The following is a 72,089-nucleotide window of genomic DNA, read 5'->3' as shown; positions in this document are numbered from 1 at the left end:
ACAATTAAACTTGTAAGCATAACCATATTTACTAAACTTTAGTAAATCATGACAAATAGTCTTATCGATCTTTGTGGTGGACCTGACCAACGCACAACCAGTGTACCCGATCCCCTAGTCCTTCACTTGAATCACAGATTCGTGTGAACAAGGAATTAGTCTTAATTTCCTAATAATGAAGTTCTCATTCATCACACAACACGAGTTGCATGATTCCAAGTTTCTATCCAACTGAAACTTGGGTGATGAGAATCTTTCGTTATTTGGCAATTTGTCGACACTACCACAAACGAAAGAATCAAATTCATATTGCTAACATAGAAACATAAAAACATCAAATTTCATAAATGCCATTGTAAGCATGTATAATAAAATAAAACAAAATTTTATTTATTTATAAAATGCGAAAAAACTTTTTCTTTCAATGCAATTACAAATGAAAACTATGTTACCACATATTTCTACGCAATCTATCATTACTCTTAAGCATGAGCTCAAAAATCCGATCATCGAACCATGCGATTGAAATCCATCTTCGCGACCAGATTTAGCATACTCTTCCTTTAAGCTTCCTTCCCTTTGCATGATCCTACAAAACATCAAAATACAACCTTGTCACATCATGTATTAAGAATCAACAATTAGGAACTTAACAGAGTTAGACAGCAGACTTACCCGAAGCAGAGTCAAACTTTTTGATTCAACCTTCTCTCAGATGTTTCAGGTAGTCAGGGCGGCTTCGCTTCCAATGTCCCTTCAAATGACAGTAGAAACAAATGGCTTCTTTTGCATTGGCACATGAGACAATCTCAGACTTAGCCTTTCCCTTTACCATTTGGTAAACCGGGTTGACTATGGCCAATCTCTTTCCATTAAGAAGAGAAATCTTTTCTATACTTCCAGTGTTTCCATTGTTAATGCCTATGGAAATTTCAGAAGTAGATCTTCCAATCAGGTTTGCTTTACCATTGCACCAAATCATTACTGATTCAGCCACAATAAGCAAATAGGTAAGATTAATAAGGGTCATGTTGTGGTTGGTCACATAGTAGTCCTTAATGAACTCACTATATGACTCAGGAAGTGACTGAAGAACCCATTCAACAGCCAACTTCCTTGAGACAATGACACCCAATACTCTCAGCTTGTCAATATGTGACTTCGTCTCCAAGACATTAGTACACACATGCCTTCCATCTTGATGTTTCATTGCAAGTAGGGCTTGAGTAACCTTGAACTTTTCAAGTCTTCAAACTTGTGGGTTAGGGAGAATAATTGGAGGAGGTGGAGGAAGTGAAGTGCGATTCCTACTTCCACGATCCAATCGTGGAACATCATATTCAGGAGGAGATCTTGTTCAAAAAGATTTGGGAAGACCGTAGTTGTCTGATCTAGACATCTACAATGGTAGAAATTTAAGTCGGTTAATTTAAGTCCTTAATATAACACCCAATGAAATATTAAGGCTAGGACCCAACATAATATTTTACAATTCGGAAGAGGGATGCTGTAATCCTATTGCAAAATATTTGAAGGTAGGTAACTGACAATTTACCAATTTCCACCACAAAAAACGAAAAAAGAATTTTAGGTTTTAAGTGAATTGAAACTCATAGATCCTTTGAGATTCATTGAACTTTTCAATGACATGTTTAAATCTTGATTGTGCCCTTCAAGTTTGCGATTGAGATGCCGAGGATCACAAACAAGGTGTGAATGACCATGCAAATTAGCTTGCTACACCCAATGTTACAACCACCTAATCAATGTGTCTGTTAACCACACACGCTCCATTGATCTATGATTAACATCAAGCTACCATTTGCCACGTACTGTCAGTCCCAGATTAGTGTGTCGGTTAACTACACACACTCCACTAACAACTTAAGAAGGTGCAAATTGCAATTTCATGGGTTAGCACCAAATTCATGTTTTCCAAAGTAACTAAGATTAGGAATTTATAATTGTTTAGTTACTTTGTATTTCATTATACTTTTAATGAGAATCTAAATGTCTTGTCAAACTCGTTCGACTAATGACCCTCCACCAGTCAAGGAAGCGGTGGGTGAGAGTGGACACCCATTAAACTGTCATTTTATAGGCAATAACCTTATACCCTCCTTATAGACCGGCTTCATGAATGAGGCCTACTAACGGTAAGACTGACTTTGTTCTTACACACACACACACACACACACACACACACATATATATATATATATATATATATATATATATATATATATATATATATAAACCTATAATATTATAATAGTATAAGGGTCGAATTTTAAACTTTAAAATTCTAGGGTTTGGAATTAAATGTTTCAAAAGTTAGACTTCTACATTTACAAATTCCAAAACTTGAGGGAAAGTTTTGAACTATTCAAAAACTTTTGGAGTCCATAACTTATGAGTTTAATATATGTTTTAATGAAAAACTATTGACATTCCATAACTTGACAACAAGTTATGGAGTTTATAAAAAAACATTTATGTAAGACCTTTGAAGTTCCATAACTTGAGGACAAGTTATGGAAGACTTAAAAGCATTTTATGATGACATTTAAAAATGAGAATCTTCACTTTCCATAACTTGAGGACAAGTTATGGAACTCATCCAAGCCATTTAGATCAACTATTGGAGCTTACAAAATCAAACAATTTGTCTATGATCTAAATTAAACTCATAAGAAAAAGACAATTCATATCAAACAAATTTCATGTAATTAGCCTAACCATATAAACTAATACAAAACATGAAACTTTGACAATTATCTTTTAAGTTGGATAAGCATGATCATTACTACATCAAGAACAGGTTTATAAGTTCAAAAACAGTTTAGGATAGTGATCCTAGTCTAATTCCAGCCTTAGAACTCGAAAATTTGCATTCTGGAGCACCAACTCGTTGAGTGCGTGAACTGACTCGGCGAGTTGGTCAGTTTTGTGAGGGGACTCGGCGAGTCTACTGTCCAGAAAGCAGAAAATCAATTTTTTTAAGCTTTTGAAAGCAAGTAGCATCAAGTATATTGGAAAACAACCCTAAGCTTTGATACTACTGAAGGGTTTTGAGCAGTCTAACACTCCTATGGTGTACATGCCGGTGGCGGAGCCAGATGGGGAGTTGGGGGTACTACAACACCCCCAAAAAATTTGTTTATGTATATAAAAAATTATTTGTAGACATATTCTATGTTATTGTACCCCAAACTAAAAAGATTATATCATGTTTTTTAATTCCTCGAATATGATAACTACATAGAATATTTATTGATAATGTTTGTACCCCCATATAAAAATTTATATCCCCGCCACTGGTACATGAAACCCTAGATGCTTTGGATCTTTGTTTTCTCTAATATACATGCAAACTTTGTTTTTCCAAAGCATCATCCTAACTAGCATACAATGGAGTATCTTTACTACAAAATTCTAGTTAGATAACATACCTTTTGTTGTAGTTGGAAACCTTGGACCTTTAAGAACTTAGTGACCCAAGTGTTTCACCTCAAATGGAATCACACAACACCACCAACAATGGAGGAACTTGAGAGGAGGTTGTTTTGCTTCACTAAATCGACTAGCACTCTTCTAAGCTTTCTTAGGTGCCGATTTCATGATCTAGAGGGGTTCTTATATAGTGTGGCTTAATTATGGCTACACCATGCAAACCATAATGTGCATGACCTTCCATATTCCTCATGCTCCATGGGCTTAAAACTCCATGGATCACCCATGGGTTACCGCATGGATTAGCCCAACATAAAGAACTACAGATCATAAGTCCACATTATAAGAATGAATGATTTACATAATCAATCACCATATATTCAATGAGTCTCTTTTGATCATAAAATTAATTCCAAAGTAATTCTTGATCAATAACAATCAAATAATATGATTTCATATGAATATATTAGAACTTATAATATATTAATAAACCATAAATAACCTCTTCTCAGTTATCCATCCTTCAGATTGTTCCGGTGCCATGCATCCCAAATGGACCATGCTACTATCGGTTCAAGTACATACCAACTATAGTTATGGACTTAGACACTAATCCAACAGTTTTTAGGGCACCTTGTCAACCAAAATGGTATTCTAGTCGATCCGGCCAAGGTGGAGGCCTTGATGAGGTGGGAGGTTTCGAGGTCTCCATCTGAGATTCAGAGTTTCCTTGGGTTGGCAGGATATTACCGGAGATTTATTCAGGATTTCTCAAAAATAACAGTTCCCCTGATACGAATGACGAAGAATACTGCCACTTTTCGCTAGGGGTTTGAGCAACAGGCAACGTTTAAGACCATGAGATAGAGATTGTACGAGGCACCGATTCTGACCCTGCCAGAGGGTGTTGAGGATTTCATGGTTTATTGTGGCGTGTATATCATGGGATTGAGCACAGTTTTGATGCAGAGGGGTCGTGTCATTGCTTACACTTTGAGACAATTGAATCCTCACGAGGCGAACTATTTGACACATGATTTAGAGCTGGGGGATGTGGTTTTTTCCCTCAAGATTTAGCGGCCTTACCTCTGTGGGGTCCGTTGTACTATTTACACAGATCATAAGAGCTTGAGGTACTTGATGGATCAGCCAAATCTGAATATGAGGCATTGTCAATGGTTGGATGTGGCGAAGGATTATGATTGATAGATCTTTTACCATCCGGGGAAGGCCTATGCGGTGGTCGATGCTCTTAGCCGTAAGGCTGTCGCAACTCTGATAGAGGATATTTGTTTGAGGATGACCGTGATTACTCCAATTTTGGAGCGGATTCGAGAGGCTCAGGTTGAGGTTATGAAGGAGGAGCACTGGAGGAGTGAGCACATCATGGTTCAGGTGGCTTCCTTTGATTATGATAGTCGAGGTTTATTGAATCTCCATAAGAGAGTATGGGTTCCCTATTGAGGCAGTGTGCTTCACTTTCTGATGGAGGTGGCGCACAAATTGAGATTCTCCATTTATCCCGAGCCGAAGAAGATGTACAAAGATATTCGTCCTGATTATTGGTGGCCCTGCATAAAACAGGATGTAGCTTGGTACGTGGAGAGGTACTTGGCTTACAAGAAAGTCAAGCCTGAGCATCAACGACCTCCAACAACAGAAATCGAGGATGAAGTCTGTTTCACTTGGGGGAGAGTTGTAGCACCTGAGTCGCCAGGTATGAAGTAATGATTTAATCTATTTGTTCAATTTACCTTAATGGTGATTGAGGTTTGTGAGTATGTTGGGCGTACATTTCGTACACACGGCGTACTCATTGCATGTGTGCCATCGGGGTGATCTCGATGTACGATGGGCGTACCTATACATACGTAGGGCGTATTCAAGCCAGAGACAAACCCTAAATTTTAGGATTTCACCCTATCTAAGCATCCTAATCATTCACCCTCCTTACCTTATCAGTCCCATTACCTCTTTTACTGTCAACTTCGAAACCCTAGCTGTTTTTGAGTGCATATTGTGCTTACCTTCAGTATTTGGGTGATCTTTGGTGGTTTTGAAGAAGAAGGAAGCTTGGAAGTGTTGGCTTAGGTGTGTTATACCATAACTATAATTGATATGTACTTGAATTTATGGTAGCACAATCCTTTTGGGTTACCTTTATACTAGCAACTTGACATGATTATTAATTGAGAAAACGGAAGAATTTATTAATTGGAATAATAAATTGATATAAATAAATTATTAATGTATTATGGAAATAATATATTAATTTGAAATCATATTATTTAATTAATAGTTAATCAAAAATTAAATTGGAATTAATTTTGGGGTTAATTGTATTAATTAAAAGTGTAGAGGCTATTTGGTATTTTATTGATAGTTGAGGAAGAAGCTCAAGAACCCTCCTAAGAGGCATGGACGAAAATATTCTAGAGAGGCTCTAGAATTTTCAGCCACGGACTTCCTTATGGAAGGTTTAAGGCTTGTTTGGTCCTTAAGCAAAGTAATTAGGGTTTCATTATCTTAACCCTAGTTTTGGCTCTAAGCTACTTCAACTATAAAAGGAGCCTTTACCCTTTAGATTTCGGATTATGCTTCAATACCCTAAGAAGAGCCAAACATCATAAGCTTCCTCCTCTCTCATAATCATCCTCTTTCCTAGTGTGTTTGTGAGCTATTAGAGGTGTTACACTTGTGACACTTGTTCTCTAAGTTCAAGATCTTCAAGGAATCCATTGTACTTACAATATAATAATAAAGGTATATTAGGCCTTGGAGGCCTTGTAGTTAGGCTTGGATGCCTTTTTGGCTTTTGATGGACTTGGGTCTTGGGGGAAGGGTGGCCCATTGAGGCAAGGGTGAAGGAGCCCTTTTTGCCTTAAGTCAAAAATTAGGGTTTTGGACTTTCGGGTTAGAATGTGGCCTGATTTCTAATTAGCGTTTTATGCTTATATGATGGGGAGAGGATTTCACGAGTCAAGCGATAGTGCGATTTGATAACTATAGTCTGAGGTGAGTCGTCATTCGCTTTATCCGTGGGTCAAAGGCACCAGTGTCGGCCCACTAGTTTATGATGTCCTGTGATGATTTTCTTTGTGATAATTGTCAGTTATGCCTATATTTTGTAACATCCATAAAATTCATGGAAATTTAAATGTTTAAAAGCATCCCACAAATCATCATTGTCTACAATTTACTTTTCAAAACATGATTTATATCAGAATTTTCCTAACTCCTAGGGTAAAAGACTATTTTGCACCCCCTCCCTCCGTTAATTGACCTAATTAAGTAAGGCCCAAACTCAATGACACTTAAAGTCCAATAATGACCTAAATCTAAAAGACACTCAAGGCTCAATAGGGGCCTAATTCCATAAAGGCCCAAAGCCTAACAATAACCCATCTTAGCAATACTTGTGGCCCAACGTAATCCCAAAACCCTAAAGTCCAAAATGTGGCCTAAAATCAAGAAAAGTCTTCTACAGCGTACTCCCTGCATACCAACTTGTATCGTGCCGGCGTACAGCTCTTCGATGCATAAGGTACAAATTGCCTGAGCTTGAAATCTGGGACTTCATGCATTACACTGAACGTACACATACGTACACCGGGTATTCCCACCAGGTGACCAAAACTTTCATTAAGCACCTAATACTTTAGACCATAACATCCAAACTCATAACTGACCTCTAAATAAGGTCTTAATACATAGAATCACTAACTTAGAGCCTTTGCATGGCTCAAATGAACTCAAAACCCATTTTTATCCAACTAAGTCCATAACATGAACATTAACTCTTACATGGTTTATCCAAACTCAACACGATGACATTTTTATGCGCTAACGACTTCATAAATGCTAATACCCAACACTTTAAGCTCTTTGAGTAGCTCATACTCACAAGGATGACTCAAGAGACCATAAAATTACACTTTGCACCCTTGCTAAGAAGTTAGTGGAGCGTGTGTGGTTTACCGGCACACTAATTGGTTCTAAGCAAAGGTGGCAAAGGGTGATTCATTGTTTATCATAGTTCGGTGGAGCGTGTGTGGTTTACCAGCACATCGAATAGGTGATTGTAACAATGAAGGCACCATGTAGATTTGCATGGTTATTCACACCCACTTTGTGATCCTCGGCATCCCAGTCACAAACGAGAGGGGCATATCGAGATTTAAACATGCCATTGAAAAGTTCAATGAATCTCATCGAAACCTAAGAATTCTCAATATATTTAGAACTTAAGGTTAGGTTTTCATGGCGGAGAATTAGTGAATCGTCATTCACTTACCTTCAAATTGTTTGCATATTGGATTACGACATCCCTTTTCTAATGTGTAAACAATGATGTTGGATCCTAGCCCTAATTTTTCATATTGGGTGATAATTAGGGATTCAAATTCTAATCAATATTTGTCCTTTCTATTTGTAGATGTCGAACGCGAACAACGCTACTGCTAGCTCATTCACGTTAATGAGCCTTTGCCAAAAAGTGACGTTCGATGGAACAAACTTTAGCGAATGGATAAGATACATTCGCACGATTGCTCGCTACGAGGACAAGGAGTATGTCCTTGACGAGAAGCTCGAGAAGAACAATCCAGAAATCGCTACTCTGGCTGAAACGACTGCTTTTGAGACTCATGAACATGAGGCAACGAAGGTTCATTGCATCATGATAGCCATAATGAACGCCGAATTCCAAAAGTCCTATGAGGACATGTATCCGTACGAGATGCATCAAGACTTATTGGAGAGATACCATCAAAAGGCGAGGCAGGAACGTTATGAGATTTTCACTAACACGATCTCTGCTAAAATGGGACATGGAGATTCTCTAACCGTACACTTGCAAAAGATGCAAAGGTATGTCGATCGTCTTCGCAAGTTGAATGTCGACTTTGGGGAAGACTTGGCTATCGACATGGTCCTTCACTCTTTGCCTCCGTGTTACAACCAATTTAGGATGACCTACCACATGAACAAGGAGGAGGTCACCCTAAGCAAACTCCAAGGTCTCCTAAGGGTTGCTGAGAGCAACCTCAAGGACAAGTCTGTTGCACCAACTCCCAATCCACCCGCTGCTCCTGTTTTGGCCATAGGGCAAGGAAGGGGAAAGAAGAGGAAGGCTCCGTCAAAGAGCTACCGCAAGGGAAAGTACCGAGATGGTTCCTCTTCTAGTGGGACCAAGGTTGATCCTTCTAAACCCAATCCTAACCCAAAGGAGGCAGAGTGCCACCATTACCACAAGATAGGGAATTGGAAGAGAAGCTGCCCAGAATATCTGCAAGCCATCAAGGAGGGACAGATCAAGCCGTCTGTCGCAGGTATTTATACAAATAAATCTAATGATTCGTCTCATGCGATTTCTTGGGTTCTTGATACTGGGTGTGGTTACCACATTTGTTCCGAATTGTAGAGACTAAGAAGAAATAGGGATGTGGAGCGTGGAAGAATAAATCTAATCATGGGGAACAGAAGATCGTCGCCTGTCACTAAGATTGGAGTGTATTCTTTAGTGCTTAGTAATGGATTATTTTTAGATTTGAATAATTGTTGCTACTCGCCAAATATGGCAAGAAACATCATTTCGTTTCATGGTTTGTTTAGACAAGGATTTAGATTTTCTTTTAATAATGAGAATGGTTCAATTTATGCTTATCTAAATGGTATCGTATATTTTGAAGCAATGCCATGTAATTGAATTTATGAAACTGTTATGATTGTAGATAACTTAGGAAATGATGTTTTATGCATGGATTCTTCCAATAGTATGGATAAAGCATGTTTGTGGCATTGTCGTCTTGGACATGTCAACAAGAAGCGCATAGCCCAACTCCAAAAGGATGGAGTGTTGGAGTCATTCGACCTTAGGGAAGATAACACGTGTGAGTCTTGTTTGCTTGGAAAGATGACAAAGTCATCCTTCACTGGTACATGTGAAAGCGGTGAGGGTTTGTTGGATCTCATACATACCGATGTATGTGGACCCTTTAGATCCGCCACAAAGGATGCGAACCGCTTCTATGTGACTTTCACCGATGATTATAGTAGATATGGGTATATTTACTTAATCAAGCACAAGTCAGAAACGTTTGAAAAGTTCAAAGAATTCAAACATGAAGTGGAGAATCAATTGGGCAGGAAAATCAAGATGCTTCGATCCGATCGAGGAAGAGAGTACCTAAGTCTTGAATTCCACGACTATCTCAAAGAATGCAGAATCGTTTCGCAATTGACGCCCCCTAGGACATCACAGTTAAATGGTGTGGCAGAAAGGCGTAATCGAACCTTAATGGACATGGTTCGTTCTATGATGAGTCGTGCTTCACTACCTATCTCATTCTGGGGGTATGCCTTAGAGACTGCCGCTCATATCCTTAACCTAGTCCCTACTAAGAAGGTTTCCAAAACACCTCACGAGATGTGGACAGGGAAAGCTCCCTCGTTGGCACCTATCAAGGTTTGGGGTTGCGAGGCTTTCGTAAGACGAGATACTCACGACAAGCTCGAACCTCGTAGTGAGCGATGTATTTTCATCGGCTACCCGCATAAATCCTTTAGATATCTATTCTATAGACCGAGTGACAATGTTGTTTTCGTTACGAGGAGAGGGGTTTTTCCAAGAGCGAGAACTCATAAGCCAAGGAGACAGTGGGAGGCAGATCGAGCTTGAAGAGATTCACGAGTCGAGTGATGAAGGAACCTCTACCGCTGGCGCTCAACCCGAGGAGGAAACTCCGGTTGAACCAATTGACAAGTCCTTACCTCTAAGATGTTCCGAAAGAGTTAGAGTTCAACCCCGGTTATATGGTTTTCATATTACTACCGAACGGGACACGTATATTAGTGATGGTACACTAATAAATCTAGATGAACCTAATAGCTATAAGGAAGCCATGGCAGGCCTGGAGTCTGTAAAATGTAAAGAGGCAATGGACAGCGAGATTCAATCCATGTACGACAACCAAGTTTGGAATTTGGTTGATAATGTGCCCGGACGTAAGACCGTTGGGTGCAAATGGATCTTCAAGAAGAAGACCGACGTGGATGGAAATGTACACACATATAAGGCGCGATTGGTTGCGAAGGGCTTTACTCAAACTCCCAGAGTTGACTATGATGAGACCTTCTCACCAGTTGCGAAAATAAAGTCTATTAGGGTGATGCTAGCCATTGCTGCATTTCATGATTATGAGATATGGCAGATGGATGTCAAGACGACTTTCCTTAATGGAAAGTTGGCTGAGGATGTTTACATGGCTCAGCCAGAGGGTTTTGTCGATACGAAGCATCCCAATAGAGTGTGCAAGCTTGAGAAGTCCATTTATGGACTTAAGCAAGCATCTCGCAGATGGAATCTTTGCTTTGATGAGAAAATCAAAGAGTTTGGATTTGTACGAAGCGAAGATGAATCATGTGTATATGTCAAAGCCAGTGGAAGTATAGTTAGCTTCCTCGTTTTGTATGTCGATGACATACTACTCATAGGAAACGACGTCCCGACACTGCAGGAGGTTAAGTGTTGGCTCGGGAAGTGCTTCGCTATGAAGGACCTCAGAGAGGCTTCCTATATTTTGGGAATAAGGATAGTGAGAGAACGAAGTAAGAGACTAATAGGACTTAGTCAGAACACTTACTTAGATAAAGTACTAAAGCGTTTTAGTATGGAAAATTCGAAGAAGGGAGAATTACCGATACAAAGTAATGCCAAGTTGAGTAAGACTCAAAGTCCGAGTACCGAAGCCGAGATAGCAGAAATGAGTCGAGTACCATACGCTTCCGCAGTTGGCTCAATCATGTATGCTATGACTTGTACTCGCCCTGATGTAGCCTTTGCTTTGAGCATGGTTAGTAGATATCAAGGGAACCCTGGCAGAGCCCATTGGATTGCGGTCAAGAATATACTTAAGTACCTTCGGAGGACGAAGGAATGGTTTTTAGTCCTCGGGGGGAGTGATGACTTAAAGGTGCGAGGGTATAGTGACGCCAGCTTCCAGACCGACAGGGACAACTACCGTTCGCAATCGGGCTGGGTCTTTACCCTTAATGGAGGAGCAGTAACTTGGAAAAGTTCCAAGCAGGAAACCGTAGCTGATTCAATGTGCGAATCAGAGTACATTGCAGCGAGCGAAGCGTCAAAGGAGGCAATATGGTTGAAGAACTTCATTGGTGATCTTGGAGTTGTGCCTGCCATAAAGGAGCCTATGGAAATTTTATGTGATAATGAAGGAGCGGTTGCCTTGACCAAGGAACCGAGGGATCATGGTAGATCTCGTCATAATGACAGAAAATATCACTTTATTAGACATCGAGTAGAAGAAGGACACCTCGTGGTTAGGAGGATATCATCAGAAGATAACCCAGCAGATCTGCTTACGAAGGGACTGAGTAGGGTTAAGCATTTGCAGCATGCTAGGAGTATTGGACTGAGAAATGATATTAGATTAGATTAGATAGTTTGGAAACTTATAATAGATAAATGTAATTGACATTTGATGATTAAATAAAGGAGTATTATTATAAGTAAAGTTGTCTTATGTTAATTGTTTAACTATTGTTTCACTTTGCATGTTTTGACTTTCAGAATAATTGAGTTTATTAAGAATAATCAAATTATTCAAACAGTCCACAATCGCTCATATGTTCGAAGTAGGTATGAATGAAGATTGTCATGAATTGGTGTGTAGATTGTCTAAATGGTGTTAGACATAGAAAAAGTTTGTTGCAACGTTCATGAGTGCTTATGAACTAGTTTTGAGCATTGGCACAAACCCGCGCTTTCTGGAATCACCTTATGGAATGTGACAAAAAGGTGATTGCAATACGATAATATCATATAGTCTTAAAACCTAGATATATGGTTTGTTATTTGTTAATTGGTTGTACATTGATAATGCGAAACCGCATCAGTAAATTGATGTCATAAAACGCATTGTTGTGTATAATTGATTAATGAATAAGTAAATGCATTTAAGTCGAAGTTTATCTGTTACTTTTATCCTAAGAGGGTCAAAGCGATATCTAGGCCGCTCGATGATTTGATTTGACTTATGTGTCGGGCCCGGTCATAACTAAATTGATGTGTTCGATTAAGTTCTATGTCGAATAAATCTGATATCGAGAAACCAACTGCTGGACAAATGATTCCATAGAATTGTCCGCGTAATATCTAAACAGAGGACTATACGATCCCTTATCTAAAGGACAGGACTGATGAGATCAGAGTTTGACAACGTCTTTGAGCGCTACGATTGCTAATCGGATTATGCTTGTATATATAGTTACTAGACTTATCCAAGTGGGAGACTGTTGGAATAGTGTCTAAGGCTGCAACTATATTTGGCAAGTATTTGACCCGATTGTGCATGGTCCTTTTGGGTTGTCTTCACCATAGCAACTCGACAGGATGATTTATAATGAGAGAAGAAATATTATTAATATATTATGAGTATAATATAAGAAATAATAATATTGTTATTTGATTAATATAAGTCATAAATTAATTAGGAATTAATTTGGTGACTTAAAGAGATTAATTGGATAAAGGGGCATAAACTGTCAATTGTATGATAGTTGTATTTTGGGCTGTGATTCCTTATGAATAAGGGATGGACGATTTTAGGGTTTGGAAGAGCCTAGAAATCGTCCAAAGGCTTATCAATAAGGATATTGGATTGCTTAGGGCCTAAGTTATCCAATTAGAGTTTTAAGGGTGAAACCCTAGGAAGCTCACTAGTATAAAAGGACCCATAGGGTTGAGGAAATCGACACTCTTGCATCTCAAGAAACCCTGGCCGATTTCTCACCCTTCTCTCTCTCTATTATCATCCTCTTGCTAGTTGGTGTTTGTAAGCCATTAGAGGAGTGACAATTGTGACTCTAAGCTCCAAGGATAAGAAGATTCAAGCAAGCAACTCAAGGTAATCTTCTAGATCTGTTTTTCATATATGATTTGAACGTTTTTCATTAGATCTATCAATCAAAGTCTTGGATACATTGCATGTTCAATTAGAGAAACCTAGATCCAAGCATTAGGGTTTGTATGTGCACATAAGAATGTTCTTATGGTTCAAACCCATCAGATCTGACACATAAAGTTACCAAGATAGAAACTGTATATCTTCAAATGCTAGCAAAATGGATGAAGAATCTGGATTTATGAGCTCCACTCCAACCAATACTTGAACACCAAACTCCTTATTCTTCAAAGTGAGCAAAAACACCAAGGATTAACCACCAAAGCTCAAGAACAAGCTAGGGTTTTGTATTTTAGGGTTAAGGGTGATGGAGGCTGAAGATAAGAGGGTTTGAGAATGAGTTAAGGCCTTTAAATAGGGTCTAAGACCCTAAATTAGGGTTTGGGACCGAGTCGCGAATGCCCAACGTACATCTGATATGCCCAACGTTCACGGAGGAGCATTCAAGATCACTCCATCCATGTACGCCCAATGTACATTCCTTGTACGCCCAGCGTACACGACATGCTCCTTACCGATCAATCTTCTGATGGCCATAACTTTTGCATCACAACTCCGATTTTGATGATCCTTATATCCACATAAAGCTAACGAGAAGCTCTACAATCCTATCAACTCCCCTTTGCCTTAAAACTTTCTGAACTTAAATCCAAAACTCATAAAAGGCCCACACTATCACTTTATTGTTATACCCTTGGGCTCCAAAACACAAATCGAACACTCAGTACCCACAACCTACATTATCCACCACCAAACAGGTCTAATACTCTCATTCCTAAGGCTTGAAGCCTTATTATACTTGATACTCGAGTCATGATCTCGAATTATAAAACTTCTCGAAACAAGATGTTATAGTGATGATTGGTGGAGAAGGGGAAGAGTCGATGTAAATGAGGGGCAATCAAGACAAATGACTCAAACAACTAATATTTTTCCCGAATCTAATAAGAGATGGATAAGAGATTGGCTGACCGAGTAAATGGTTTGTTTGGATTTATCAAATATATTAACCAGACCGAATCAACTAATAATGTTTGACCAGACCCGATCAACAATAAATCAAACAACCCCATAACTATATATTTTAATTGGAAAAATTTTAAAACTAGATTAAAGTTTCATAATTTAGTGGCTAAGATAAAATTGTTTTTTATGAAATTATGTAATATATTCTTAAAATTATAAAAAATAAAATAAAAATTTAAAACTAAAACAAATGACATGAAAATCATTTTGATATGTTGTTGCGGTGACCATTTTATTGTGGCGTGGATAGTGACAAATAACAGGAACATACCCAAGAAAAAAAAAATACCCAAGATTGTCCAAGCAAAAAAAAATTACGCATCAAACATGCAATTTAAAGATATAATTGGAATAGATTAATAACAAATTAGAATAGAAAAAATAATTATTTTAAAAGAGTTGTTTAACAAGAGACATCTCATTTTGATATTTTAATGTCTAACTAAAGATTAATGACATATAGATCCATCTGGAAACCCAAATCGGAGGCCCGCAGTATAAATAAAGTAACCGAGTCAAAATTAGGGATATCTGTTTTACGACTCAGAGAATGAGGCTGTGAGAGGAACAAAGGGTTTCTGAGGGTGGTTGCCGCCTCTCCACGCCGATGATTTCCATCGTCTTCTTTGAAATTTCAACAACCCTCTACTTCAGCTTTTGCTGACAAGTCTAGCTGTCATGAAAGGTTTCGCCTTTCTTGTGTAGCAATGATATATATATATATATATATATATATATATATATATATATATATATATATATATATATATATATATATATATATAAAGAGAAACTGAGTAATCTAATCATATAATGTATGCAAGTATGTATCTGTATCTGTATGCATATACAGAGAGATAGAGACTAGAGAGAGACCCAATGTATGAGGCTGTGATGATTAAACATGATCTGAGTCAAAATCGGGTCAAGATTTGAGATTATCCGCAGCTTGGCAGGGCAGAATCGGAGGACGGCAATTGTTAAAATGCAACCTCTGTAATTGCAGCCATGGCGGTTTAATCCTCTTGTTCCGATTGTAAAACAGATCTGAGCCTCATTTATATTCTAAAGTTAAAGTTTTATTGTTGATTCATGGGTACAGTTTTATTAATTTTGGTTTTTTGCTGCATTTTTACGAATCTATGTTCTTCGGAAATACTTTTATATTTTGAAATTGTTTTGTTATTTTTGATTTTCTTAATCATTTTATTTGTATTATAAGTCACAGATCATTTTTTTTCTCTTTATGATCACTGAATCATCGTTGATTTTGGAGAGCGGTTAAACAGGTAATTTGCATTGATAAAGATTGTGTTTGTAGTTTTATTATTTCTATTCACGATTTGTAAAATCCAAATAGGGGCGTTTGGGTTGTACATATGGAATATTTTGGATTGACATGTCTTTTGGATTTGTTTTGGTAATTTTCTTGATGTAGTTTGGAATTTGAATTTCAATAATTATATTAAAAAAAATGTTTGTATTAATTTTTTGACAATTATAAAAATGATCCCTGTGTTTGTCCAAAGTCATGAAACCAGTCCCTGTTAATTTTTTTTGGATGAATATGGTCCATGTGATTTTCAAAATTGCATGAATGACTCTTTTTTGCCGACATGAATCGTTTAGGGGTGAGCAAACCCAAACTAATAAACCAAGAAACCGACTAAAACCGATGAAATCGAAACCAAAGCAAAACCAACAGTTAGGGTTTGACTTTTTTAAAAACCAAAAAGTCGGGTTCGGTTTGAACCCAAGAAACCGAAAATCAAAATCTATGGATTTAATCCCAAACCCATGAGTGTATGGGTTGAACCCAAGAAACCGAAAAGCCGACCAAATCGACCTTAGAACCTAAGAAACCGAACCTATTGGGTTTTGAAAACCAGAAACCGAACATTCATGGGTTGGGTTTGAGTCTGGGTCCAAAACCGACCTAAATCGACCCATGCACAGTCTTAATCATTATTGTTTATCCGTTAATGTAAGGGTATTTTGGTCTTTTTAAATAATAGAGACAAAGTTTGTGATTATGGGTAAACTATAGGAGATTATTTATGTAATTTTTTTTTATATATTTTATGTTTATGAATTTGTGGCTTTTTCATCATTTTACTTTTTAAATTATCATTTTGAATTTTTCACTTTGAATTTTGAAAAATGTTATTTTCATAAATTTAGTGGTTAACCTCGTATTATAATTTGATTTTTATTAATAACTGTTGTTCGTTAACCTAAAAAAGTTTTTTTTATATATTTATCGGTATAATTTAAGGTGATCAACGTTTCAACTGTAATTTAAAATATTTTTCGTTTTTTTTGTGAAGAAGTTACATATTTGTGAGTTTGTCTACGTTTCAAAATAATTTTTATATATTTGTCGGTATTTTGGTCTTTTCAAGTACCGATCACATATAATAACTTTTATTTTTTAATTTTAAAAAACATATTATATTTAAGTTTGTCTACGTTTCGAAATAATTTTTACTTATTTATTTATTATTATTCATTTACGTTTTTGGTGTTTAGTTTTATATACACTCCGACATCATTTCGTGCCACATAATAATTTTCCTTCGTTGTAAAAAAATGTATTATCATCTAGCTTGTCTACGTTTCACGAAATGTATTTTTTAATGTTTTCGTGCTTAATTTTATGTACATTTCATATGTATGACTAAGGTCACATATTATACATTTTTTATTATTTAAGTTTTCATTTGTTAACTATAAAAAAAATCTTATTTATTTATTTTTATGCAAGTATTGATGTAAATTTTTTTTTCTTTTTTAATGTTTCGTTTTTTTTTGTACGTTTTGGTGTTTATTTTATGTATGTTCCTACGTATGAGTTTGTTCACATATAATAAATAAAAACGTAATTATAAACATTGAATTTTGTAAGTTGATTTTTGACGATTTATTGATAAAAGTTACGTTTCTATGTAAAAAAACACGTACATAAAAATAAACACGAAACATAAAATAAAAAAAAAAATTACGTCGAAATGTAGACGAACTCGAATCTATACTGATACGTAAAAAAAACATGAAAAAAATTAGGTTGAAATGTAGACAAACTTGAATGATACGTATGAATGTATATAAAATTTCGCACAAAATATATAAAAAATACGCCAAAACGTTGACAAACTCGAATATATATATATATATATATATATATATATATATATATATATATATATATATATATATATATATATATATATATATATATATATATTTGGTTTGTCCTACGAGGGTGGTAAACATTTTAGAGCGTTTTTAGGAACATCGGATTAGGATTTCGACACTCGTTTCGGAATAGATTTTTTAATGTGTAAAATTTGTTGTGTTAATTTTTTTTATAAGTTGTGTTTTTATAAAATCTAAAAAGGTAAAGATATCAATACTCTCTTCAGATTCTAAAAGTATCCTTAATCAATAACTTCTTTAAATGATTAAAATGATTAAATAATAATTTAATAATTTTTATTTATAATGATTACATTTTTACTTATAATTATTAGCTAATAATAAAGTGATAATTAATAAATTTTGTTTAATATACAAATAAGTGATTATCTATTTAATCTATTTAATAAAATATTTTTTATAATTTAAATTTATAAAACCAAAAATGCATATTATATATATTATTTATATCAATCTATTTAATAAAATATCTTTTTTATATTTTAAATTTATAAAACAAAAAAGTTGTATTATATATTAGTATATGCATCTAATAAAATACATGAAATTAGAAGTAATTTAAAGTAGGTTAGATATGCGGTTTAAAAAAAAATCTAATAACATTATTTTATATAAAAAATAATATTTAATTAAAAAAACTAAAATAGACACAACAATAATAAAAAAAATATTTTGATGCAATGAATAGTAAAAAAAATAGTTCAAATACATTCACACTTACTTTTTGATATGTATCTAAGGTGTTACGCAATTACGAGACCTAAGTTGATTGTATAATTCGAAACGCGACCAATACATAGTTTGTCATGTGTATGCTTACGGGTTTTTGTGGTTATTCCAATACATTATGATAGGAGGCATTTGGTAATTTTCTTTCAAAGACACCAACATATAATGGTTGCCATTTACATGTGCCAATGTAATGGATTGGTGGGATGGAAACTCTTCAGGACCTCTCCAAAGAGGAAAGCAAGTCGTAGATTGTTCGTGGCTTAAACAATAAACAATCACGCCAAACTTGTTAGCAATTAGGTAACCAGTAAAAGGCATATGCAACCAATATCGCAAAGGTGCAGGTGATTCAAACCAATGCAATGGCTTGTATATCTTATTTAATTCAGTAGTAAAAACATCATGGTATCCGTTATATCGACTCTCTAACTCTTCAAGCAATTTAAGTCAAATGTATAGCCATCGGTCTACATTGTACCGTAGACAAACAACTATCGCTTGAAACCTACAATTTTCATCACCGTTTACATCTTGTACATCGTTGATGTAATCATGAAATATATCTAGAATACTTTCTATTTGAAATGGATCATGGCTCGGTGGTTCATCATATAAGTCAATCTCGTACGAATAGTGGTGTCTTTGCAGGTTCTTTGTTTAACTTCAACCCAACAAACTCTGATGTAGTTGAGAAGTTGCACGAACGATGTAACACCCGAGTCATCGGGGTGATACCAATGTACACTAGGCGTACTCAAGCCATATACATACCCTAAGTTTTAGGTTTTGCACCATATTTAAGCACCTTAATCCTTCACCCTCCTTACCTTATCATCCCCATTACCTCTTTTAGTGTCAAATTAGAAACCCTAGCCGTTTTTAGTGCATATTGAGCTTACCTTGAGTATTTGGGTGATCTTTGGTGGTTTTGAAGAGGAAGGAAGCTTGGAAGGAGCAAAGGATAATAAGGAGCTTGAAGATCTAGAGTTTGTGCACCATTTCTAGTCCACTAAAGATATAAAGTCTGAACCTTGATCATTATAAGATTAGATCTAGGTTTAGGGTAAAATATGGTATCTTTTGGTCCCATAGCTTGGTTTCTTGGAGTATGAGCAAATCCAGGCCTTTTGAGATGTCTTTTTGGACCCTTGGAAGTGTTTTGAATCATAAAAATCGTATCTTGGTGGTTTAGACCCAACCATGCAAGTGTTAGTGACCATCGAAGTGAGTTAGTGGACTTAATTCATGGTTTGAGCCCCATTCATGCATGCAAAAGCACAAAATTTGTAACTTTATGGCTTAAGATGTTATTTTGAGCTTGGATCTAAGTTTTTGACATAAAGACTGATTGGATTAATACTTGGGAATGAAAATGGGTTGATTGGACAATATGTCGGGCGTACTCTAGAGTAAGCTACGTGTACTGGGTTAGTGTCCCGATTCCGGATGGACATCAACATACGTTGGGTGTACGAGTCGTGTACGCCGCACATACGCAGTCTGTGGGCTTAGATGATTTTTGGGCTCGATTAGTGTTTGGCTTTGGACTTGTTTAATTTGGGCTTCGTGCCTACTTGATTGTAGCAGATCATTATTGAAGGGTTTTGGGCATTCTAACACTCCTATGGTGTACATGCAATCCTATAAACCTTGGATCTATGTTTTCTCTATTATACATGAAAATATTCAATATTCCAAGGTTTTATCTTAACTAACATATTATGAAGCAACTATACTACAAAAGTCTAGTTAGAAGACATACCTTTTGATGTGGCTTGAAGTCTTGAACTTTAAGAGCTTAGCCCCAATAGTGTGGAAGCCTCAAGTGGAATCACAAATCACCAAAAACTCCTTGGAGAACTTGAGAGAATAGTAAGCACACTAGAAATTGGATTACTATTGTTTGCTCATACACTAGTGTCATTTCATGTGCCAAATACCTCTTTATATAGTATGGAGGATTAGGGTTTCATCCATGTAAACCCTAATACCCATGACCTTTCATATCCATGGGATCCATGGGTTAAAAACTCCATGGACTATCCATGCAAGCTTAGCCCAACCTAAATGAACTTGACCCATACTATATATAAGAGTCCATATTTAATTAGTCCCTTTTGATCACTAAATTAATTCTAAATTAATTATTGATCAATACTAATTAAATAATATGATTCCATATTAATATATTAGAACTTATAATATATTAATATAAATCATAAATATACTATTCTCAAAAGACTATTCATATAAATTGTCCCGGTGAAGTGTAACCCAAATGGACCATGCTACTCTCGGGTCGAATACATACCAATAATAGTTATGAGTTTATACATCTAATCCAACAGTCTCCCACTTGGATAAGTCTAAAACTATTATTGCGTATAACTCCAAAACCCGACTAGCAATCGTAGCTCTTAAAGTCGTTGTCGAACTCTGATCTAGTCAATGGCTTGTCCATTAGATAAGGGATCATATATTCCTCCATTCTAGATATCATATGGGCTGAGACATGGATTATAATCATTCTCTCTGTCCATTTGTTGTTTCCCGATTTCCGATTTATGACAATCGACTAATTGAACAAATCAAACCTGTCCAGGCTTGGCCAAGGACTTCGGGGTGTCATCACTAAATCATCAAGGGGCCCACAGATATCGCTTTTATCTCTATAAGGGTAAAAGGAATGGATAAAATTTGACTCATATGCTTGTTCTACTACTTGTTGAATCATACACAAAGGCACGTTTTATAACATCGATTTACCCAATGCGTTTTGTACAATCAATGTATTACCAACTCATAGTCAACAACTCATATCTCTAGGTTTGAAGAAGATAAGATATTATCGTCTCATGATCACTCGTGATAAAATCCATGAAGTGAGTCAAATGAGTGTGGGTTTAATCCAATACTCAGAACTTATGAGCACTCATGAATGTTGCAACAACTCTTGCTATGTCCAATACCTTGGACATCTACAATTCAGCTTCATGACATTCTTGCCTTAATACCTAATTCCAACGTATTATCGACTGTGGATGGTTTGATCAACTTAGTCATTCAGGAAGAACGACCTAGTTATTATGGAAGTCAAAACATGCAAAGTGAAACACAAGAATAATCGAATCCATTATGGTCTCAGAACTTATGAATATAAATATAACACTTTTTATTTATCACCATATTGATTACACATTATTCATTGCATACTGTTTCAAATTTATCAACTTGATACTTGAATTAAAACAATAGTTGTCCCATGCTCCAAGCATGTACACTATGTTTTCTAAACATTAGTCATGCCATACACCAAGTATGCACACTATGTTTTTCCAAACATTAGTTATGTCATACACCAAGTATGCACACTAAGGTGGTGTTTGTTTTGGAAGTGGTCAAATGTTTTTTTGTCTTTTTCCATGTTTGTGGAAGAAGACGTGGACTAAAGTATTTTTTATGTATTCATACAAAAAGCCTTAATGCAAAAATATTGTTTGTTTTTTTTAATTATAATGAACTAAAACTTAAGAGATCTTGTAATAAAAGAAATCAATTAACCATATTTTCTTTTCTCATAATTCACGTTGGTTTTTAATAAATTGAAAATCTAACCATTTAATAATATTTACGAACAATTTAATAGAATTATAGTATTTTGTAAAAAAATATTAGATAATATGAAAAAGCAACATAAAAAAACAAATTAGATTTTTTCTTAATAAGAACTGTATACTTACACGTTGCCACCCGATTTGCAATAATTTCCATTGTTCAACAACAAAACTGATCTTTGAAATTAATGTTGAAAAAACCAAAGCCCAAATGCTAAAAACTCAACATCTCATACATTGCTAATCTATTAAAATTTATACTTGACTCAAACTTTGCCAATAACAATTTCATACAATTTCAAACATATAATGCTTTTTAAAACATTAGATAAACTATATATATTTCGATTCAAACTAGAAAGCCATTTACTCATTAAAGTTGATATTTTTAAAAACATAAAGGATTGTTTCGATGATTGTCTTACAATATTAAAACTAAATTCATAAAACTAACATATTTTTTATGAATTTATTCATTATACATTTCCCATTAACTGGTCAACAATTTGATCTCGTAGATGAACCATATATTCCCGGTCTCTTGCACTTCCATGTGGTTGTACCTCATTCACGTCATCCTTTTCCTCTTCCTCCTCCTCCTCCTCATCATCATCATCTTGTACATTGTTGCTTTGAAGTGATATATCGACTTGATTATATTGAGAAAAATATTCATCACTTAATCTCTCTTTTCTTATAGAATTATGAAGCGCAAAACATCCAAGGACGATGTTTCTTTGTGTAACCAATGGAAATGGCGCCATTCTCTTCAATATAGGTAAATGTGCTTTCAAGACACCAAAAGCACGCTCAATGACATTCCGAAGTTTTGCATGTGAGTGATTAAATTTTTCTTTGTTGGTTAATGCACGTCTTCGATGAAAATCTCCAAGCAAATACCACACATTACGATAAGGAGCCATAAATCCTCGAGTGTGTGTATACGCAGCATCACAAAGATAATACTTATCTGTAAATATAAGGAAATAATTAATTTAAAAAAAAGTAGAAATATTAAAATGAAAATGTAAACAAAACTGGCAGTGGAAATAGGAATGGTGCATCTCGATTTGCTAAAGCTTCAGATAATATTCTTGAATCATGTGCTATCCCTTCCCACCCAGCCACGACAAACGTAAAAATCATGTTGAAGTCGCATATTGCCAATACATTTTGATAACAATCGCCTTTTCCCCTTCCTCTATACAAATGTTGTTTGTCGATAGGGACAATAGCATGTACCAAAGTTCCATCAAGTGCACCAACTGTTCCTCTGAAAATCCTTCGTAACCTCCTATTATGTCCCGGAATGTTTGGATTTGGATTAAAGGAAGTTGGTACCATTATATCCTTTGCGAACACCATCATTTTATCCAATACTTATGAATCGTTTGTTTTGATTGTTGAAATCTATGTTTGATTATTACATAACGTTGATTGTGACCAATCATCATCAAGAACATCGCCATCTTCTCCTCAACCGATATATGTTTACTATCCTTTAACCAACTTTTTACTCTAAAATGTGTGCAAAGTCGAACATAAGAATCAAGTGACATACGCAAGAGCTCAATGCATTGGTTATTAGTTCCTTGTAATAACTCTAATGTGAATTGATGCCCAGACATTTTTGAGGTATTATCTCGCATTCTTTTCAAACCTCTTCTCCAAAAAAAGCGAAGATACAAATACATAACAATTAGGAGGCACAACTTTTTATCGTAATCCATTGTGAACCTGTTAAAGCATCAACACTTGTTAAATCCCAATATGCTAAAGCAAAAAACATAAGCATTTGTATCATATTAAAAGCACACATTTTGTTTCAAATAAGCATATAATCCCAATACTAGCAATATTTGTGTCAAATAAGTACACAATCATTCAAATGATAGCAAAAAACCATAATGTCAAACATAAGTTCAAGAAACACATAATTGTTCAAAATGAAAGAAAAAAACATAAGCATAAAGACTACTTAAACATCCCTAATGTGGTGCCAGTCATCTTTATCCACCCTTTTAAGACCCCAGGTATCGGTGGCAATGTCATCCATGCCTCTCACATATTCATGGACATTCCAAAAAGGTGAAAGGCTACCAAAAATATAGGATCACTTGGGTCTAATTCAACTAGCTTCATAGGATCACTTGGGTCTAATTCAACTAGCTTCAAACTCTCATAACATTCTTCTATTGCTGGTCCTTCCTTGCTATTCACCATATGTTGCAAAGCCTTTTGCATATCAAGACTCAACTCATCAAGACTAACAGTGGTTTTAGAGGCTTTATCCATATCGGTCATATCGGCCCTATCAGTAGAAGCATTACTGGTTTTAGCCCTTTTATCGGGCCTCTCAGTAGAAGCATTAGTGGTTTTACTCCTTTTATCAGGCCTCTCAGTAGAACCACCATGAGCTTTATCACTAGGAGCTCGAGCATTAGTGTCATTGGAAGCGTCATCATCATCATCATCTTCTAGGCCATTAAAAGGGTTGTTATCAACCAGAAGTCTTTGGACACGATGAGAAGAAGATGATGTATATGCGGGTGTAGTTTGAGTAAAGGTCCATTGATGCTACCGCTGGCACTACTTCCATCAAACAAAGACGCACAAAGGTTGGGATAAGGCAATGGGTGTGTCCTTAGTGATCCTGCCTTTGGATGACCCTAAACCATGATGAATAGTAATTATAAGTATTTTGACATCATTATTAAAATTGGACATAAACTAGAAAAATTAAATTGTATAGACACACCTTCTTGAATTTTTCCCATTTTGTGTTCCGTAAGGCAAATGAATTTGTTTGAGCATTGTATAAATTCCTTAACTTGTTTCTCAAATATTTCCACCCTGCGTATTTAGATTTTAGATTATCAAAAGCATTTTTCAATTGTTTTTGTGAAGTATCCATGTCAAACTTTTCTTTTAGAGCTTTCCCTAACATAACCCAATACTCCTTGTGCATGCTACCTCTTTTTCTACCAATTCTATTGACCTCTTCGATACATGTATCTAATAAACATTTTACTTGATTGTTCGACCATTGTAGTTTGTCTCCCATTTAGACAAGCTATATATAATAACATTATAACTTAAGTCCATGAAAGAACCGAATTAAAAAACTAAAAATAAAAAACTTCATGATTCATATCTATGGATTACAACATGTTAGACAAACAACATAAAATAGAAACATTTGATTCAAATGAATCTAAAGCTGATGACAAATAACATGATGTTGATCAAGAAATAAAAGCACTACACTGGAAGCATGTAACAAAATCAACAACATTGAGAAATCAACAACATTGAAAATGCATGCTTTTATGACATCAAATATACTCATTTTCAAGCATAGAGTACAACATTCTGATGCAGTCAAGTCTCATTGTTATGGGAATTGATGTTATTCTGATCGGAATATCATTCATATGTTAAAAGGTACTCTACTTATGTCAAATATGTATACTAATTTTCAATCTTAAAAATATATGGTCTACCTATGAAATTCAACACCAAATTCATATCCATCCCATTATTGTAATCCGAAATCAAATGGGTTTTAAGAGTTTCTCAAAATTCTTAACAGTTAATCCCATATTGATTTTGAGATTGAGTTTAAAACCTAAAGGAAGGAAAACTGGAAGTTATTTGAGAAATCAAATAACATTGACATTTTTAATTGACAAAATGGTGATGAAATTTCACTATTAATGGAGTCTAAAGTGATAATACAAGTTGAGAAGAGGTAAGAAAAGAAAAACGAGACAGGAGACAGAAGAGTCGCATAACAGAAGAGCCAAGAATAACCAAAAACAGAAGGATAAAGAGGAGTTGGAACAACTTCAAATTGGATCTCTATGTTTGAATCAGAAAGGGGTTCAAATTGGATCCCTATGTTTGAATCAGAAAAGGGGTTTGTTGATTGTCAACAACTTCATTATCCACCACATGAACCTCATACTCCACCAGTTCATCTTGTTTATCCACCACTTTTTGATGCAGGGGAGGTGAACCACTGTTCTCGGAGTGTAAATGAAGAGAGTCGTCTTCGTTGTCGAAATCATCATCTGAATCGGTATCGAAATGAAGATAAGACGAATGGGAATTTGAATGTGAATGACGTTATGCAACTACAAACGGTGAGGTAACAGCTGGAGCCAAAATTCCAAATGAATATCCTTTCTTTTGATCGAGAAGGTTGAGCACTGGAGATGAAAGGTCATCGCCACCGCCTGCAGCGGTGTACTACAGATCAAAAAATGGTGAAGCGAATCGCTGGCAAATTTTAGGGAATGAAAGTAAATGGGCTTCAACGAGAGCAAAATGAATTTAGGGATTTGAAGAGTGATATAAGGAATCTCTGACACTCATGAGTATATTGTCTGTTTGGCACGGGCGCGCGCGCGCGAGAGAGAGAGAGCAACGGGGTGCGGTGGGCCCTTTTCTCTTTTTCTTTTATTTTTAAATTAAAATGCCATTAAAACAAAAATAAAAAAGAAGAAAATAAATTAAAAGGATAAAAATGTAATTTCAAGTTTACCATGACTAAAAAAAAAGGGAAAAAAATTTGATTTTAAACATTCTATTAAATAGAAAAGTTATTGGATTTCATCAAAAGTTTTTTGAATAACATAAGAATCAATCTTACAGTTTTATGTTTATTTTTTCATAATAACACCGTTCATTGATCAATAATGAAAATTTATATAATTTTGGTAAATACATTTAAAAAAAAAAATATTTACAAAGCAAGTAATGATTTTAAGATAAATGACAAATTAAAGTAGATCCAAAGATCCAATTGGAAACCCAAATCGATGGCCTTAATATAACTTTATAGACTATATAGTAACCGGATGAAAGCTAGGGATTTCTGTTTTACGGCTCAAAGAATGAGGCTGTGAGAGGAAGAAGGGTTTCCGAGGGCGGTTGCCGCCTCTCGACGCCGATGATTTCCATTGTCATTCTTTAAAGCTCCAACAACCCTCTGGTACAGCTTTTGCCGATATATATATAGATATAGAGAAATTAAATATCCTCCTATCTTTTCTTCATATTATACTCCTTCCGTCCAAAATTATTGTCCACAAATATGAGGCTATGATGATTAAACGTGATCTGATTCAAAATCGGGACATGATTTGAGATTATCCGCAGCTTGGCAGGGCATATAATCGGAGGACGGCAATTGTTAGAATGCAACCTCTGTATTTGCAGCCATGGCGGTTTAATCTTCTTGTTCCGAAGGTAAAACAGATCTGAGCCTCGTATATTCTTCTTAGACATACACACACTTCAAACTTTGTGAAAAAGGTCGTTGATTCACTGCGTATAATTTTATTAATTCGTTTTTTTTTTTTGTTGCATTTTTTAATTCGTTTTTTTTTTTTTATCGCTTTTTTCCTCGACTTTAACTGTTTTATGTCAAGACTGTTTTTTGATCTTTTTTTAATTATCTTATTTGATTTTATTGTATTATTTCTGATCACTAAATCACTGATGATTTTATTTGCTTCTATTACGCCGGAATTTTGTCAAACAATTTTAAATCGAAGAAATTCAATCAAAGAAATTGGCATTTGAACTCGAATAATAATTCAAATTCGTGTCTCCGTTGGTTTGGTATGTAATTTTGTCGATGGGGTTTGCAATTTGAATTTCAATAATCATATACTAAAAAATAGTTTGTGTTAATTTTTTGTTTAACATTTATATACATACGGACATTGACTTCTTAATCCTTTTTGTAACTACTACTTAAAAAAAAAAGTTAATTATAATAAAGTTGGGGTGTTCAACACACTACAACATGTTGTATTCAAGTTCCCTTTGATATTTTCTCCTTCCATGCCCTATCCACAACATTAAAGCAATCTTTTACTGATACACTCATTTATTTAATTATGTCCTATGTAACAAACATAACTTTTTGTTGTTATTTTTGATGTTTGTTACCACTTACACGATACATGATTCTAAGTTTATTTTTGAAAGTGAAGATGAGGGCATTAACACCTTTTGACAAAAACAAGTCTTTATCCCATCTTTTTGGGTGGGACAAAAGTATGTACTTGGTAATATCCACTCGAATTCTACCTCAAGCAACATAGCAACACTATCCAAACTGTATAACACTATAACCACTGAAAATTGGAAATAAAATATGGCATACAAGTTTTATATTTTAATGATTACTTCTCCAAACAATGTTGTATCTTTATGAAGTATGAAATTAGTTATTAATGTTCATTTTTATATTAGGTAGGAAAAAAACTGACGGTTTTAATTCAAGGGGCGAAAAGGAAAATATTTTTTAAGGGACGAAAAACTTTAAATTTGAAAGAAGGAACAAAATCCAGAACTTTCAATAAAAAGCCTTCCAAAAATTCAACTTCGTTTTTTTTTTTTTTTTTTTTTCTTTCTAAAAAGCCTTCTAACTTGGTCCTTATGTTTTTTCATTTTTTTGGATTAAACATTAACTTTATTTTTTTTTTCTAAAAAATAACCTTTACATCTTTGTATAAAACCAGAAGATTACCAATGTTTTTTGGATTAAACATTAACTTTATTTTTTTTTCTAAAAAATAACCTTTACATCTTTGTATAAAACCAGAAGATTACCAATAAACATGCTAAAAAGTAAAAGGTCATACCGAAAAAATGAAACAATGTAAAGGATTTTTCAGGAAAAAATAAAGTTTAATCTGTAAAAAAAAAACCCAATAAATATATAGGGTCTTTATGTAATTAACCTTTTTATTTTAGGTTATAAGCTTTCTTTCTTTAGACATTTGCAACACATAACACCAATAATTTGTACTACACCAATATTGACATATGAAAGTTGACGTAACACCAAATTTAATTTTATATTAATAATCTTGTACACAAAAATGATGCAAAAAATGGTATAACATCAAATTTAATAGTATAACATCAAATTTAATTTTATATTAATAATCATGTACCCCAAAATGATGCAAAAAATGGTGTTGGTTCAAGCAAAGTGGTGCAAAAAATGCTATTAGTTTAGTGTTGGGTTTGAGATTCCCTTATAGAATGTTGATAACTTAGTGTATAAAATCAATAATTAACTTTTTTAATATAACTAGATAAATTTTATTTTGTCAAAATTATAGAGATCAAATGCGTTATAACTGAATAAAAGTTAAATATCTCAGAAACTGCCAGCTTAGATTCCTCCATTGCCAAACCTTTAAGGGCTTGTAAAACAAGCAGACTGATCTTGTCCATATAAATTATCAATTGTTTATAAAACATATTATTTGGATGTGCGTTCTGAAAGTGACTATTTAATACAAAATAATTATAATCGGTTGTAATAATCAAAGTTGTAATAATCAAATAATCGGTTGTCTACTCACTTTTGTGTGTCCTGGTGTGTGTATAAATTGAATGTCATCATTAAGGTGTTATCATTAAGGTAGTGTTTGTTTTTTGTCCGCAGATCTTTTTGGCCTTTTCAGTCTGCGCGGCGCAGACCACGCATATACATTATCTTTTGTAGACTGTTTGTTTATTTGAAAACTGCAGACCTAAAAATGTTTGTGCGCCCTTTTCTTGGCGCAGATGTGAACCAAAGTCTTTTAACATCTTCAGACATTTTCTAGCCTAAAAAAACACATATACTTTATTTTTATCTTTTTTGAATTTATATTTATTCCAACTTTATTAGTGATAAACAATTTGAAAAAAAAAAGTTACAATACTTAAAAAAAAAAGTTCGACGACACAAACATGATATTTTTGACAAATTTATAAATAAAAGTTTACTACAATAATAGTCGTCAAAGTTGAAAAAAAAGTTCGACGACACAAACGTAATATTTTTGACAAATCTATAAATAAAAGTTTATTACAATAATGGTTGTTACAGTTATATATATATATATATATATATATATATATATATATATATATATATATATATATATATATATATATATATATATATATATATATGAAAAAAATAATAATATATTTTTATATTTTTTGTGCCAAATTTTATAAAACATCATCAATTTTTTAGAAAAAATATTTATGCATGTTTTTAATTGATTTAATTGAAAAAATCGAAGTTCATTTTCATTCATTTATATATCAAATTCTTTGATTCCTAATTACAATATTTAGGCATAACTTTACGACCAAAATCGTTGGGTTTTTTTTATATATATACGTTGATTTGTACCATTTTTATTTTCACTTTTTATATAATAATACTAAACGTTGATTTAGATTTGTTAATTATTTATAGCAAAGTCATAAATATATTAAAAGATCACTTTGTAGTTTAAAAACAGTTTATTTAAATTTTAATTTATTTTAGTAGTTTGCAGATGTTAAAAAAACAAACAGTCTTCTTTTTTCAGACTGTAGACATTTAGTCCACCTCTTTTGTCGATACATTTACCTTAAATGCATCAAAAATTATAAATTTACCACTTTTTTTTTTAATGAAAACAAACATATCAAGACTTATCTACTAAAAAGTTAACACCTTGAAATATATAGCTCACACTATATAACTCACACTGTAATGATGATATAAATCAGGTACACAATGGCCCACTAGGTAGCTAACAAATGACAAGACAAAATGACAAGACAAAATAGCAGAAATATCATACTTCTTTGGAGTGGAGAATTCTTTTACAACCTAATCGCTTAGATCACTTCTTGTGATCTCAAATCATGTGGCATCCCTAATTTTAAGAAGAAAAGTCAATAAATAGCTTATATAATATTACAATTATCGAATGTTGCTTGAACTCATCATCATTATACTTGTGAGCGAGAAACATGTATTGAGCTCCACCCAATTTCTCAATGTTGCCAGCCATCCTTTCTGTGCACCTAGGACTAGAAAATATTAAAATAATAATAATAATAATTTCCTTGAGCAAATATTGCATGGAAATAAATATTCTTTATTTCCATAATCTCTATGAACTTGTTTTATAATGTTGTGTGTGCTACATGGGACAGGACTGTATAAGTTTTTAAAGGCTACTCTCAAAAGGACGAAGTCATTCACGTCTTTTCCCCTAAAGGATAAAACATCTTTTGTATCCTATGAATTATGAATTGTAAGAAGTTAATAGTTAGCAATAGAATACTTGTCATAAGAATGTTCCCTTCAAAGTGAACAATGAAATATTGTATATGTTTTATCTGAGTGATAACCACAATGATACACCCCGTGAAGATGAACATTATGTAGCATCAAGTCCTTTGCACTCATAAATTATTCATCTTATAGCACATGTTTATGCTACAACATTTCTTTTTTATAACATCATAAAATTTACCAGAAATTCAAGAATTACACAAAATGGCCAAAATACTCTTTTGATTTAAACTCTTTTATTACGACATTACTTAATTTCTAACACATTCACCTATATATTTTATACTATTAATATATCTTAGATTATAATTTACTAAAAACAAAACGAGTGTCACAACACTGTTATAACTTAAAGTACATTGCTATGTCACGACGTGAGTATGTTAATATCGCGACGCGATGAAGAGTCGTGACAGTAGGGGACATGTGGTGTGAGAATAGACATGTGGTGAGGAAATGAGCTACATGGCTGATTTTGAGGTGCTACACATGGTCGTGGCCTGATTATGTTAATGTCACAACTCGGATTACGTAATCAGTCTTGTATAAATAGTTGAAACAGTGTTTTGGCTGAACAAATTTAGAATTGTTGAACAACAATTATAGCGTTGAGACAGAGGCCGTGAGGCCGATTAATGACGGTACGACTGTCATACGAGCTAAAATATCCTCTTGATTCGTTGATACGTAATTATACTTACGTAGCATATTATAAAGGGTTGTTAGACCCCAAGTATGTTATAAAGGTCGTGGTATGGTGTTGTTACAACTTAGTGACCAATTTTTAATTAATGAATTTATAGTGAACATCTTAATCTATTTGGTTAAGGGTTGTAAACCCTAATTTATCATAATTGTCGATTAGGCTAACGGCTTATGGGGTTAAGTCATCTAGCGGTTATATATGGGAACTTGACTGGTTTGTTAATGAATGGTGATCGAGTTTAGTTGGGAATCAGGTAACTGATCATTGTGGTTGATAATGGTGAGTTTAGGTAAATTCTAATGAATTTGATATATTGTCTGAATAGGTCTGGACAAATGATGAGTTGGAAATCAGAGCAAAGCTTGATGCCAAAATCATATTTAGGCCCCACTGATTGACCAGGTGAGTAACCGCATCCTTCTTCTAGATATATGTTATTCATATGTGTGTTTATTATTGTATTGCATGATAATTTCAATATTATGATTATTATGAAATCTTACGTTTGGGTTTGGAACTTGTAAGGTTATGTATGGTTGAGAGTTGTGGTGAACCGAAATGGTTGAATATTATAGTGGGTTATTGTTATGTGAAACAATGAGATGGTTCAACTAAATTATAGATAAGTTATATTATATCGATTAAACGATAAATCTAGTTGTAGTGCTTATGAGTAGTAGAATGTTGGCGAAGTTGTTAATGGCTATGCGAAATAAAGAAGTTATATAGTGGAGTATTGTTGTGCAATATATATACAGATTATTTAGTTGATGATCATTGAACTATATGAAAGGGGTTTCCTATTCTATTATATGTGAAATTGTATGTCTGTTGTAAGGTAGGACGTTGGTGTACCGTTTTGTGGAAAACATGTGTTAGACTAGAGTGATATAGTTTTGTTAGCAATAAGGCAGTATGATGAGGTTGTATGCCTCCGATGGGATGTTGGTAAGAACGATATCGTGTTGTGAGTCTGCATGCCTGATATTGGTGGTAGCATTGTTGGTCGTAATACCATCTTTGAGAAATAAAAGTCAATGACAGCCTTGGTAGCCGTAATGTTATACTTGTATGTTAGTATCGATTATGATGTTAGCATTAGTGGTCATAATGTTATACTTGTATGTTTGTACCAGATTATGATGTTAGCCTTAGTGGCCATAATATCATCATTGAACTAATTCTATACTTGTATGTTGTTTTTGGGGTATGGTGGTAGCCTTGGTGGCCGTAATATCATCGTAGATGAATGGCAAATCAATGACAACCTTGGTGACTGTAATGATATACTTGTATGTTGTTAACGAATTAAGATGGTAGCCTTGGTGGCCGTAACATTGATAGAACTGCAAGTCAATAACAACCTTGGTGGTCGTAATGCTATACTTGTATGTAAATAAGGTGTTACTATACGTACCCCCAACACTAACTGTATCATCCAAACCCCCAATATCAATCACATCACAAAGAGTATTGTTTTTTTGGTCCTTTTTTTTGTTTTTTGTTTATTATTATTATTATTATTATTATTATTAATTTTTTTCCTATATATATATATATATATATATATATATATATATATATATATATATATATTTGTTGTACAAATAGTTATTCAGATTTATACGGTCTTTCGAATTTCTACAATCATTTGAATAATTGACAAACATTCAAATAAATGAAAGATGTTAAAATCATTATTAATATTAATTTTTATTTTCAATAATAATGAAAATTAGTTAATAATTGATAGACGTTCTAAACTTTAGGGACCATTTATATAAAATTAGTTAATAAGTAAGACCGGACGGACTGGCTATGCAGGGAAGGGGCGGGACCGATCCCGCACCTGTGCAGACCGCACCGTGGGTGCGGGAAAGGAACCGCGGAAATGGACCGGGGGGAGAGAGTCCCGCTCTCTCTCTCTCTCTCTTCCAACTATTGGCTGCAAATTTTTTTTTCTTTTTTAAACTCAAACGACTATATAGCCGTTAACACACACACACACACACACACACATATATATATATATATATATATATATATATATATATATATTTCTTTTTTCCTTTCATTTTCTTAATCTATAAATACTCACACATTCTATCATTTTTTAAACCATAATCTATATTTCTCTATATTTCTTTCTTAAAAATATTACTCAAAATGTCATCATCTTCATCATTCGATTCGACGGCAGTAGAGGAGGCTAAGTTTATCGGTTCCGTCATGGCGAAAACGGTTGCATACTATCAAAACTGACTTGGTGAAACATCACGTCCACGACCTAACCTAAGAATGCCGCCGTTACGTAGAAATCACGAAGCCGGACACGATCGTCTTATAGAAGATTATTTTACAGATGACACCGTCTACGCTGTAAAATTTCGACGTCGGTTCCGGATGAGAAATGAACTATTTTTATGTATTGTTGGCGATTTGGAAGGCCGTTTTCCATATTTCCAATGGAAAATGGATGCAAGGGGAAAAAAAGGTTTCTCTCCCATTCAAAAATGCACGGCTTCAATTCGTCAGCTAGCATACGGCATGGGCGCAGACAAATGGGACGAGTATTTTAGAATGTCAGAGCGTACCGAGAGGGACTATGTGTACAAGTTCTGCAAAGCGACCTGTTTGGTTTACGGGCAACGATATTTGCGCAAACCAACAATCAACGATATCCACCAATTGTATACGGTACATGAAGGCAAACATGGATTCCCTGGAATGCTAGGTAGTATCGATTGCATGCATTGGAGTTGGGCATTATGCCCCAACGCATGGCGTGGTCAGTACATGAGAGGCGACCACAAAGAGCCGACGATTATTCTAGAGGCTATCGCATCACATGATCTTTGGATATGACATGCATTCTTTGGTCCAGCTGGTGCAAACAATGACATTAACGTGCTAGACCAGTCGCCTGTATTCAACGATATCTACCTTGGAAAGTCACACGATGTACCTTTTCAAGCAAATGGGGTAGCATATAAGCGTGGATACTATCTTACTGACGATATATATCCTCCTTTGTCTGTTTTTGTGAAATCGTTTACATGTCCTAACGACCCGAAAAGGAAAAAGTTTAAAGAGGCGCAAGAGTCAGCTAGGAAGGATGTGGAGTGAGCATTTGGTGTACTTAAGAGACGTTGGCAAGTACTAACGGATGGGGCAAGGTCATATGAGGTTAAAAGGTTACGACACGTAATGTATGCATGTATCATATTGCATAATATGATTCTTGAAGACGAAGGAAGAGCGATATGCCGATATAATGAAAATGAAGTTTTGCCAAATGTCGAAGGAGTAGCCGTTGGTACACAATCGCGATCTTCATCAGGCCCTTCGTGCTGATTTGGTGGAGCACATTTATAGGGCTCATGTTCAGCCCCCGCAAGAGTTATCTTACGATGATGATTTGTTTGACGAATCAGACGAGGATTTTGATATGTTCGTCGAGAGTGAAGATTCCGACGACGAGAGTGACGCTGGGGAGAATGATGCAGATGATGTAGGCGAGGACGAAGACGATGATTCCGAGTGACGTATCTAGGTTTAAATAATATTAGGATATTAATTAATAATTTTTACTATGTTGTAGTTTGTTTGATTTTTTTTTGGGTTTTTTTTCTACTTATTTAAATTTTAGGGTTAATGTAATTTTTATTTTACTTAATGAAATGCTTTTTATTTTTAATTAAATTTTATGTTTGATATTAATTTTAAAATTATAAAAAAAAATAAAAAAAAAAGTGAGGGAAGGGTTTCCCTCCCACTCCTTGGCTTTTAGGTGAGGGAAAGGAGAGTGAGGAAGGAAGGCCCACCAAAAGTGAGGGAACCATCCCTCCCACTCCTTCTAGTCTAAGTATCCTACTACATTTTTCATAATTGTATCACAACTTTCGATGCAAATTATTTACAAAAAAAATCATTTAGTAAAAGAAAAAAAGTTATATTAGAAAACTATAGAGAAAACCTTGTATATTGCGTATATATGGATCGGAACGTTCTACTAGATGAAAAACATTATAAAGCGCTCAACTTAATATTTATGTTCCTCATAATAAGTATAATGCACCTCACTATTATAATACTCAAAATTATTTGTATATGTGATGGTTAATAAAAACAAATTTTGTTTTATTATTATTATTTATATTATTACTATTTATAATATTTTTAATAATAATAATAAATCAAATAAGTTAAATAATATTAATAAAAAATTAATTAAAAAAGTTATTTACAAAAGAAAGTAGTTATTTTAAGGACAAAACTGCAAAATTGGTACCTGTGGTATTTAAAAAACTTTGGATAGGTTCCAAAAAGTTTCCAACTTGCATTGATGGTCCAAAATCAAGGTTTTTTGGTTTTGGTCCTGAAAATATTGAAATGTCCATTTTACCCTTATTATTTCTTTTTTACCATTTTTTATTGTGTTTAGTATTTAAAAAATTATAAAAAAATAAAAAATAAAAAAATATCACCCTACCCCTCTAACTCCACCCACCGTACCCCCCTCTCTCTCTCTATCTCTCTCGTCAGCAACCAATAATACTCACATTTATTTGTTCTTTCTACATTCAAGAACACCATTGTATCTTCTTCGCTCACGTCCTCTCTCGAATCCGACTCAGGCGAGGATTTGCTTTGTAATTGGTTGTACGATACCTTCCTCTCTTCCGATCCACACCTTTGCCTTGTTGTCCTCACGTTCATTTATTTCGCACTGGGAAACAAAGAAGACGCATAAAAACCATTACTATTTCACCATTGCTGGAAACCCTAGCTCTGCAATTTCGAAGATAACCTCCATGGTAGGCAGCGCTACAAAGCCTATATCTCAACAAAACCTTGAAAACGAAATGAAAATTGAAGGCAAGATATCGATTTCTCAACAAAACTTTGTCTCTGTTTACCTCCACCTCGATTCAGGAACATCAATGGCCAAATATACAACACTATCATCTTCTTGAAATCTCCAACCCATTTTTTTAATCGATTTTTGATCTGAAAGGGTTGAACGTCTGAAATCGAGTTTTGAACCAAATTCTATTCGTCGGGGCAACTCTATGGGAGAAGATGAAATCTAAAGTTGAGTTACAAAGCAAAATCGGAGGTCCAAAAAAAGGGATTTTTTTGGAAGTGTCCCGGAGTCCACGCTGAGGAATCTCTTTGTGCAAATTCGCAAAACTCCACCGTCACTTTGGCTTTTTAAGCTCTGAACGTGAAGATTAGGTGGCGGGGGCTTTAGTGGTCCAGAATCCAAGGAGTGATTTGAAGAATTTCGAGGTCTTTCCCATTTTGAAATGTGGTTAATAGTGGTGTATTGAGAGTAGTTCCGACAAGTAGTTTGTTGGGGAATGCAGCTTACTGAGAGAGAAACCGATCTGTGTTTTTGTGTGTGCGTGAGAGAGAGAGAGAGTGTGTGTGTGTGTGTGAGAGAGAAATTATTTTTTATTTTTTATTTTTAATTATTTAAATACCAAAGTAAATAAAGAAAATAGAAAAAAGAAACGAAAAGAGCAAAATCGACTTTTCAAGTGTCTAAATGACCAAAAACCCAGAAAAACTTTGATTTTGGACTTTCGATACAAGTTGGGAATTTTTTGGACCCTATCCAAAGTTTTATGACCAATCTTACAGTTTTGTCTATTTTAAGATAGGGAAAATGACTTGTATGGGTAACAAAGTATTAGACTTGTACAAAAAATACCATTGAACTTTTTTTTGTACACATATCACCAATCAACTATAGCTTTTGTACACATATGACTATTAAACTTCACATTTGTTCAAAAAATACCATTATATTACCGATAATAATAGGTCATTAGCCACGTAGCATGCCACGTGGCATGCCATGTGGCTGCTGACGTGGATTTTACTGTTTATTATATACACATTATACCATTAAACTATTTTTTGTACACATTATACCATTAAACTGCTTTTTGTACACATTTTACCATTAAATTTTTTTTTGTACACATTTTACCATTAATGTTATATAAGACAAAACTGCAAATTTAGTCCTTGTGGTTTGCAATAAACTTTGGATAGGGTCCAAAAAGTTTCTTACTTGCATGAAAGGTCCAAAATCAAAACTTTTCTATGGTTTTGGTCCAAATAAATATGAAAATACCATTTTACCCTTATTATTTCTTTTTTACATTTTTTATTTATTTCAGAATTTAAATAATTATTAAAAAATAAAAAGTAAAACTACACCCCTATCCTTCTCCATCGTACCCTTCCCCTTTCTCTTTCCTTTTTTACTCTCTCTCTCTCTCTCTCTCTCTCTCTCTTCTATCTTATTCTTCCTCCTGACATTTCACCTGCAATTTCTAGATGAACAAACCAGACCATATCCATCATCACCCACCTCCAGCAACCTTGCCAATCTCTAGCCACCTCTCCCATTGTCGGCATCCATCGCCCACTCGACCCCACCTAAACCGACCGTAGCCTCTCTATCTCTCTAGATTTCTGGGAATGAACATAAAAATTCATATGAAATCATTTCTGGTTCTGAGTACCAAATACTATTCTGTAATCTCGCCATTCTTGACCCTATTTAATGGAACCCACAAATCAGCTTGTCTCCCCAGTGCTATGTCCTAATCACCAACAACCAACGTCCCTAAATTTGAAGCTCTAGCCCTTCTCAACATATCCAAGAAATCAGAATCATCCGACAACTCGATTTCTCAAGAACCAACCTGCAGCAACAACAACAACAAAATCATTTGAAAACTCCCACTTGAAATGATTCAATGACGACATCGATTCAGTCTCCTTCGGTTCAGAGTAAGATGAGAAGTAGATATGAGGGATGGGAGGCGGGTGTTGACTTCGATTTCAGTTTCAGAAAGAGGCATAAAAAGCTTTTTGATTTGGAGCTTATGGGGGGAAAATTTTCCAGAATGAAACCTACACATACACACATACATAAATCAATTGTAGATTGGATTTTGTGGGTTTTCTTTTGTGATAGAGATTGTCGTGTGTATGTACGTTCATCAGAAATTGGTGGAGTAACCAGTGAAATGAGATAGAAAGAGTCAAAGAGAGAGAGAGAGAGGGTGATAGAGAGAGAGTGTGTACGGTTGGGGTGGGGGTGGAAATTTTTTTTTTTTTTTTTTTAAATCAGTATAGCATTAAAATACTTATAGAAAAAGGAAAAAAGAAATCAAAATGGCATATTTGTCATTTTAAGTTTTTTTGGACCAAATACACAGAAAAACCTTGATTTTGGACATTCCATGCAATTTGAAAACTTTTTGGACCCTATCCAAAGTTTTTTGAATACCACATGGACCAAATTTGTAGTTTTGTCGTTATATAATTTATTGAAAAAAATATCATTTCAAAAAATACATATCATTACATAAAAGTAGGTTTCCCATCACCTGATGTGGATTTTACTGATTTTCTAAATTTTAGTAAACTTATCATTATAAGTCATTTTCCTATCGGTAAACAACGACATAATTTCAATGCACTTTTTTAATCATCAACCATAATCAAGAAGATGGGGGATTATAATAAGGTAACATGTAGAAAATGTTTCATGAGTTTATGTAATGCCCCAATTCTGGTATGCTATTTAATTTTGTTTTAGTCAAATATTTTTTTAAGAGGAACTCAGCGAGTCAGTAGCCCGACTCGTCGAGTAGAGACGGGTTCCCGAGCATGTGTAGTTAGGCAACTCGACGAGTCCATATTCGGGACTCGGCGAGTCCGCCAGTCTGGAAGAAACCCTAAATCCGCGGGTTTGTACCCTATTTAAACAACTTTTGGGCATCCATTAGCCCCCTCACCCACAGAAAAGCCTCACACGAAAACCCTAGCCTCCCTTATCATTTTGGTGTGATTTTCCTCACTTTGTGAAGTTGTGATTCATTGGTGAATTAAAAGAAGAGAAGAGAAGAGGAGGAATCAAGGGAGAAGCAAGTAGATCTGAGTTCTTGGTGGTATCACAGTCTTCATTGAGGTATTAGCCCCAAACCCTTATCCTTCTTCAAGTAGATCTCATAAGTAGCTTGTTTTTGCCATTTTGGCTTAATAGTGTTATGGATAGCATGTGGTGTCGAATAGCCTTCGGATCTACCAAGATTGGAGATCTAGAAGCTCAGATATATTGCCTTTATGGAACCATTTTGCATGAGGACCCTAGATCTACCCCTTTTAGTGCATTTTGAGCCTTTAAACCTTTATGGATGCCTATGTACACGTAAAGTTGGAAACTTTACGTGTTAATCAAGCCTTAGGAACCTAGATCTATAAGTTGGATGCACTGGATTCGAGCAGAATCGACTGTATAGAAGTTGCATGCAACCGACTCGGCAAGTCGTTCTTCGGACTCGGCGAGCCGAGTCGCGAGTCCCTGATGTTTCTCTTTGTGAGTTATGCTGAGTGGAACCAGTGGGTTGTAGATGGACTCAGTGAGTCGGAGATCAGAATCATTCATGGAGAGACTCGGTGAGTCAATGCCCTGACTCGGCGAGTCTAAGACAATCTTCATATCTCAAGAACAGAGTCGGCGAGTTGTTCATACAACTCGGCGAGTCATAGCCAGAGTGTTCATCTGATGAAGGAGAACTCGACGATTTGTTCATAGAACTCGGCGAGTCAGATGCAAATTGACTGAATGTTAGTATTGAAAAGGAACTCATCGATTCTATGCCCAACTCGACGAGTAGTAGCGGGCAAGATTGAGAGATGAGAATAGGGACTCGACGAGTTGGCGGCCCAACTCGACGAGTCAGGTCAACTGTATGTTGACTTAGACCAGAGGGTTGACTTTGACTAGGGGTAAAATAGTCATTTTACCCTCAGTATGGTTATCAGTAATTGATTGAGTGTACTTATGGAAATTGTAGTCGGGATGAAACTGGAGCCGCAACAGACAGATTCCAGAGCAGTTCATTCAGCAGCTAGACTATGAGGTGGGTCTTCCTTCCAGAAGGAATGGGTCTACGACCACAATGTCGGCCCGTTTAGTTAGCAGTAGTTTCGTACCTCGGTTCGATACAGTAGTTAGATTGCTTGATGTCTTTCTGATTCAAGCATGTTTTGTGTTATGTGTTCCGGACCCTGGTTCGATGTAGTATGCAGTATATGTGTTCATGCTAGTTGATATGTTTATGCAATGTTATGTTCAGTTAGTTCTGGACTTCGGTCCGATGCAGTTAGTTCCGGACTTCGGTCTGACGCAGTTTTCGGACTTCGGTCTGATACAGAGGGCAAGGCCCTGGTTAGTTCCGGACTTCGATCCGATGTAGTTTCCGGGCTTCGGTCTGATGCAGTGGGCAGGGCCCTGGTTAGTTCCGTACTTCGGTCCGATTCAGTTTCCGGACTTCGGTCCAATGCAGTGGGCAAGGCCCAGTATGTGTTACATGTTATTGTATGGTATGTGGTAGTTTGGGGGAGCTCACTAAGCTTCATGCTTGCAGTTTTCAGTTTTGGTTTCAGGTACTTCCGCAAGTAAAGGGAAGAGCTCGGGATGATGGCATCGCACACACCACAGCTACAGTTCTTGTCCTGGGAGTTGATTAGTTTTTCATTGATATGATTTGATACAGTTTTCTTGTGATACTTTGTTATGGTTTTGGATACATTGACTCATGGGTTTTATTTTATGGTATTGATCTAATGATTTTAGTAATGATTAAACAAAAAATTTTGGGTCGTATTTTGGGTCGTTACAAGTTGGTATCAGAGCCTTGGTTTGAGGGATTCGGGCACACTTTCGAGTGTGTCTGAACTCAAACTAAGGAATTGGTATAGGAATTTTTAAAAAAAGAAAAATCAGTTTTTGTAAAAAGGGAGTTTTGAGAAAAGAAAAGAGTTTTAGAAAAAGTGAAAAGAATTTTTAGAAAGAAAAGAACTTTGAAAAGAGAAAAGTGTTGGATTAGTGTCTAAGGCTGTAACTATATTTGGTAAGTACTTGACCCGGTTGTGCATGGTCCTTTTGGGTTGCCTTCACCATAGCAACTTGACAAGATGATTTGTTAAGAGAGAAGAAATATTATTGTTAATATATTATGAGAATAATATATTAAAGGAATAATAATTTTATTTGATTAATATAAGTCATATATTAATTTAGAATTAATTTGGTGACTTAAAGAGGTTAATTGAATAAAGGGGCATAAACTGTCAAATGTGTGATAGTTGTGTTTTGGGCTATGTATCCTTATAGATAATGGGGTGGACGAAATTTTGGGTTTGGGAACCTTAAATTCGTCCAAGCCTAAAATCTAGAAGGATCTTGGATTGCTTAGGGCCTAAGTTATTCAATTAGGGTTAAAGGTGAAACCCTAGTATCCCATAGTATAAATAGATCCCTAGGGTGAGGGAAATCGGCACTCATGTAAGGCAAGGAACCCTAGGGCCAATTTCTCACCCTCCTCCCTCTCTCTCAAATCATCTTCTTGCTAGTTGGTGTTTGTAAGCCATTAAAGGAGTGACAATTGTGACTCTAATCTCCAAGAAGAAGAAGTATCAAGCAAGTAATCCAAGGTATTATTCTAGAACTTAATTCATATGATTAGAATCAATTGTTTACCTTAGATCTAGTATTGAAAGTATTGGATAGAATGCATGCTCAATTAGAGAAACCTAGATCCAAGCAATTAGGGTTTGCATGTGCACATAGGAAAGTTCTTATGGATCAAACCCATCAAAAAGGGTGTTGTGCATGCGACCAGCCGAGCTCAAGTAAGTACTCCCAAATTACCCATACAAGTTTATGTTATGATTATCAGTTTCAGTTATAGTAGAACAACATGCTAGAATAGGACTAAGGATCTAGGAGGATGCCTTAGGTGTCTGCTATATGTGTTTCAGCTTTATGAGAATTGCATGCTAGTATTGATTAGACAGCAGTAGGATAGCCTGTTTAGGTTATGCCTGATAGTATGAGCTTAGCATTATATGCCAGTACAGTTTCTCGTTATGAGGATAAAATTGCTTGAGTAGTTTCCTGTGTCCAAATGCTACTTGCTATGTGCTTTGTGGTACTCCGAGTAATGGGAGTTAGCCGTTAGGTGAATACATCACATCACATGTGACCAGGGTTGAATAATCTCAGAGTGCTGGATTTGGACCTACTGCGCAGCTCTCGTTTGAGTCTAACCATTGTAGGGACGAGTCTTTTACTCGAAGGATTATCCAAGCCTCATCATATGTGACGGTATTCAGGTGACGACTAATTGGCATTACAAGGAGGCCTTCAGCGGCTGAGGACTGGTTTGGGTCGAGTCAAAGGTTTCTCTAGGGAAAGCCTTGGATGAGAGTAGTAGAGATCATCAGGAGTAGTAGTGGCTTGGTGGAGTCGAGGCGGTCCTTGAGGAGAGTACGGATAGATGTGGAAGGTAGTAGGGGCCCATACTACTGGAAGCAGAGGATCCGTACTTAAATCGAGGAAGGTTGAGATGAGACCGGAAGGCCTGTAGTAGTAGTGATCCCTCGAGATATATCAATGTTTCTGACGTTTATCGTTATGTGTTTCCAGAATGGTGGTTTTACGCTCTAGACCAGCAGTCAGCAGTTCAGGTGCTGGGGTGGGATCAAGACCAGGCTCGGGGGCCGGGCAGTTGGATGAGCAGACTAGGGAGTTTTTCACTTCAGAGGTGACCCGTATCATTCTTGAGCAGACACCAGTGATTTTCGGTTCGATCAAGGAGGGTATACTAGAGTTGATGGAGGAGAAGCTAGGCACATTTCATGCTGAGGTGGCGGCCATGATGGGGTCACGCACGCTTACGTTCAGAGAGTTCTGGGGTTGTGGAGCTCCAGATTATCATGGGGCACGAGACCCCATATCGAGTACTAGATGGTTGGCTGATGTGGCCAACGCTTTCCGCACGAGCAGATGTCCCAAGGGGGAAAAGGTCAGATTGACGTCCTGTCTTCTGAAGGACAGGGCACGGGATTGGTGAGAGGAGATCAGACATGTCATCGGGGATGACACAACTTTGGATGCCATGACCTGGGCTGACTTTACTACCAGGTTCAGGGCTGAGTTTGCATCGGTTATTGAGGTGTAGCAGATAGCCAGGGAGTTTCAGGACCTCACCCAGACGACAGAGACAGTGGCGGAGATTACCGCCAAGTTCAGGGAGAGGGCACTTCTCGTTCCTCAGTACGCAACTGATGAGGAAATGAAGAAGGCTCGTTATCATGAGATGTTGCGAAGTGATATCCGCCAGTTTGTGAGTCGGTCCAGCTGTAAAACGATGGATGACATGATTGTTAGGGCGAGAGAGAGAGAGAGAGAGAGAGAGAGATTGACCTTGAGATGGAGAGAAAAAGGAAATCGGAGGCGGCTTCGGGTCCAAGGAGTTCGGGCAAAAAGCCCAAGGTTTCAGATCACTGATCCAGGAGTCAGCAGAGCCACGGTCGGTGGGCAAGTGTGGGATTTTGCACAACAGGGCGTGCAAGGCAGGGAGTTCCGGCTGCTACAAGTGCGGTCGGACTAGGCATATGAGCAGAGATTGTACAGCCACTACTACCGCCATTGCGGCAACAGATCTGATTTGCTTCCAGTGCAATCAGAGGGGATATAAAAAAGTCCCAGTGTCCGAGTTTAGCCGTTGCAGGAAAGGTGTCAGCACCTGCTCTTGCTACTTTGAGGATTACAGACGACCGTTAGGGCCGGGGTGAGACGCTGGTGGCGAAGAGAATGGGCTTTTCAGCTGACCGCAGAGGAGGCGCGAGCGACTCCTGATGTGGTTACATGTATGTATTTTTCCTTTATCTCTGCTTTTATTATTGATTGTTACTTATGGCTATATGTTTTGTATAGGGTCGTTCTCAGTGAACGACATTCCAGCTATAGTATTGTTCGATTCGGGGGCTACCCGATCGTTTGTTTCACTTGCGCTTAGCAAGAGGTTTAGTAGAGCTCCGGGGGAGCTGTATTTTCCACTTAAGGTTGAGATAGCAGATGATAGGATCGTCAGGGTCGCGAGAGTACACAGAGGATGTTCTCTACAGTTATTCGATGAGCAGTTTTCAATGGACTTGGTCCCTATTCCCATGCGAGGGAATAAAGTCATAGTAGGCATGGATTGGCTGAGCCCCAATGGGGTGGTGATAGATTGTGAGCTGCAGTTAATGAGGGTTCGCACCCCCAGTGGGGGAGAGTTAGTGATTCAGGGCGAGAGGCCACATCACGGACCAGTTTTGTGTTCAGCAGCGAGAGCGAGGCACTATTTCCAGCAGGGTTGCGCCGGTTATATTGCATATGTCTTAGATGCCCGGGAGAAGGGCAAGACGGCGATTAATGATGTTCCAGTAGTGCGAGACTACCTGGATGTATTTCCAGAGGATTTTCCTGGAATACCTCCCGAGAGACAGGTCGAGTTCACGATTGACCTGGTCCCTGGTGCGGCTCCGATAGCCAAGGCACCGTATCGGTTGGCTCCCCCAGAGATGCAGGAGTTGTCTACGTAGCTACATGAGCTGCTAGACAAGGGTTTTATCAGGCCAAACAGTTCGCCCTGGGGAACACCGATTTTGTTCGTGAAGAAGAAGGACGGGTCACACCGTATGTGTATAGATTATCGGGAGTTGAATAAGGTAACGGTGAAGAACCGTTACCCACTCCCGAGGATAGATGATTTGTTTGATCAACTGCAGGGAGCGTCTTGGTTTTCCAAGATCGATTTACGCTCCGGGTATCATCAGATGCGAGTCAGGGATGAAGATGTGCAGAAGACTGCTTTCAGGACCCGGTATGGTCATTATGAGTTCGTGGTGATGCCGTTTGGGCTCACCAACGCTCCAGCCGTGTTCATGGATCTCATGAACCGCGTTTGTCGGCCGTTGTTGGATCGGTCAGTGATAGTATTCATTGATGACATTTTGGTCTATTCCAAGACTCAGGAGCAGCATGAGGAGCACCTGAGGGAGGTGCTAGAGAAAGTAACAAAATGTCAGTTTGATCAAGTTAAACTTATCTCTAAACTGGGTGTAGTTGTTTGATATCCCAATAACTGTGATTTGATATTTGCGTTTATGGTTCTTTTGTTTGATTCATATTCTAGAGGACAATAACAATCGATAAAAACTAGATATAGCTTGAACCGTTCCAATTTAAAGTTGATAGTGTTGTTGAAAATTGGTTATGGTTTCTTAAGCAAATGTGTAGATATAATTTTATCATTGAGTTGCAAACTTGTCTAAAATATCAACTTACCGGTTTTCCCAAATGTTGAAACTTAACCGACATATCATGGCTTAATTAACATTACGAGCAATCATATGAAATAAAATGACAACTTGTTCATTGATATCTATACTTTTACTTGCCATTAATCCTTCTAATGTTTCAAGCAAGAGACATAGTGCTAAGCATCCACTTAAGTCTCCCATTCTAGAAAGGGTTAACATGGGGAATTCAACAAAAGAATAAGCATCTTTATAAGAGGAGCATATTAAACGTAGGGGTGAGTATTTAGATCTCTGGACAGGGAATCGGATCTTGACCTAGTAAGCCTCAACAGGTTCGGTCAAAGATCCATCAATTTTTTTAAAACCAGTTTGGTCCAATAACCGGGCCGGTTTGGTCAAAATGCACACTCTTAAGTCCAAGAATCGGTACCTTGACTTGGACCTGGTAGCCTCGATAGATCAAATACTCATCCCTGATGGAAATAGTGGATAGGATGATGAGTATGAAGAAAATATAGGATGATATTTAATTTCTCTTTCAAGATACCCGTAAACTAAGTTGGTAAAGTTAGGGTATATTCTGTCCAACTACAATATCAAATACAACATGTTATCATCAGGCAACAAATTAAGCATGATGAAGCAATAACAAAATGATTATGTAGTAAATCATGTTATGAAAATTAAGGCGTCGCAACACACTACAACATGTTATATTCAAGTTCCCTTGATATTTTCTGTTTTTAAAACTAAGTGGGTGTTTGAGATTATTTTTTACTTTCAAAAGTCTTTTTTGTAATACGACTTTTTATAAAAAGATTTTTTACAAAAGGAATTTTTAAAAGACAAAAATGCAAAAATGGTCTCTGTGGTACGCATTTTTTGGGGTTTTAGTCCAAACCACGGTTTTTTTTGGAATGGTGGTCCTTTTAAGGTAGTTTGCTTGTGACTTTGGTCCTTCGCTTAATTGAAAAGACCAAAATACCCTTCTAATATATTTTTTTATGTTTTTTCCTATTTAATTTAAAGTTTTATTAATAAAATCTCTCTCTCTCTCTCTCTCTCTCTCTCTCTCTCTCTCTCTATATATATATATATATATATATATATATATATATATATATATATATATATATATATATATATATATATATATATATATATATATATATATATATATATCAAAGCAAAACTAAAATGACTACATCCGGTCTTCCGCTAAAACACTAGAATCCCAAAATGAATCTCTCTCTCTCTCTCTCTCTCTCTCTCTCGTCGACAAGGTGTTGGAGTAGATCGTTCTCTTTCTTAATCAGAACAGAGGAGTCGATGGTTCTCTCTTTCGATCCATAGCTAGTAAACAAACAAGATCAGACGAGTGTTCATCAAAAAAAAAAAAAAAAGATTTACAGGCCTGTCAAGATTAATGATCCATTAATGGAGTTTCCCAATATCAGAGGATCAATTTTTTCTTTGTTTGTGTCCTTCCCACTGCTTCTCCTTATTCGTCTGTAACTCCTCCGGCAGAGTTTCCCGATACCAAAAACAGTGTCGTTCAAGACCAAAAACCATAACCCACTTCACTTTCTGATTATGAACCAGAGCATGTACAATAGCTTGCATCGATACTTCCTCCCTCTTGACCGCTGACTGCATCTCTTCCCTCCTCCATCTTCACCATCAACATCCATCTCTTCCTCCTCCCTCTCCACCAACCACCTGTGTCATCTGAATTTCCCCTTCGTGACCTAATTATTGTAATCTGAGTTTCCCCTTCTTGACCTAATTATCGTCATCTGAATTTCCCCCCTTGTGCACCAAAAATGTTCAATTTTTTTGCATCATTGATGGAACCCAACCCTCAAAAAGTTTTTGTTAGCATTTGAGTTCATTCGATTTGGCTAATGTTCTCTTTTTGCATCTAGGTTTCATCTATGTTGGTAGTCGTTGGTCATGGTAATAGTGGGGGGATTTGAGAGATAGCATAGGATTTATTGAATCCGGTTTCATTTGGAAGGTTAAGTTGACGATGGGACCAACGTTTCCGATGGTCGAACCATCATCTTCATATGCCTATTCTCTGAAAGTACAACTATACAGGGAAGCATGGTTCAAGGAGGCACCATTTTAAATGCGAAAATGGATTAGTCTATTATCCTTCATCTCAGTCTATTATCCTTCATCTCAGGTTACTTTTGCATTTTTGGACTCTAGGATTTTTTTTTTTTTTTTTTTTTTTTTAATCTTTCTCGGTTGCACTTGAGCTCCCTTGATTCAACAAAGGAAAATTACAATGTCAAATCTATTTTTCTCATTTTGGGTGATTTATTGTTTGTGTGTTTGTTGAAAATGGTATGTATGTGTTTGATTTATGGTGGTAATTAGAGTTGCGATTGTGATTTTGATTAGATTAAAGAGATGGGCGTGTTGAATGCCCTGTTTTGGTTGAAGAAATGATCAGGTTGAATGTTCTTTTAATTTTTGGGTTGAAGCTATGATTTTGACATACTTAAAGAGGTCAATGCTCTTTGATTTCTCATTGTGGAGAGAGAGAGGCCTTACTTATATATATATATATATATATATATATATATATATATATATATATATATATATGAAAAAAATAAAAATGGAAAATAAATATAATAAGGGTAATTTAGTCTTTTCAGTTTAACGAAGGACCAAAGTCACAAGCAAACTCCCTTAAAAGGACTACCAATTCAAAAAAGTCGTGGTTTGGACTAAAATCCCAAAAAAAATACCTACCACTACAACCATTTTTGCAATTTTGTCTTTTTAAAAATATGTTTGGATTAGTTTTTGAAGGGCAAAAATCAAAAATTGTTTTTAAAAAGTGTTTGGTTTAACTTTTATATGTAAAATGACTAGAAATGACATGTTTATATATTTAAAATTATGTCAAAATTATTTTTAAAAACTGTTTTGTTTAACTTTTACATGTAAAGTAACTAAAAATGACATGCTTACATATTTACAATTATTTACATATTTACATATACTATTTTATACTTAACACATTTTTTTAAACACATATTATAATTTTGTAAACATTTTATTAGGAAAATATAAACTATAAATTTCTTTTAAGCTCGTTTATTTTACACACAACATACATTGATAACATGGGTTTAATCTATATTTTTTAAACTTATTAAGTGAGTTATACACAAATTAAAACCCATGGGGATGTTGCTTAGCAGTCAAGAAAGCTTTTAGGCTCGAGTTCTTCTCTTCAACATCCTTGTATGCAACTCTCCTGCCATGACCTGTCCACAATATTAAAGCAATTTTTTTACTGACACAATACGTCAGTTTAATTATGTCCCGTGTAACAAACACAGTTTTATGTGGTTATTTTTTATATTTGTTACACAGGACATGACTAAACTAGACAAGCTTTTTAAGGCTATTTTCAAAGGCAAGGATGAGGGTATTAATGTCTTTTGAGAAAAACAAGTCTTTATCCCATCTTTTTGGGTGGGGCAAAAGTATGTACCTGGTAATATCCACTCGAACTCGAGCTCAAGCAACATAGCCACACTGTCCAACTGTATAGCCACTGAAAATTGGAAATAAAATATGGCATACAAGTTTTATATTTTAATGATTACTTCTCCAAATAATGTTGTATCTTTATGAAGTACAAACTTGCTTATTAATGTTCATTTTTAATTACAGGGACGAAAAGGAAAATATTTTTTAAGGGACGAAAATTGTAGTTTACTCTTATTTTACGTTATAACTTGGTCTTTTATTTTGGGTTAACTATACAAAAGACACTGTATTGGGCTTTTTTTTTTTTGGAATTAAATTTCAACTTTTTTTTTTCTTCTAAAAAGCCTTTTAATTTTGTCATCTTTTTTCGATTTGGCCCTCTTAGTTTTACATTTTTCAACTTGGTCCTTATATTTTTCCATTTTTTCGATTTGGCCCTTACATTTTTCCATTTTTTCGGATTAAAACCTCAACTTTATTTTCTTTTTTTTCTAAAAAAAACTTTTACATCTTTATATAAAAATCAGAAGATTACCGATAAACATGCTAAAAGATCAAACCGAAATAATGAAAAAATGTAAGGGATTTAAAAAAAAAAAGTAAATGTTTAATCCGCAAAAGATTGCCCCAATATATAGGGTCTTTTATCAGTTTATGTAATTAACCCTTTTATTTTAGGTTATAAGCTTTCTTCTTTAGACATCTGCAACCCATAACACCATTAATACCAATTACCACCACCAAAATGACATGAATATTTGACATAATTTTGGTGTAAATGAATAATATAACACTAAATTTTACTATGTTAAAATTATAGAGATCAAATGTGGTATACCTGAATAAAAATTATATATCTCAGAAACTGCCAGCTCAGATTCACCCATTGCCAAATGATCTCCTGTGAAAAGCACCTTTAAGGGCTTGTAAAACAAGCACACTGACCCCTGCCCATATAAATTATCAACTGTTTATAAAAGATATTATTTGGATGCGTGTTTTGAATGTGATTATTTAATACGAAATAACTATAATCAGATAACAAAATATAATAAAAAACGTGTTGCACAAGATAATGTTTGTATATAATTCTACTATTTAAAGTTGTAATAATCAGATAATCAGTTGTCTACTCACTTCTGTGTGTCCCGGTGTGTGTATAAGTTGAATGTCGTCATTAAGACTCCATGGCCCACATCCATCCAGCTTCATCTCAACATCTTTTGTCGAGACATTTACCTTAAATGCATCAAAAATATAAATTTACCACTTTTTTAACGAAAACAAACACATCAAGACTTATCCATCGAAAAATTAACACCCTGAAAATGATTCAAAAACATGTATATATGTTTTTGCAAAAAGGTTATTCTTCCGCCAACCACTAAGTTGGCCCACACTGTCCTGATGTAAATCAGGTACACAGTGGCCCTCTAGGCAGCTGACAAAAGACAAGACATAAAATAGCAAAAATATCATACTTCTTTGGAGTGGAGAATTCTTTTACAACTAAATCGCTCGGACCATTTCTTGTGATCTCCAACATCATCCCTAATTTTAAGAAGAAAAGTCAATAAATAGCTTATATAATATTACAATTATCGAATGTTGCTTGAACTCATCATCATTATACTTGTGAGTGAGAAACATGTATTGAGCTCCACCCAATTTCTCAATGTTGCCAGCCAGCCTTTCTGTGTACCTAGGACTACAAAATATTTTTTAAAAAAATCAATTTCCTGAAGCAAATATTGCATGGAAATAAAGATTCTTTATTTCCATAATCTCTATGAACTTGTTTTATAATGTTGCGTGTGTTACATGGGACTACACTCGACAAGCTTTCAAAGGCTACTCTTAGAAGGATGAGGAGGGCATTCACGTCTTTTTCCCTAAGGGATAAAAAAATTGCAATTTTTGTATCATTGACATCAGTGTAACAAACGGGGGCTTAAGCATCCTATGAATTATAAGAAGTTTATGGTTAGAAATAGAATACCTATCGATAAGAATGTTCCCTTCAGGGTGAACAATGAAATAGGATGCTGCTCCATACGTTTTATCAGAGTGATAACCACAATGATACACCCCCTGAAGATGAACATTTTATAGGATTATATAAATATAATTGTTTTCATAATAAGACATTACACGTTTACTTTTTGAAAACTTCACAGAATTATTATAGGAGTTAAATTACAGGAATTCTCTCTATGTCAATGGGTATTGGAAACGTTTTTTGAACTTCTAAAATATCATGAGCGGGTTTTTCAGTAGAAATTGAGCTTGTTGGACATGAAAGTAATGCCTGAAAATAAAACAATAATAAAAGTAATTTGTAACAATTATTGTAAATGCTTAAATCTTCATAAACTATACATATCACTTTTGACATAATATTAATACCTGAAGAGCCTTAAGGCGTTCATCTTGACAACTTGGTTGCTTTGAAACAGCAGACATGCCATCAACAAGGGTGAATACTTCCTGAAAATATCAAATCAGTAATCATCTATTTTATTTTAAAAAAAAAAAATTAGAAAACAATATATGTAACACCCATATTGAAATGGGTTAATGTCATAAATAGATAACAAACTTTTTTTTTAACAAAACACCATTGTAAAAAATAAAAAATAAAAAACAAATAGTTTGTTGCCAATTTATGACATTAACCATATTGAAAATTCTGATTCTTACTGGGGCCATCCAACGACATGTATCACAATCAATGCATGTATGATCTGCAAATTTGAGAAAGTATCAAATTAGTTATCGCTCTTTTTTAAAATCTTAGCAATGTTTTAACCATCAAAGTAAAAAAAAATGGTGGATCTTGGATTTGCTTATATAATCATGTCAAATCTGTATGCCAAGTGCTTTCATTTTAGGACAAAAAGATGCAATATTTTTCTGGTAACTTGTTTAAACAGTTGAGAAGTGGTTGAATAACTCGAACCCAATAGCATCAATGGCTTTATCAAAACAAGAAGAAATTTGTGAAAAGGGGAGCAATCAATCACAGCATAATAAGATCGAAAAAACTGGAAGTTTGCATTTAACCCAAATTAAAGTATTAAAGAGAGGCTAATGCTTCGTATTGATAAAATTGCAAACAAAGATATTGTTTTTTGTTCAGAATAATCAGATTAATTGCAGGTTTTTGGTATTGAGAAAGGAGGGAAATCACAAACCAACGAAGAACTCTCCATCAACGTTCTCCGGACGTCGCTTCTTCTTTTGTAAGCTCTGAGTTTGGATTTGGGATTTGATCGCTAACTTCACCGGAGAAGAGCGCCATGCTTTTGGTGAAGATGACGGTGGACTCATAATACGACGGTGGTAGTTTGGGAGGAAACATAGCTCCGTCGCCGTCGCCGTCGCCATCGTTGCCGTACTCTGATTGCTCTTCGGGTCTGCGGATACACGTGCTAGATCCTTGTAGTTCGTGTCACTGTTGTCTTTCTCTTTTCTTTTTCATTTTGGATAATACAAAGACTTTAGTAAACCATATATATTGTTTTTTAGTCAATATAATATAATATTTTTAATTTAATAATAAGTCGAAGATATTGTGGTATCACTTTTAACATATGGTACTGTTTATCTATTAGGGTCACCTTATTGTGGTGTCACTTTTAACATATGATATTGTTACTCTGTTAGGGACATCTTATACTTGTTAATGTACTCTTATTTTCTTTTCTTTGTTAAGGGGTAGTTTTTTTAATTACGGCATAATTATATAATAATACTAGTTTAATACGTGTGAAAACTACGATTAAAGAAGAAAATGTTATATAAATAATAAAGATTTGCAAAATATATATTATTTTGGGATTAAAATATATAATGATTAATTTTGTGTTATGATTAGATACAATAGTAGTTTAATATTATTTTTTTAAATAGAAATATTGATAATCTTTCTATAAAATCATTGCATTAATTATGATAAAGATAGTAGATTTTTAATGCAATAGTATATTATGTCTTGCTAATTCTTAATTAACATGTGTTATTAACAAAACCACATTTAGTGGTTATAAGTTATCTCTTAAGATTTAGAGTTTTTAAACCATCATCCAAACAAAATTTATTTTTCCTTCATAATATTACACTTTCACAACATGTCTAAGATCCATTGTCAATTGTTGAAAAGCTTTCACAACTGTGCTCAAAATAAGCAACTCACTCTTGTATTGCACAACAAATATCACCAATAGCAATCAAGTACATCAACAGTAGATGTGTTTATTAGTCAACAACTAATCACGATAAAGTTTGGCCCTCTTAGATAAGTTGACATGTGGGTCATTAAATGATATATAACACTCTGTTGGTTATGATACATATCACTTTATTAGAGAACCGAATAATACCTTATCTTAATAGGTTTATTGCTAATTGAAAAAAGGTAATGGAACATGTTGGATTAGGTGTCTAAGCCCATAACTATAATTGGTATGTACTTGAATTGATAGCAGCATAGTCCTTTTGGGTTACCCTCAAACCTAGCAACTGGACAAGGAAATTATGAAATGAGAGATATTAATTTATTATGAGATTAATAAATTAATATAAATGATTTATTAATATGTTATGAAAATAATATATTAATTAGAAATCATAATATTTAATTAATAGTTAGCCAGAAATTAATTAGAATTAATTTCGGGGTTAAGAGTATTAATTATAAAGTGCAGGGACTGATTTGCAATTATCAAATAGTTGAGTGGAAGGCTCCAGAACCTCCTTGGAAGGAGGTGGACGAAATTCTTAGGGGAAACCCTAAAGATTTCGTCCAAGGGGGCTTGGATAAGGCCTTGAATTATCTTAGGCCCCAAGCAAAGGAGTATTAGGGTTTTCTCTAAACCATAGATCCCTCAGCTATATAAGGAGCCTCCCACCTCCTTAAATCGACCACTCCTACCTTGGAAGAAACCCTAGGCCAAAAATTGCATACTCCCTCCCTCTCTCTCCTTCTAGTTTCCTTCTTGCTAGTTTTTGGGTGTGATTCCATTAGTGACATTACATTTGTGGTGCTAAGCTTCCAAGAAGATCAAGATCAAGTTTAAGAGGATTATCAATTGTTTAATATAACAATTGAAAGGTATGTAACTCTTAAACCCTAGTTAGTTATTTTCGAAAATAACCTCTCTCCTCTAGGGTTCTTATTTTGCAATTCAAAGTTATATGTTCAATAGTTAAAACATAGATCCAAAGTAGGTTGCATGTGAACTTAGGAATTGTTTTCTAGTTTATTTGTTTTACCTAAAACCCATCAGAACATCCCACACACATGATGATGATGATGATTTCTAGAGCCCGCGAGCGGGAGATTGATTTGGAGCACATTTATAAGAGGGGGTCAGATCAAGTGCAAACATTGGAGAGTCCCGGGAAGAGACCCAAGACTTCTGACCAGCATTCGAGAGGCGGGTAGGGTCGGAGTCAATGCAGTACGTATGAGAAACTACACGATGGAGTTTGTCGTTCCATGGGTTTGGGCTGCCACAAGTGTGGTAGGGTCGGTCACATCAGCAAGGATTGTCCTTGGGGGGCAAGCCCGTTATGTTTTCACTACAATCAGGTGGGCCACAAGAAGGCTGATTGTCCGACGTTGGTGGGAGAAGCAGTGTGTGCGCCTACTCCAACTACTTTGAGGATCACCAGTGGACAAGAGGGTAGGACAGCGGGAGTCGGGCCTTGTAGTGACAAACATAGGAGATTAGGACTCCAGTAGGCAATGTTGCGGGTATGTATCTTTTGCTTCTTTTTAGTTATATCTGTATATGTGGTTGTTATAAGTGTATCTCTGGTCTATTTCTTTGATTATGTTGGGTTATATCTTCAAGTAATGTTATCTATCGTTTGCATGTCGTGAATTATTAGTGGTTAGTGAAGGTTGTTTCCCTTTTTGCGGGTTTGGAGTGTTTAGCGTTATCATGGGTTGTGGTCGAGGATTGGTTCAGGGGTATTGTATGGGATGTCTATGGTCAAGGTTCAACAGGTTGGTTGTCCAGCATCGTCAGGGTTCGGTGAGTTCGGTTTTTGTGCTTTGGTTGGCTTTTGGAAGCGCAAAGGGAAGTGTTCTATTGTTGAGATTTTGGTCAGACGTCGGTTACTTGGAAGTTGGAATTTAGGATTTGAGTGTGGTACCATTTCAAGACATCTGGGGTTATCAGTTTCGCTAGGATTCGAAAGGTGTTCATCTTGACTTTAGAGGTTGTGCAGTCTTCTGGGTTTGGTTGGTGATGGAGCACTAGCATTAGTAAGTGTAGGTTGTCTATGTATGGTTGTTAGAGGGTAAAAAGGATTAGAAATCCTTCAATTCTCTGGTGTTGTGAAGGCTTAGTCGAATCTAAGTGTGGGAGAATCGCTCAGGTATTCAGGATCAGAAGCAGGATTGAAACTAGGGTGAGTTTCGCATTCTCATCGGGGAGGAGAGCGACCTAAGTGGCTGTATGAATTGAGGATTACATGAGATGGGAGTTCAGGAAACTTCCCAACTTTGGGTTCGCGTCTTCTTGGTTTCAGCTAGAAGGCTTCGGGAGGGGAACCCAGGGTGGGGCTCCATTCATGATTCGAGTTCAGTTGGGTGTGAGTTTGAATCCGGGTGGCGTTCAGGTCAATGTGTTAGCGATTAGTGTAGAAGCGTTGTAAGACTGTAGGGTGGCACGTAGCATTCACCAGTGGTCAGTTAACATGGAAGTGTTGTAAGACTGCGAGGTGGCTGTAGCATTCACTGGTTAGCAGTAGTTTCGGGGTGTTGTAAGACTGTGGGGTGACCCATAGCATTCATCAGTGGTCAGTTAGTGTGGGAGTGTTGTGTAACAACCCGTTATTTCAGGTCAATGTAATGTCTAAAATTCGAGTATTGTAATCTCTTTATGAAGTAATAAGAATATCATCGAAAATGAAATCTTCAAAAAAAAACTCTGTTTGAGTACACTATGTGGTAGATATTGTGATAAGGTTTCCAAAAATATAAAGAACACTAAAATCTGAGTTATAACGAATGAGTTATGACCAACCTAAGATTCACAACAAAACCGTCAATACGATTAAACGTAAAACGCGAAGTTTTAATAAAATACTTTTTTAACCTGAAGTATCTAAATGAAAATCGTAGATATCATTAAACCGTGAACATACATAAAAAGAACGCCCAAATCTGACTTCGTATTGGGAAGTTATGATTTTTCGAAGTTTCGGATGTAGCAGTAGACAGCTAAAAACTCGAAATAGAGATCGAGGGATTTTTGACCGAAACAACCTAAACGAAAGTTGAACACCCTGACCATAGGAATACAACGGTAAAAAGACAGATAAAATCGGACGCCGGATGAAGAAGTTATAGATTTTTAACGGACTTCTCCAGTCTCGGCCTGCTAAAAAGGTATTATTAAAAATAAAGTCAAAACTAGCCGACGGAGTCTAAATGAGAGTTGTAGAGTACAGTCTCACCTACGCGTGGATATAAAGAATGCTAGAAACGGAGCTCGTACGCGAGATTTATGGAATTTAGAAGTTCTGAAAATCGATTTACGCCCCGCGTAAAGGGGTACGCCCAGCGTACCAGGTGATAAGGGCGTAGTCCCTTCAGCAGCAGACATCCCATCGTCCGTCAGGAGGCTGACATAAGCGCTGACGTACGCTACACCCCGCGTAAGAGCGCACGCCCAGCGTACGGAGGCGGTTCAGCCTCCTATAAAAGGGAGGCTAGAGTTTCGAGTTTCTTGTTCAATTATTCTCTTTTCCCGCACTTTTGCTCTGCTTTTTCCACTCAAAGCCATCCTGACACCCCGGTTTTCATACTCAAGATTAGAAGGAAGTTCTACACTCCCGAGATTCCCGAGAATTTAACTCTCACTAGTCGAAGTTCTGCTCGATTCTTCTCTCGACTACTTCAAAACAACCACTTCAATCAAGTGAGTTCATACCCCCTTTTATACAATTTCAATTACTTTATAATGTACTTTTAATACATTTCGGGGGAGAATACAAGTAAACACATGGTTGATCCCAAGTGAAAATGTGAAAACTCTTGTTATACTTTGCATGCATTAGACTTATACAAAATACATAGTATCCAGGGTATCCATCCTTGTTAAACCATTTTTATGCATTCATAGAACTTATGTGTAACATCTGGATTCCTAGGTATCTTATTTTATGCATTTATATTGAGTTTTGGAGAGGGACTCGGCGAGCAGGCGCTCAAACTCGCCGAGTAGGACCGCGCATGGTCGGACTGATTTAATGGCGGACTCGGCGAGTCCACGCTGTTTAATGAAACCCTAATTCTCCGGGGCCTGAGCCCTATTTAAGGATCTTTTAGCCACCATTTGCGGCTATTAGACCCCTGAGAAACCCTAGAGAGCAGAGAGAAGGGTTGTAGTGCAAGAGGAGGGCTATCTCATCATTTTAAGTGTGTTTTTTCAAGAAATAAGGAAGGAGGTCAAACAAGGAAGGTTGAGGAGCTCAGATCTATCATCCCTTCATCAGAGGAGGCTACTAGAGGTACTAATCTATGCTCAAACTCGTGTATTTGGTGTTCTAGTTTAATCTAGGGTTTTCTTGTGCATTCTTTGGATTGGATTCGAAGTATGTGAGGTCCTACGGTGGAGTTCTTCTTAGATCTGGACCTTAAGAGGTCCAGAGAGTCCCATTCACATTGCTTTTTGCTACTCCATTAGAGATATGGCCCTAGGTTTCCATTTTAGGGATTATTTCGCCCAAAGAAGCTTTTTGGTCATTGCATGAGTGTAAAGGTCAGACCTTTACGTGATTATAGTGGTTGGTAAGGCCAGATCTATGGATTGGAAGAACAGATCTGACCTCAGGAGGTCATTTGAGTTTGAGCATGGCTTGAACTCGCCGAGTCCAAGAACAGACTCGGCGAGTAGGATGGTTTTCCCCCATGAATCACACAGTTGGTGACTCGTTGAGTTGGGGAAGTGACTCGGTGAGTCATTGGGGATTTTGAGGACTTGAGTTCATGACTGAACTCGCCGAGTCATAATTGTGCACTCGACGAGTCTGGTCAAAGGGTTGACCGTTGACTTTTGTTGACTTTTAGGGTATGGTCAACAATTGGACTTGTGAACTGTTTGAAGGGTAAAATGGTCTTTTAGCCTTCTTAGAGGATGTGTGAGGATTTAGTCTAGCCTGGAGAGCCGTTATTAATTAAGATGATCATTTATGTGTTTAGGCAGAGGCTAGATCAGTGTTACGCGAGCGAGATATTACTGAGACATCCGAGGTGAGTCTTCTCACTATACTTTACCTTGAGTGGTAATTAGAGTTATGTGACAGAGTTATTGTATGCTATTTATGTGATGTGTTGCACTACATTATTTTTATGTGATTTATGCCGTGTGTATACCAGAGTATATCAGAGTTAGAACCAGAAGGTTCACAAAGTTAGGACCAGAGGGTCCACAGAGTTAGGGCCCAAGGGCCCGCAGAGTTATAGCCTTGAGTGGTTAGTATGTGTTATGTGTGGTATTTTGGGGAACTCATTAAGCTTCATGCTTACAGTGTTTTGTGTTATGTGTTTCAGGTACTAGTGAGGATCGCGGGAGGCGCCGGCATGATCAGTACACACACACGCGTGGAGTTTTATTGATATGTTATGATCTTGGGATTTTGACTTATGTGGAATATAAGAACAATGTGTTTTATAATATTGTGAATTGAATTGTTTTTAAAATGTGAAAATTTATTTGAAATTTTTCAGCGTTACATTATGATTTATGCTTTGTCAAAGATTGTGAAAGAGGATAAACATTTCATACAAAACTATTATTTTAATACAGACTTAGTTGAGAATCCGTGAGACGATTACATCTTTAATGCTACCTTTTGTTAAAAGGTACTACCTAAAGTCCTATCTATTATAACCAGAGTCTCCCGTTTGGAGAGCGTGTCAAATGTGTATAGATCTATACGGGAAGTCATGATCCCGCGCCCTGACTGTTAGCTACATTCCTTTGGGTGACAGTTTATCATAACGTTTCGACGCCTGAAGACCGTCGCCACAGGCATATTATGTTTAGTATGGTTATAAAACTCACCGGATAGACAATTATTATGGTATTCTGATTTTATGAATGAGTAGCTATTAAAACTATTCTTATCTAACGAGTGCGATCTTCTTATAGCTTTATTATATAAAACTATGCCTCAACCTTTTAAGCATGTCAGTTGCTTGCGATTTTCGGTCTTGGACATTAGAGACTGCATGTTACTTTAGGAAAATAAGGGATTTTCTTGTATCCAAAACAATCAACTAATATGAAAATAAGGGATTTTCCTGGTACAACCATTTACAATTCACGACATGAACATTCATATGCATTTCATAATTTTATAAGAAAATAAGGGTTTTTCTTAGAAAACGCACGAACTTTGGAATGGCATACATTTTCTCAAAACCGCTTATGAACTCACCAACTTAATTGTTGACACTTTTTCTTTGAAATAACTTGTATTCTCAGGGAACCGCTAAGCAGGTTTGGAAACCAACTTTTGGGGATTAACGCTCTGGCTTTAATTATTTCTTTTTAAAGATGTTTATGTATTTATCTTTTGAACATGTAACAAATACAATTATGTAAACATTTTGAAACCTTTATATATATGGTGGTGTGTACTTTCCTTACTATGAACCGTTATGATACTGAATATGACGTCATCCGCCCCCGAACGTTTCCGCCGTTCTAGTTTGGGGGTGTGACAGATTGGTATCAGAGCATTTTTTATAGTGAATTAAGTATATCAAAACCATTTTTGGTATACAACTATAAACACAACTGGGCAAAAACACTCTGAGTAAGAGTCATACTTTTAAAAATTAAATGTATTTAATTTTTGTAAAGTTGGCATGCATTCATTTCATATTAATAACAGTATCATAAATAGATCAATATAGAAGTATTATAAATAAATTGTGCAGTGCAGGTGTGCCTTAGGACATGTAATCGGAACTGGGATGAATATAGCCTGATCAACTATATTTGTCCGAGAGCCAACTAACGTATGCCAAGGAGTGTCTGCAGTAGAAAACAAATTTAAAACTTACGAAGAGCATATCATTAAGAATCCTATGGGAGTATTTGGGTATCTTCAACCATCAAACTTAAGGGTAAATTTTACATGCTTTAGCTTATAGTCAATTCTTAACCCTATTCTCGTATAGACTTAATGGCTGGATTCCATCACCCCGATGACCCCTACTACCCCAACCAAGGTAATGGGGGATGGATTGAAGACGACCCCGAGGAGGAACCCATGGAAGATGAGGAGGAGGAAGATTCAGATAGCTCAGCCTCAGAGCCTGAGGTGATCAATCCGCTAGCCGTCCGAACTCCATTCGTTCGACCTCCTTTCAGGATGGGATTTCAAGGACCAACTCCCGTCTAGGGAAGCCACATCCACCATTGGAGCCAGCAGCAAGGACTGCGTCCTCCTTACGGTATGTGTCGGGACTTCTACGATGCCAGCGGAGGAAGTTCAGCTGATCGAGCACTCCCAGTTATGGTAGGAAAACTTGCCAATCAGGCTTATCAATCTGGAGTCCAAGCAAACCGGATTCACGAGGTTGATATAAGGATGGAAGATAATGCAGCTGATATCCGACGCCTATACATGCTACAAGGGAATGCTCAACTCCACACCAACTCCCTCCAGGAGCAAATGACTGCAGCTCTCTCCGAAATGAGGGATTTGAGGGAGCAACAAGCTGCCTTTGACAGGTGTCTCATGGGAGCCAAGCAATCAGATGCAGAGTCAAGCTCCAAGCGCAATCCGCGCCGCGAGTTGTGCTTGCCTAACTCCCAAATTTTGATATAGAATAGGACCATCGGCTAAAAGTCTTACTTTCTTTGACTTTCTGTAATCGGAGCCCTTTAGAAAGGTCATTTTTTTATAACTTTGTATGTAACGCAACCATATGTTTAATATATATAAGGAATATCTCTTTCGTGTGTTAATTATGTGCATTTCATTCGAGTTCATGAGTTTATCTATTGCTATTCAAACTCCATTTGTGAATCAAACTCAAAGCCCTGTGTAGGTCAAACCAAATTCTTGAACTATTAAATATAGTTAACTCATTATCATTCAACCCTCAACCACCAAAATTTATAATCTTTCATTTTTATTTCTTGGCAGCGCGATGCCTCCTCGTCCAAACCTAAGACCCAGGTCGGGCACGATACCAACACCACCTCCACCATCAGCTTATGATCCGGCCATGGTCCAGGCTGCTATCACAGCAGCAGTAACCGCCGCCCTCTCGTAAATAAACTCCAATGGAAATGGAGGGACAGGAAGCATTACGAATAATTCCAACCATGGCACCGGTGATGGTCACGTAAGGGAATGTACTTACAAGGAGTTCTCTAACGCAAAAACAAAAACTTTTAATGGCACTGGGGGATTCATTGCACTGATTGAAAAGACCGAAACGGTCTTTCAGATCTGCTCTTGCCAAGAAGCGATCAAAGTCAAGTTCGCCGCTTGCACCCTCACTGATCGAGCCCTCACATGGTGGAAAAGTCGTGTGAAGTCCGTGACTCTCACTGTCGCCAACGCCATAAGTTGGGAGGACTTGAAGGTCCTACTACTAGAGGAATACTGTCCAAGGGGCGAGATACAAAAGCTAGATCAGGAGCTCTGGAATCTGAAGATGACTGGGTCTGACCTAGTAGCCTACACGGCCAGGTTCAACGACCTTGCTGCCTTGTGCCCTGCCATGGTCAACCCATAACCAAAAAAGGTTGAGAGGTACATTTGGGGGTTGTCACCTCAGATTCAAGGTCACGTCTTGGCCTCCAACCCTATCACTTTCAACAGCTCTAAGCGCCTGGCTCAGCGACTCATCGACCACGGGGTCAAACAGGGTATTGTTGCAGCTACTGCCGATCCATCAAAGGAGGTACAGGGCCAGGGAAGGCCTTGGAACAAGAGAAGGGGGCAAACCCTACAGGGGAACCCCAAGAATCAAAGAGTGGTAGCGGCTCACGCTGTTACTGTTCCTGTTGGGTTTTGGTATAATACAACATTCTATGGTGCAGATACAACCCTAAATACCTTGGATCTATGTTTTCACTAATTATACATGCAAATGGTTTCCAAGGCATTAAACCTATAACTAGCATGCATTTAACATAAACCATATAATATACTAGTTAGGGAAACATACCTTTTATGTGGCTTGAAGTCTTGATGTATTTGGCCTTAAGAGCTTAGCACCAATAGTATGAAATGCATCAAATGGAATCACAACACACCTAGGACAAAGGTGGATCTTGAGAGAGAATTCAATGCACCAAAACACCTCCGTATTTCTCTAGGAAAAGAAGTGGTGATTTTGGCTTTGGAGTAACCTATTTATATGTAGGATTCCAAGGGTCATGGGTATAACCCATAATCCATACCCATGGGTTTTATGATCCATGGTTCATGTGGCCCAACTCTTTATGTATCCATACATAAACTTGGTCCAACATGGGTCATAAGCCCAACACATATAAATATAACTAATTATCATAATTAGTCCCCATAGATTTAATTAGTCTCTTTTGATCACTAAATTAATTCCAAATTAATTCTTGATCGATATTAATTAAAACATATGATTTCATATTAATATATTATAACTTATAATATATTAATAAACCATAAATAACCTTCTCTCAAAAGTCCATCCTAACAAATTGTCCTGATGATATGCAACCCAAATGGACCATGCTACTCTCGAGTCAAGTACATACCAATAATAGTTATAGGCTTAGACATCTAATCCAACAGTCTCCCACTTGGATAAGTTTAAAACTATTATTGCAAGTACGACTTCATAACCCGACTAGCAATCGTAGCTCTTAAAGCCGTTGTCGAACTCTGAACAAATCAATGACGCGTCCATTAGATAAGGGATCATATATTCCTCCATTATAGATATCATATGGACTGAGACATGGATTATAATCATTCTCTCTGTCCATTTGTTGTTTCCCGATTTCTGATTTATGACGATTGACTAATTGAACAAATCAAATCAGTCCTGGCCCAACCGAGCACTTCCATTTGTCATCATCAAATCATCGAGGGGCCCACAGATATCGCTTTTATCCCGAAGGTAAAAGGAATGGATAAAGTTCGACTCATATGGCTTGTTATACTACTTGTTGAATCATACACAAAGGCACGTTTTGTAACACCGAGTTACCGTATGCGTTTTCGTGCAATCAATGTACAACCAACTCATAGTAACAACTCATATCTCTAGGTTTGAAGAATATAAGATATTATCGTCTCATGATCACTCGTGATAAAATCCATGAAGTGATTCCAATGAGCGCGGGTTGAATCCAATACTCAGAACTTATGAGCACTCATGAGTGTTGTAGCCCTTTGTCCAACATCTTAGACCTCTACAAGCCAACCCATGACAGTCTTAATTCATATCTACTTCCAACATATGACCGACTGTGGATGGTTTGAATAACTTAGTCATCCAGAACAATGACCTAGTTATTCTGGAAGTTAAAACATGCAAAATGAATCACAATAATAATTGAATCCAATATGGTATCAAAACCTATGAACATAAATAAAACACCTTTTATTTATCACCATATGATTACACATTATTCATTGTATGTTTCAGCTATCAACTTTATTCTTGAATTTAAAACAATAGTTGTCCCATGCTCCAAGCATGTACACTATGTTTTCTAAACACTAGTCATGCCATACACCAAGTATGCATACTATGTTTGTCTATGATCTTTACTTTGTGAATTAGATCTGTTGAACATAACTCCAATGATCCTCTTTTCACAGTCCCAAATCCTTACTGCAAATGCAAGAATTCCGAATTCATGCCATTTACTAAAATCGTTTAGATTCTAAACTTATATGCATTGAACCTCTTGTAATGATTATGCACAAAGTCGCAATGACTTGACAATAAACATTACAGAGCATTCCAAAAGAGATTAACTCCTTGGAAACATCCTTCTTGCATTAAGTTTCCTAATCTTACACAGACTGAATAATTTCTAACTTTAAAACAGTTCCATATTCCATTTTGATTATCACTTCTGAACAAGAGTTGCCTCCTTACAGATTATGTCAATATGGTCCTTCCAGAATTATCACTATACTTCCAACTGTCCTTGAGCAACCAATCTTTGGTAAACCTTAGATTGTCCTCGACAATTGTTTAATCCTTTTAGTCATATCCAATTCTAGACCTTTTCCCTTCTTAATGCCCCAGACATTTGGAAAATTTTAGAAAGGATGAATATAGCACATGTAATCGATCCTATATCCGAAGCATATAGGACACGATTCATGATGTCTCACATAAAGACTAAACCAGTCTTTTGCTATAACATTTCCATTTCTATTTGCCAAGTTCTCATAATTCAGATTATGAAAAGGGATGCCGTAATTATAAACGAATTTTAGAACGCAAAAAATGGACCCATATACAGAATTTCCTTATGTTGAGCCATTCCAACATGAAATTCATATATATATATATATATATATATATATATATATATATATATATATATATATATATATATATATATATATATATATCCTTGACTAAATATTATTAAAACCTCAATCTAAGCTTTTAGATTTGAGACGAAGTATAATTTCCTCTCCCTTAATTATAGCAAAACAACTCTTTCGCAATTGAAACTTTTTGTTTTCTATAATTAACATTGCTAACTTGCAATACTTATCATAATTATCATGCTCCCACTAACATCATGATTATTAGCATAATACTTATGCTCCCACTAGCTTTGACATGTACCCAGAAATTAGCTGGACTTCTAGAAATCAATACTTTATTGACTTTCTTACCAAAGTTCAAATTTCTGATACTAGATTGCTTTGATAACACTTTATCAATATCATACACCTTATCTTAGATAGCTCACAGGTGTGTCTAAACAATTTTAAAAACTATGATAAGGGATGCCGTAATCATAGTCTCGATTGTTTAGACCTTTGCCACTTCTCACAAGTCCATGTTAGTGTGCCGATTAACCACACACGCTCCACTAACGACTTTGAGAATGCAAATATCACAATTGCTATCTAGCTAAAATCTACTTAGTGAAAGTGTTTCCTCACCATCATTTTTCATGAATCGGAGAGAAACCTTATGACACTTAGATTTAATGGTGTATGTGTTCTTATCCATGTGATTTGTCAAAACCATAGTCACAAGAAAAGGTTAATGACAAATCCAAACTCATATTGATTGAACTCAATCTTAATTTCTTGCCACCTGGCAACTCAAGGGTCTGCCATTGCTTCCAAGTTGTTGTGCAACCAATTGAGAACTCTAAGAACTCATATGCAAATCCAACTTTAATTGGAATGGGCACATAATATGTCAACATGATAGGTTATGAACCTCAAGTCGTGTGCTAGTGAAGAACTTCAGGTTTTATTCTTGATTAGTTCTTGAGACTTTCAAGACCTTTAAGACTCCCACTGTCCTCTTGATATATAAGACTTCCTTGTCAGATATTCAAGAGATAGTGTGGATTCTAATCAAGACAAACACTTCACACAATTGGTCTTAGTTGGTCTTTGTTTTATCCAGAACATCACAACTTACCAATTTCAAATGTACGAGAGTAGAAAACTTTTACTCTTACATTTGACATGTGTTTTAAACCTTCTTTAAGACATGTCACTCAAGTTACATTCTTAGAGTATAACTCTAAGAATTGTTTTGGAACGATGTATGAATCATCTTCTTCATTTAACCATTTCAACAATTCATATCTCCTCTTCTTAGCTATCAGAATGCACTTAGAGGATGAATTGTGATATGGTCTCTAAATCATTAAGAAGATCATAAACATGATACTAAAGTACTCTCCCATCTTTTCAGATTTGAGAAACTTTTATCTTCCTGCCTAAGTTGATTCTTCTTATTTGCTCTGTCATACATTGGAACCTTTTCCAATGTCTCGGAATTACACTTAAGCTTGTAAGTATAACCATATTTACTGAGCTTTAGTAAATTATGACGAATAATCTTATCGATCTTTTGTGGTGGACTTGACCAGTGCACACGAACGTGTGCTCGATCCCTTAGTCCTTCACTTGACTCACATATACATGTGAACAAGGAGTAGTCTTAATTTTCCAAAGTTGAAAGTTCTCATTCATCATACTGTACAACTTGTATGATTTCAAGTTCCGGTCCAATTGAACCTTGGGTGATGAGAATCTTTCCTTATTTGGTAATATTAGACACTACCACAACCGAAAAAATCAAATCCATTTTTCCAATATTGCTATCAATGGAATCTTATACGCAACAACTTTTCACAAATGCCATTGTAAGGATACTTAAAATAAATAAAATCAAAATCTTTTTCTTTTATTTTAAAACTTTGCGGAAAAACTTATCCTTACAATCCATATGAAAACCTTATTGCTATCTATTCCTAAGCAATAGAAATATCATAACTCTTAAATAATAGCCCAAAATTCTGATCACCGAACCATGTGATTGAAATCCATCTTCGTGATCAGAATCAGCATGTACTTAATAGAGTTAGACAATGGACTTTACCTGAAGTAGAGCCAAACTTATTGACTTTAACATCCTTAGGTAAATTTGGCAGCTTCGCAACCAATGCCCCTTCCTTTGGCAATTTAACATATGGACGCTTTGGTAATGGAACATGGGGCTATCACAGACTTAGCCTTTCTCTTTACCATTTGGTCAACCGGGTTGACTATGGCCGATCCCTTTCCATTGGGAAGAGAGAGCTTTACTTGATATCCAATGTCATTATTGTCAATGTCCATAAAGTTTTGGAAGTTGATCTTAGCAAATAGATAAGATCATTAAGGGTCTTGTCATAGTCTATTTCATAGGATTCCCAAAAGATCTCACTATGTGACTTAGAAAGTAGTTGAGCCACCAACTTTCTCAAGACTTTGACACCCAACTCTCCCGGCTTGTCAATATGTGACTACATCTCCAAGATGTGATCACACCTAGACCTTGCCTTGCCAATAGGGCTTGAGTGAGCTTAAACTTTTTAGGAACTTGTGGGTTAGGGAGAATAATTGGAGGAGGTGAAAGAAGTATGATATCCATGAGACATCATCTTTATTTAGGAAAGCTTGTTTCAAGAGATTTGGGAAGATCATAACTGTCTAGAACAGACATCTTTTTGGGAGATATTCAAGATAGTTGATTTAAAGTCCTTAATATGACAACTAATATGAAATATTAAGGCTAGGACCCAACAAACTATTTTATAACTTAGAAGAGGGATGCCATAATCCAAGCTATAAAATATTTGAAGGTAGGTGAATGACGATTCACCAATTTCCACCAAGATAAACGAAATGTATTATTAGGTTTTAATTAGTTTTGAAACTCCTAGATCTTTTGAGATTCATTGAACTTTTCAATGGCATGTTTCAATCTCGAGTGTGCCCTTCAGGTTTTGTGACTGGGATGTCGAGGATCACAAAACAAGGTGTGAAGTAACCATGCAAATATACTGGGTACCCTTAATTGATGTGTCGGTTAACCACACACGCTCCACCGATACTATGATAAATATTAAGTTACCCTTTGTCTACCTTGTTAAGTCCAGGTTAGTGTGTCGGGTAACCACACACGCTCCACTAACGACTTAAGCAAAGTGCAAAGTGTAATTTAATGGGTTAGCACCTTATTCACTTTTTCCTAAGTAACTAAGATTGGGTATTTATAAGAGTTTAGTTACTTAGTATTTATCATTAATATTTTTAATGAAGGGAGAATTCTAGTCCTTGTCCTACCCGTTCGGCTAACGACCCTCCACCGGTCAAGGAAGCGGTGGGTGAGAGTGGACACCCATTAAACTGCCATTTTATAGGCAGTAACCTTATACCCCCTTATAGACCGGCTTCGTGAATGAGGCCTACTAACGGTAAGACTGACTTTACTCTTATACATACATACATATATATATATATATATATATATATATATATATATATATTATTACCTTATAATATTATAAAGTATAAGGGTTGAATTTTAGCTTTTAAAATTCTAAGGTCTAGTTTGGAATTAAAGTACACATGAGGGGTAACTTTACAAATTCCAAAACTTAAGGACAAGTTTTGAAACCTTTCAAAACTCTTGGCTTTTTCATAACTTATGAGTTTAATTAAGGTTTAATGAAAAAAAAATTCAAGTTCCATAACTTGAGGACAAGTTATGGAAGACATTAAATCATTTAATGATGACATTAAAAATAGAGACTCTTCTATTTTCATAACCTATGAGACTTAATGACACTTTAAAAAGAAAAACTCTTCACTTTTCATAACTTGAGGACAAGTTATGGAGTTCATAAAAACCATTAGGATCAAATATTCCAATTAACACAATAATCAAATAATTTTTCTATGATCTAGATTAAACTCATAAGTAAAGATAATTCACATCAACAATTTTCAAGAAATTAGATAATCATATAAACTAATACAAATCTTGAAACTTTGACAATTATCCTTTGAAGACTCTTGGACTTCATAACCTAAAGAGTTAATAAATGAGACATTTCACATCCATAACTTATGGAAGTTTCAAAAGTCTTAAGATCATAACTTTAAAAAAACTTTTGAGTTCCAAAATTTTATGACAAAATTTGTAACTCTTTAAAACCACTTAGATCAAACTTTTAAAACAAATAAAATAATCATATCATTCTATCTTTTGATAAATTGACCTAATTCAACTCTTGTAGTAAAGTGACTCAAATTTTACAAATAATTAGTTTTTCATAAAATCAAGTAATTATCATAAAATTTGACAAACTTCATGTTTTTCTTTTCCTTTTTTTCAACTTTGAAAATAAAATATTTGCATCAATATAACAGAAAACAACCCGTGGCTCTGATACCACTGTTGGGTTTTGGTATAATACAACATCCTATGGTGCACATACAACCCTAAATACATTGGATCTATGTTTTCACTAATTATACATGCAAATGGTTTCCAAGGCATTAAACCTATAACTAGCATGCATTTGACATAAACCATATAATATACTAGTTAGGGAAACATACCTTTTATGTGGCTTGAAGTCTTGATGTATTTGGCCTTAAGAGCTTAGCACCAATAATATGAAATGCCTCAAATGGAATCACAACACACCTAGGACAAAGGTGGCTCTTGAGAGAGAATTCCATGCACCAAAACACCTCCATATTTCTCTCAGAAAAGAAGTGGTGATTTTGGCTATGGAGTAACCTATTTATATGTAGGATTCCAAGGGTCATGGGTATAACCCATAATCCATACCCATGGGTTTTATGATCCATGGTTCATGTGGCCCAACTCTTTATGTATCTATACATAAACTTGGTCCAACATGGGTCATAAGCCCAACACATATAAATATAACTAATTATCATAATTAGTCCCCATAGATTTAATTAGTCTCTTTTGATCACTAAATTAATTCCAAATTAATTCTTGATCGATACTAATTAAAACATATGATTTCATATTAATATATTATAACTTATAATATATTAATAAACCATAAATAACCTTCTCTCAAAAGTCCATCCTAACAAATTGTCCTGATGATATGCAACCCAAATGGACCATGCTACTCTCGAGTCAAGTACATACCAATAATAGTTATAGGCTTAGACATCTAATCCAACAGTTCCTACCCCCACTGAACCCACAAGTTCATACAGTGGGAGATTTCTGAAGTGCAACCAATGCAACTTCCACCACCACGGTCCTTGCAGTGACTTCCAATGCACCAGGTGTAATAAAAAGGGGCATACGGTCCGCTTCTGCAAGGAGCCAGCCCAACAAGCCGCCCCCACTGCTAATGCCGGAGTAAGTCACGCTTGCTTTGAGTGCAGAGCCACGAGGCACTACTACAGGGACTGCCCGAAGGCAAACAACAGGAATACCAGAGGAAGGGGCCGAGTATTTGCAATGGGACAGGATGAAGCCATTGCAGACCCCACTGTTGTTACGGGTACGTTTTCTTCTCGATAACTCGTATGCATGCATTTTTTTGATAATGGAGCGGAGAGGAGTTTTGTGAGTCATAATTTTAAAGGCCTGCTAAAACAAACACCCCAATCATTAAGTGAACCGTTTATAGTAGAAATGGCCAACGGTAAAACAGAAGGCACTAAGGAGATATACTTAAACTGTACCCTAACTCTAAACGATAATCCCTTTCCAATCAGCCTCATGCTAGTCTCGATTAAGAGTTTCGATGTCATCATAGGCATGGACTGGCTGAGTTCTCATCGTGCGGACATTTTATGTTACGATAAGGCCGTTCGCCTTAATCTGCCAACCGGCGAAACCCTCATTATCTATGGCGACAAACCCAACACACTCTTCATATCATCTCGTATATCCAAGCTCAGAAGTGCCAACGCAAGGAATGCCACGCGTTTTTAGCACATGTCGTGGATGTGAAACGCGAAGTCCAGGTCATCAAGAGCGTGCCTGACGTATGAGATTTTCCCGATGTTTTTCCCGAGGATGTTCCAGGAATACCTCCCGCGAGACAAGTCGAATTCAGAAGTGATCTGATTTCTGGAGCTACCCCGGTAGCCAAATCGCCCTATCGATTAGCCCCAGCGGAGATGCAAAAGCTATCCAGCCAACTGAATGAGCTACTCAGCAAAGGATTCACCAGGTCGAGCTTCTCGCCTTGGGGAGCACTAGTGTTGTTTGTGAAAAAGAAGGATGGATCATTTAGGATGTGCATCGACTACCGAGAGCTCAACAAACTTACCATCAAGAACCGATATCCCCTACCACGAATCGACGACTTATTCGACCAACTCCAAGGAGCCAACTACTTCTCCAAGATCGATCTGAGATTGGGATATCACCAGCTGCGAGTCCTGGAGAGTGATATTCCCAAGACGGCCTTCCGAACAAGATACAGGCATTACGAGTTTGTAGTGATGCCATTCGGACTAACCAATGCCCCTGTCGTGTTCATGGACTTAATGAATCGGTTATGTCGTCCATTCTTGGATAAATTTGTGATAGTATTCATAGATGACATACTCATTTATTCAAAGAGTAAACAAGAGCATGGTCAACATCTGAGATAAGTCTTAGAGACATTACGAGCTAAGAGACTTTATGCGAAGTTCTCAAAATGCGAGTTTTGGATTAGGAAGGTGAACTTCCTAGGTCACGTGGTCAGCGAAGAAGGAATCCACGTGGACCCATCTAAAATCAAGGCTATCGAAAATTGGTCTGCCCCAACTACACTAACGAAGATTCACCAATTTCTAGGCCTTGTTGGTTATTATCGAAGGTTCATTCAAAACTTCTCCAGCATCGCAAAGCCTCTTACCTCCCTAACTCAGAAAGGTGTGACCTACAACTGGGGAGAAAAGCAAGATGCTGCATTTCAGACTCTGAAAAA

General features: G+C 36.1%; 1 protein-coding gene and 1 long non-coding RNA gene across 4 annotated transcripts; one reads left to right on the top strand and one right to left on the bottom strand.

Moving 5' to 3' along the window:
• The first annotated feature begins 26,836 nt into the window (after positions 1-26,836).
• LOC145062846 (uncharacterized) lies at positions 26,837-41,538 on the top strand. Of its 3 annotated transcripts, none has more exons than XR_013687746.1 (3): positions 26,842-27,277; positions 32,213-32,289; positions 41,353-41,538. It is a non-coding gene; the product is annotated as an uncharacterized LOC145062846 (long non-coding RNA). The 3 variants fall into 3 exon arrangements; XR_013687745.1 differs by lacking the exon at positions 41,353-41,538 and adding an exon at positions 33,107-33,374 and having other exon boundaries at positions 26,843-27,277; XR_013687744.1 differs by lacking the exon at positions 41,353-41,538 and having other exon boundaries at positions 26,837-27,277; positions 32,213-32,540.
• A 7,587-nt stretch (positions 41,539-49,125) lies between these two features.
• On the bottom strand, positions 49,126-53,080 carry LOC145062616 (metallo-beta-lactamase family protein). Its single transcript, XM_079010196.1, has 11 exons — positions 52,782-53,080; positions 52,288-52,331; positions 51,994-52,074; positions 51,788-51,895; positions 51,587-51,678; positions 51,221-51,295; positions 51,069-51,138; positions 50,725-50,826; positions 50,426-50,534; positions 49,589-49,651; positions 49,126-49,358 (listed from the first exon to the last, which is right to left on the bottom strand). Exons 1-11 carry the CDS (start codon positions 52,972-52,974, stop codon positions 49,264-49,266), a joined length of 1,032 nt encoding a protein of 343 aa, XP_078866322.1. The 5' UTR covers positions 52,975-53,080; the 3' UTR covers positions 49,126-49,263.
• Between the last annotated feature and the right edge of the window lie 19,009 nt (positions 53,081-72,089).

Source organism: Lactuca serriola, chromosome 7 (genome assembly GCF_051521515.1).
Source record: "Lactuca serriola cultivar US96UC23 chromosome 7, Lser_US96UC23_V15, whole genome shotgun sequence".
NCBI classification, from domain to species: Eukaryota; Viridiplantae; Streptophyta; class Magnoliopsida; order Asterales; family Asteraceae; genus Lactuca; species Lactuca serriola.
The sequence above is the reverse complement of the archived record's forward strand: the minus strand, read 5'-3'. Positions and strand labels throughout refer to the sequence as shown.

Coding starts and splice junctions, on each gene's coding strand:
- LOC145062616 (XM_079010196.1), bottom strand. CDS start 52,974: ATGGCGACGGCGACGGCGACGGAGCTATGTTTCCTCCCAAACTACCAC. Junction 50,827..51,068: donor GAATTCTCCACTCCAAAGAA/GTATGATATTTT, acceptor GATGCATTTAAG/GTAAATGTCTCGACAAAAGA. Junction 50,535..50,724: donor ACACACCGGGACACACAGAA/GTGAGTAGACAA, acceptor TTATATGGGCAG/GGGTCAGTGTGCTTGTTTTA.